General features: G+C 44.3%; 1 protein-coding gene across 1 annotated transcript; it reads right to left on the bottom strand.

Moving 5' to 3' along the window:
- Positions 1-51,770: 51,770 nt before the first annotated feature.
- LOC120046986 (protocadherin-10-like) lies at positions 51,771-62,994 on the bottom strand. Its single transcript, XM_038992534.1, has 4 exons — positions 60,493-62,994; positions 59,526-59,584; positions 59,070-59,176; positions 51,771-52,159 (listed from the first exon to the last, which is right to left on the bottom strand). Exons 1-4 carry the CDS (start codon positions 62,992-62,994, stop codon positions 51,771-51,773), a joined length of 3,057 nt encoding a protein of 1,018 aa, XP_038848462.1.
- Positions 62,995-72,089: the final 9,095 nt, after the last annotated feature.

Raw genomic sequence — 72,089 nt, 5'->3', positions numbered from 1 at the left:
GCATACAGTGCCATTTACCGAATTGAAGAAGATCAATTACCATATGCATTTCCATTGCCCTCACCTCGATTTGTATTATGTATATCTGTGGATCATCCTCTATTGTCCCTAACATCTTTTACTTCTTCCTTCGCAACAGTTGTGGGATACACACATACACCCACACACACTCAGCCCTTACCCCCACACAACCATAAGCTCACTTTCTCAACAATTGCACCATCCCAGAGCCCAACTCAAGATGGGTCATGATTTACAAATGCACTTGCAGTTGCAGCTGCATGAGAAGGCCTGCAAGACCGCACAAAAAATTAGCAAAAATTGAGAGATTTATTTACCATTGTCATATCCTAGATAATGGAGGTCAAATGTACACCTTATTCCTGAAACACCCACAATACGGCCACCCGTCATGACCATGTCCCCACGCATCTCCATGCAGTCCGACTTTGATTTTGTGCCGCCAGGGCCACAATAATATACCCCCTCTCTGAATGTCCGAGTGTGACCCCCTCCCCATGGGTTACTGCAGCTAGTGTTGCCAGCACTGCCACTGCCTGGGTGGGGGCACCCCACCGGAATCCCCACCGGCTAGGTACAAGGTCGTCAAGGTTCTCATTAGCAGCTTTGAGAATTTCCTTGTATATTATGCTCTCCCTTATTGGGGCTTTGGCTTTGCAGGACCAACCCTGCCAAGCAGGCTCAGAATCTTGAGGGGGCAGTGCTGCTCTTGGTCTCTGACCTCATTTTAGCTGCATACAGACCGCTTACAGCGGGCACATAAAACAGTTAGGGACTTCTCCTTAGTATCTGGGTCATTCAGGTGGGTGTCTAGGGTATAGTGCCATGGACCGTACCATTAAAATAGGATAATAAATAATTAGATATAATTTATAAAAAAAAAAAAAGAAAAAATGTAGTTCTCCATGATAGGACAATAAATAAATAAGACGTATAATTCATTATAAAAGTATATCCATCATCTGAACAACATTGAAAGCCCTCTCATACCCGGCTCACAGCAATACATTGGCTCTGGGATATGCAACCATTTCATTACTCACTCACTCAACTTTCCAAACATAACAAATAAAATAAAAAATAAACACAAACCATACCATCCACACATACTGTGCCTTCTGTTTACTTAGTTTTTATCTTCACTATGTTGAATTAGTGCTTGTGTGTTCAATTAGTTATATGTGAAGATTTATAGAAAAGCTATATTTTTTATTGTATTGTTACAATCAGTAACCGGGCTTGAATTGTGTTTATTTCCCTCGTCTATGAGAACTTTGTAATTTTTAAAATAACCATGGAGTAGTCTTTGTGTCTCTGAACAACTGGTTATCAATATATAGTTTATCAACGACGAGAGCTACTCGTTTCGCTTTTAATCTATTTTCTTTGAAAATTGGATACAGAACTTTGCGCCGTTCTGCAATTTCCTTCGGAAACTGATCATTCATGCCAATTTTGGTCCCAGCAAGTCTTTTACCCAGGCTTTTAACCATTATTTTATCTTTAAATGAAGCAAATTTGGCAACGATTGGCCGTTCGTACCTCTGCCCTCTCTGTCCGAAGCGGTGAACACGTTCAAGTTGGATTTTGTCGATAACTTCGCGTGGAATCTGAAGCGCTGTAAGGAGGAACTCTCTAACTATAGATTCAGGAACTTCTCCTTCTTTTTCTTGGATACCTGTAAGTACCAAATTCTCTCTCATGGATCTAGTTTGTATGTCTAGTAAGGTTTCCTTCAGAACGGTGTTCTCCTTTTTAATTCCATTCATTTCGGTTTCAATCTTATTGACTGTCCCTTTTAGCGCGTGTGTTTGCTTCTCCAATGTCGCAGCTTTTTCATCACTCATCTCTAGGCTTGCCTTCAACTCTTTTATATCCTTACTAACTAATTCAAGTATACCCAGTTTGTCATTTATTGATTTTAACAGATCGGTTTCGACCTTTACCATTCCGGGTGGTGAGAATATTAAATCATCAGTGTCTGTAGAAGAGTCACGTTTTCGTTTTGTAATCGGTTCCCCTGTCTTACTCTCCGTCATGTTTGGTTGTTGCCTGTTTTCGTAATATTTGTCGATAAATGTCTCTAGTTTTAGGATTTGTTTTGTGTTATTGTCCAGATTGAAGGTTATCACTCACCAGATTAAGTAGTGCTAATATTTTAGTCTAATTTAGCAGATATTTCGAATATTATGTTTTATCTTGAGGTGCTCTACATAAATCCCTTCAGTCCGCCATTACCCTTACGTTACCTTTACGTCATACGTCACTCTCTCTCGTCCTCTCCTTCTCCTCTCCTTATATCCATTACATTTGGCTTTGCCTCCAAAACATCCCGTGAATTTGCACAGAGCCACATCAATTTACAGAAATACTCATAATAAACATTGATGAAAGATACAAGTGTTATTCACAGATTTAAAGATATACTTCTCCTTAATGCAACCGCTGTGTCAGATTTCAAAAAAACTTTACGGAAATAGCACACCATGCAATAATCTGAGTACGGCGCTCAGAGACCAACACAACCCCAAAAGATATCCGCCATGTTGGAGTCAACATAAGTCAGAAATAGCATTAGAAATATTCACTTACCTTTGATGATCTTCATCAGAATGCACTCCCTGGAATCCCAGTTCCACAATAAATGTTTGATTTGTTCCATAAAGTCCATAATTTATGTCCAAATTACTCCTTTTGGTTCGCGCGTTCAGTACACAATCTAAACTCACGACGAGCGGGCAGGTCCAGGCAAAAGTTCAGACGAAAAGCCATATTACAGTTCGTAGAAACATGTCAAACGATGTATAGAATCAATCTTTAGGATGTTTTTCACATAAATCTTCAATAATGTTCCAACTGGAGAATTCCTTTGTCTTCAGAAAAGCAATGGAACAGAGCTCGCTCTCACGTGAACCTCTGACCTCTGACTCATTCCCCTCTCATTCGGCCCCACTTCACAGTAGAAGCATCAAACAAGGTTCTAAAGACTGTTGACATCTAGTGGAAGCCTTGGGAGGTGCAAAATGACCCCATAGACACTGTGTATTTGATAGGCCAAGAGTTGAAAACCTACAAACCTCAGATTTCCCACTTCCTGGTTGGATTTTTCTTAGGTTTTCGCCTGCCATATGAGTTCTGTTATACTCACAGACATCATTCAAATAATTTTAGAAACTTCAGAGTGGTTTCTATCCAAATATACAAAAAATATGCATATATTAGCAACTGGGACTGAGGAGCAGGCAGTTTACTCTGGGCACCTCTGGACACCTTATTCATCCAAGCTACTCAATACTGCCCCCAGCCATAAGACGTTTTAAGTGGGCTGTTGAGGGGTGGAGACACGGGTTGACATGTTGACGTGTATGATGAAAGTATGATGTTGACATCAGTCCAATCAAAGCTACTGTAGATATAACGTGATTTGACGTAATTGTATCTGTGGCCAATGACCTTGAGCCTACTTGGATGGGCACTTCTAATGTAACTCTATGGCTGCACCCAAGGGGCCTGAATTTTCAAGCTCTACCCTTAGATTTGGCGGTGATGTAGTGTCTCCGTGAGTGACAGAACACTGAGCCAATCACGGCGCAACTAGAGAACATTACCAACCCCTACACTCCGTATTTTCAGCTGGCTGCCCCACCCAGCACTGAGCTAGGCTGAAACACCTTCATTTTGGAGCTGCCTTACTTAAAAAAAATCTAAAATATGTAACGTCTGCTTCCAACTCACACTCTCAAACACGTAGATCCCCTGAACGCAGCTCACTTTACAGCCCACTTTACAGCTCACATTCTCAAACACATAGATCCCCTGAACGCAGCTCACTCTCCAGATCCCAATCACCTGAATTCTGATCACCTGTTCACACACCTGTATGTCATTATCACACACTATTTTGTTCAGTTCTTTGCACCTCATCATTGTGAGGTATTGTTTGTTTTGTGACTGTCACGCCCTGGCCTTAGTATTCTTTGTTTTCTTTATGTTTTTTAGTTAGGTCAGGGTGTGACATGGGGAAGGTATGTGTTTTGTAATGTCTAGGGGTGTTGTATGTGTATGAGGCAGAGTAGAGTAGTGTTGTCTAGTTATGTCTATGGCTGCCTGGATTGGTTCTCAATCAGAGACAGCTGTCATTCATTGTCTCTGATTGGGAGCCATATTTAAGGCAGCCATAGGCAGTAGGCTTTTGTGGGGTGTTGTCTATGTTGTACGTTTGTAGCTTGTTATTGCACTTACGTCTTTAGCTTCACGATCGTTTGATGTTTTGTTTCGTTTTGTAATTGTGTTCGTTACGTGTTTTTTTCCTTCTCTAAAATAAAAGAGATGTATTTTGCACACGCTGCGCCTTGGTCCACTTGGATCAAGCAGCGTGAGAGGAACCAGGACTCGTGGACTTGGGAGGAAATATTGGACGGAAAGGGACCCTGGGCTCAACCAGGAGAATATCGCCGCCCCAAAGCTGAGCTGGAGGCAGCGAAAGCAGAGAGGCGGCGATATGAGGAGGCAGCACGGAAACAAGGCTGGAAGCCCGTAAGTCAAACCCAAAAATTTCTTGGGGGGGGAGCTCTCGGGTAGTTTAGTTGGGTCAGTCGGGAGACGTGAGCCAACTCCTCCTGCTTACCGTAGGGAGCCGGTGAGGGCGGATTTGGAGGTGAGCGACGCAGAGACAGTAAAGGAGTTAACTTTTACTGCCTCAGAAACCCGGATCCGGGATCACCCCCCACCCCCCCCACACTGATTAGCATCGCTAGCATAGCTTCACAAGTAAATAGTAGCATCTAAATATCATTAAATCACAAGTCCAAGACACCAGATGAAAGATACAGATCTTGTGAATAAACCCATCATTTCTGTTTTTTAAAATGTTTTACAGGGAAGACACAATATGTAAATCTATTAGCTAACCACGTTAGCAAAATACACCATCTTTCTTTGTCCACCATTTTCTCTCTCCACCACTAGCTATCACCAATTCGGCTAAACTAAGATATTGATAGCAACAAACCAAGAAAAAAACTCATCAGATGACAGTCTGATAACATATTTATGGTATAGGATAGGTGTTGTTAGAAAAAAGTGCATATTTCAGGTAGAAATCACAGTTTACAATTGCACCGACCATCACAAATCGACTAGAATTACTAGATAGAGCAACGTGTATGACCAATTTACTCATCATAAAACATTTCATAAAAATAGACAAAGCATAGCAATGGAAAGACACAGTTCTTGTGATTTCAGACCATATTTCAGATTTTCTAAGCGTTTTTCAGCGAAAACACAATAAATCGATAAGTTAGCATACCACATGTACAAACGTTAGTAGAGCATGAATTCAAGGCAAAGGGAGCTATAACGTTATCATCGCCAAAATATATTAATTTTTTCACTAACCTTCTCAGAATTCTTCCGATGACACTCCTGTAACATCATTTTACAACATACATATACAGTTTGTTCGAAAAGGTGCATATTTAGCCATACAAAACCGTGGTTACACAATAAAAATACTAGGAAATCAAGCCTCAATATGTCTGACGTCATCTATCAGAGTGATCTAGTTTAATTGAAAGCTAATCATATACTTGACTAAAAAATACAGGGTTGACAGGAATCGAAAGACAAATTAGTTCTTAATGCAACCGCTGACTTACATTTTTAAAATTATCCTTACTTTTCAATACAGGGTTCGCCAAGTGAAGCTATACCAAACAAAATGGCGAAATATGCGTTTAAAATATTTCGACAGAACAACGATTTATCATATTAAATATTGCTTACTTTGAGCTGTTCTTCCATCAGATTCTTGGGCAATGTATTCTTTCTTGGGTTTAATCTTCTTTTGGTCGAAAGATGTCCTTTGTCCGTCTAAATGCCCGCTAACGTTCGACCGGGACCCCGAAATGTGCCCGGTGCTTCACATAGAAATGCATCAAAATCGCACTAAACGGATATAAATTGCTATAAAACGGTTTAAATTAACTACCTTATGATGTTTCTAAGTCCTATATCGAATTAAATTACAGACGGATACATTTTACGTTGATAACCGAGCCTTTGAAAATGGCATCCGGAGGTGTCTTCCTGCGTAAAGGCGAGCGTCGAAAGGGGGGCTACCCTCACTCCTTGGTCCTTTATAACCTCTGAGAGCTACGCAGAAGGCCCATTCCACTTCTCATTGGTTACTGACATCCAGGGGAAGGCGGGTGCAGTTCGTGTCGTTCCATAGGATAGACACAGACTTTTAAAACTGATCTGAAATCAGAGCTTCGCTCTCAGACCTTTCACTGTCTGTCATGGATTTCGCTGTAGAAAGAGTTCTGGGTCACCCACAGACATCATTCCAACTTTGTATGAAACTAGAAAGTGTTTTCTATCCAATAGAATTAATAATATGCATATTGTACGAGCAAGAATTGAGTACTAGGCAGTTTAATTTGGAGACGACAAAATGCTAATTCGGAACAGCACCCCCTGTAGTCGCAAGAAGTTAATGGAGAAATTGGAGGAGAGAGTTATGAGGGATGTACTGGTTTGGTGCATGAGGCATGGCATCCGTCCGAATGAACGTGTTGGTGAGTTAATGTCACCGGGAACAGCTCTCCATACTCGTCCTGAGGTGCGTGCTAGCTGTCTGGTTAAGACAGTGCCTACAGCACGCACAAAGCCTCCTGTGCGTCTCCAGAGCCCTGTTCCTCCTCCACGCACTCTCCCTGTGGTGCGTGTATCCAGTCCAGTGCCTCCAGTTCCGGCACCACGCACCAAGCCTCATGTGCGTCTCCAGAGCCCTGTACGCACTGATCTTTCTCCCCGCACTCGTCCTGAGGTGCGTGCCCTCAGCCCGGTACCACCAGTCCCGGTACCACGCACTAGTCCTATAGTGCGCCTTGAGAACTCAGTGTGCCCTGTTCCTGCTCCCCGCACTAGCCTAGAGGTGCGTGTCTCCAGTCCGGTACCACCAGTTCCGGCACCACGCACCAAGCCTCATGTGCGTCTCCAGAGCCCTGTACGCACTGTTCCTTCTCCCCGTACTCGCCCTGATGTGCGTGCCCTCAGCCCAGTACCACCAGTGCCGGTACCACGCACCAGGCCTATAGTACGCCTTGAGAGTCCAGTGTGCCCTGTTGCTACTCCCCGCACTAGCCTGAAGGTGCGTGTCTTTAGCCCGGTACCTCCAGTTCCGGTACCACGCACCAGGCCTACAGTGCGTCTCAGCCGGCCAGAGTCTGCCGTCTGCCCAACGGCGCCTGAACTGCCCGTCTGCCCAACGCCGTCTGAACTGCCCGTCTGCCCAACAGCGCCTGAACTGCCCGTCTGCCCAACGGCGCCTGAACTGCCCGTCTGCCCAACGCCGTCTGAACTGTCCGTCTGCCAAGCGCCGCATGAACTGCCCGTCTGTACTGAGCCTTCAAAGCCACCCGTCTGCCATGAGCCTGCAAAGCCGCCCGTCTGCCATGAGCCTTCAGAGCCGTCCGCCAGACAGGAGCCTCTAGAGCCGTCCGCCAGACAGGAGCCGCTAGAGCCGTCCGCCAGACAGGAGCCGCTAGAGCCTTCCGCCAGACAGGAGCCGCTAGAGCCTTCCGCCAGACAGGAGCAGCCAGAGCCTTCCGCCAGACAGGATCAGCCAGAGCCTTCCGCCAGACAGGATCAGCCAGAGCCTTCCGCCAGACAGGATCAGCCAGAGCCTTCCGCCAGACAGGATCAGCCAGAGCCTTCAGCCAGACAGGATCAGCCAGAGCCTTCCGCCAGCCATGACCAGCCAGAGCCGTCAGCGAGCCATGACCAGCCAGAGCCGTCAGCGAGCCATGACCAGCCAGAGCCGTCATCCAGCCATGACCAGCCAGAGCCGTCATCCAGCCATGACCAGCCAGAGCCGTCATCCAGCCATGACCAGCCAGAGCCGTCATCCAGCCATGACCAGCCAGAGCCGTCATCCAGCCATGACCAGCCAGAGCCGTCATCCAGCCATGACCAGCCAGAGCCGTCATCCAGCCATGACCAGCCAGAGCCGTCATCCAGCCAGGATCCGCCAGAGCCAGCCAGCCAGGATCCGCCAGAGCCGCCAGCCAGCCAGGATCCGCCAGAGCCGCCAGCCAGCCAGGATCCGCCAGAGCCAGCCAGCCAGGATCCGCCATCCAGTCCGGTGCTGCCCCTCAGTCCGGTGCTGCCCCTCAGTCCGGTGCTGCCCCTCAGTCCGGAGCTGCACTTCACTTCGGAGTTGCCCCTCATTCTGGTGTTGCCCCTCATTCTGGTGCTGTCCCTCATTCTGGTGTTGCCCCTCATTCCGGTATTGCCCCTCAGTCCGGTGCTGCCCCTTAGTCCGGTGCTGCCCCTTAGTCCGGTGGGGTTAATTTGGAGGGTGGCCATTTGGAGGAGGCTACCAAGGCGGGTATTGACAATGGTGGAGTGGGGGCCACGTCCCGCACCCGAGCCGCCGCCATGATGGGGCCCACCCCGTACCCTCCCCTTTCTATTTCAGGTTGTGCGGTCGGAGTCCGCACCTTTGGGGGGGGGGGGTACTGTCACGCCCTGGCCTTAGTATTCTTTGTTTTCTTTATGTTTTTTAGTTAGGTCAGGGTGTGACATGGGGAAGGTATGTGTTTTGTAATGTCTAGGGGTGTTGTATGTGTATGGGGCAGAGTAGAGTAGTGTTGTCTAGTTATGTCTATGGCTGCCTGGATTGGTTCTCAATCAGAGACAGCTGTCATTCATTGTCTCTGATTGGGAGCCATATTTAAGGCAGCCATAGGCAGTAGGCTTTTGTGGGGTGTTGTCTATGTTGTACGTTTGTAGCTTGTTATTGCACTTACGTCTTTAGCTTACATTTACATTTACATTTAAGTCATTTAGCAGACGCTCTTATCCAGAGCGACTTACAAATTGGTGCATTCACCTTATGACATCCAGTGGAACAGCCACTTTACAATAGTGCATCTAAATCTTTTAAGGGGGGGGGGGGGGGGGGGTCAGAAGGATTGCTTTATCCTATCCTAGGTATTCCTTAAAGAGGTGGGGTTTCAGGTGTCTCCGGAAGGTGGTGATTGACTCCGCTGTCCTGGCGTCGTGAGGGAGTTTGTTCCACCATTGGGGTGCCAGAGCAGCGAACAGTTTTGACTGGGCTGAGCGGGAACTGTACTTCCTCAGTGGTAGGGAGGTGAGCAGGCCAGAGGTGGATGAACGCAGTGCCCTTGTTTGGGTGTAGGGCCTGATCAGAGCCTGAAGGTACTGAGGTGCCGTTCCCCTCACAGCTCCGTAGGCAAGCACCATGGTCTTGTAGCGGATGCGAGCTTCAACTGGAAGCCAGTGGAGAGAGCGGAGGAGCGGGGTGACGTGAGAGAACTTGGGAAGGTTGAACACCAGACGGGCTGCGGCGTTCTGGATGAGTTGTAGGGGTTTAATGGCACAGGCAGGGAGCCCAGCCAACAGCGAGTTGCAGTAATCCAGACGGGAGATGACAAGTGCCTGGATTAGGACCTGCGCCGCTTCCTGTGTGAGGCAGGGTCGTACTCTGCGGATGTTGTAGAGCATGAACCTACAGGAACGGGCCACGATCGTTTGATGTTTTGTTTCGTTTTGTAATTGTGTTCGTTACGTGTTTTTTTCCTTCTCTAAAATAAAAGAGATGTATTTTGCACACGCTGCGCCTTGGTCCACTCTCTCTCAAGAAGACGATCGTGACAGTGACATACTTCTAGTCGGAGTGCTGGGTTTCCTGTAATTTAATCCTCCTGTGTATGATGGTTTTGGCCTGCCTCACTAATGACACCTTTCGCCTATTCCCTGCCTGTACTTTAGCCTATCAGATTTCCTGTTTTCAACCTATTGCCTGATCTCCCGGACGACGTTACAAGCCTTTTCCCTGTCTGTACTGTTGCCTTTTTGGACCCCCCGTGTATGACCTTCTGCCTGCCCCTGGACCCAGCTACCTGCCTCCTCATGTGGTCATTTACCAATAAACACCTGCTGTGCCTTGCGCTTGAAACCAGCTCTCTGTCTCCCATCGTATTCATTACAATAGAGACCAAGTTTGTATGCGGCTTTATTAACTCAATTATTATTTTAAATGTTGTACATTGTTTGCAAACTGATATGTGAAATCTATTCATGTCAAAATAACATACAAAACAGGCAACCCCCATCCCAAAAAAAACACTTAATTTTTTGCTTAAAAGGTCGAGCTCAAAACAGGCCCTCAATGATGGGTCGCTACTGCCTGTTGATCCAAACTGAAAAGAGGAGCTTCACATATCATTTACCAGACTCATGAGAAACTGTACAGTACTCTAAATATGATTTATATATTTTCCTCCTAGAAAGATGCCTAGAGCAGTATTGTGACGAGGACGGTCTGAAATCACTACCCTAGACAAACACTTCCCTATTGGCCTAACTACCCTGAAATAGTATCATGAAAGACATTTTGCAACAGAGATATGGCAGGTTCATGGGACTGAGGCTTGACTAAGCGACCTACTCAAAGTGAAAGATGTTGATTTGCATATTGTTCAATATTATAGTCCAGTGTTTCATTAAGACTTGAGGAGTCTCTGCTTCTGCCTTCTTCCCTCTGTCTGTATTATAAAGATTATAATGAGCTTTTCTGACGCTGCCAAAGTTTAATTATTTTGGGTAGTTATGTATTTTTGACACTTACAATAGACGTGTTTTCTACATATTTCAAATACTACACGGCGTTGTTGCCACACATTAATAATGTTAATTAACCACTTTGACAGTTAATTTAAGATAATGAATACAAATACTAATATTAGATAGCACACAATCAGTGCTAGACAGAGCGAAACCAAATACCCTGCTAGAGGAGAAGAAACAAGAATGTTCAGACCCCCAAAAACCTGCAGAGCCTATAATTCAAAACTTCTCTTGTCAGACTTTTAAATCATTTTGAAAGTCAAACTGATTTTTCTTTGAAGGGAGGCCAAAGATGTAGATTTTGTTTTTGTTTCGTTCCCTTTCTTCTCAAAGCTAAAACTTCCCTCTAGGTGCTAATCAAAGCAATATATTTCCTCATCGCATGCAGGTTGTAATATAAATATCCATTAATGTAATCTAATGTAATTTCCCCCATTTAGATATGTAAGGCACTGTTTATAGCACTGTAGTTTTTCATCTTTGAAAAGCCGTAATGAGCAAAATGCTTTTTTCGTGGAAGTTCTCAATATAGAAATACAGCACTGGCGTAAAAAATGGTCAGTCGTATTCCTCGAGCTATAACAGGCCAACAGATGGTCCATTTGCAGAGCACTTCCCAGTCCCCGCTCCCTCTATCTCTCTCTCTCAGCTCTCAGCACTGCACCACTCCTTCCCAGCTATAGACCTGAATGTATAACAGAGGGGAATAAGTCACTGTCTCAGTCTTAACTACCACACACATTACCTCTGAAGTATATGCCATTTGGGAGAGTGGGTTCATTTTTAACATCTCAGAGCCCGCTCGGTTTGATTTCTACTGTAGTAAGTCCAGGATTTACATACTGCGCTCAGTGAGCAGTCAGTTTCTCTTCAGTCAATATGGCTTAGCTTATCTCCTGAGTGTTTCAACATTAGCCTCCCAAAGCTATTGGCGTTAACCAGGTTGGGGCCCAGGGTGAGGGTGTCAGAAAGGGAGAATGGTTTGTAGCCTGGCTGGGACTACAGGAGAGGCTAAGTAAGACAATACTATTAAGTACCCGAGCCCTCACGCAGTATTTACATCTAGGACAAAGTCTTCTCTTGTATTTCAGGTGGGAACAAAATGTAACACAAAATGTAACACAAGCGCTTGTAAACCCCCCCCCCCCCCCCCCCCCCCCCCCCCCCCCCCCCCCCCCCCCCCCCCCCCTCCCCCCCACACACACACACACACACCTACACGGATCCCCCTGATGGCGTATTGAACCAAGTATTCAAAACAGGCTTATTTATCTCTTTCCTCCTCACCTGGAGACTTTGGCCTTAACCTTGGCACCATCTCTTAATTTAATGGAGAGAGGCTAGTAGGTAGCGCGAGGCTGGTGTTAGGTAGAGTGTATTATTCTCCTCTCTGGCCCTGTCTTTCCCACCGTGGTTAGTGTTCCCTTAATGAGGAGAGAACTCCGGTGTGGACCAGAGCTCGTTAGCAGGGCCTGAGGGTTAATGAGTGATAGTGTCTGTGCCACCTTCTTGTAAACACCAGCGGCCTTTAGCCAACGGGGTCAACCGAGAAGACGTATTTTGTTTTTTATTCAAGCGCTCCGGATACATGGTATATATTCTTAATGCACTAGCTGAAGCCATGCAGCAATGTAAAAGATATTGGGGTTTTAAAGGTGGAATATCGTGCTCGGTTGAAGGTTATATGTGCCCACTCAAGGCACTAGATAGCTATTTCAATTCATAGCATTCTATTAATACTAAGTCATTTAACTTCCCATTTTAATCTATTCTGTCTTTCTGACTCAAAGTAATTTTCTGTGATAACATGGCCTTGTGGAGAAAGACGATGTCCTTTGTGCATGACTTAAGGTTGCCTGGTTGTTTAATTTTAGCCTTGCCATCTCTTAGTCCTTCATCCACGAAGTTGACTTTAAGACACTCTTTTCTGTGACTTTGGCTGTCAAGTCCTCTGCTTCGACTTTGCTTCTTACTTTAATTCAGGGGGTGTACAGTGCTGTAATGTAGCCGGGTGGTGCAGTGTGCACTCTTGCGTCAAACTAACTGTTATATTTTCCTCCCCTTCTTCCTCTCCTTCCTCTTGGTGCCCCTCTGGAGTGTATGGAGGCAGTCTTAGAGGGTCCGTGGTGTCAGCGTCCTTGACTGAAGGCTGAGAGGGTGTTCTAGCCGGGCCTCACGGGGTCCCACTCCAGCCCACATGCCCACAAAACTGGCCTTGGGCTGGGCCTCAGGTCCTTGGACAAGGCCCCTGGCCCTGGTTCTCCTTTGCTCCCTGCTCCATGCCTTCACCCATGGTCACTACTGCTGCTACTGTTCAATATGTTAATTATATTATTATAGGCCTTCTCCCTTAGTATCATAAATATCAATTTCATGTGATTCATCATCACAATGTAGTCAGTTGTCAGCTAATTTGGAATGATTTGCAAGCAATATTGTAATGCAGGTTTTTAGTAACATTGGTAATTATCAGTTTAGCCATTAGCTAGCGTATTACACCGGTTGCTGAATTGTTTTCAATTAATATTGTGAAACATTAATCAGTAAAGGATATAACTCTCTCATGTCTGAAATAGATGCCAGGAAAGGCTTTTTGAAAGACCTATGAGTACGTTTATGACGGACTTAAAGGAGAGTTAACACGCTCATAGCTGTCACCACAGATTGTGCGTAGTGTGTTATCCATCGCACTGACATTATCACACTGACACACACTGACACACTCACACACAAACACACACACACATTCAGACATCTGTGTTCCCTGGTCCGTACAGTAGAGGCAGTGGCTGGCTGTTGAACTTTACTGAGCACATCTCTCTCTTTCACACACACACACACACACACACACACACACACACACACACACACACACACACACACACACACACACACACACACAGTGGTGATGTAATATGGTGCAACAGATGCAAAACAAACTGGTAGGTGTGCTGTGTGTTCTTCTGAGCTGTGTGATCCAGAAAAACATGGTTTAAAACGCTATCCCTTTCATTCCCTGGTTTTATAACCAGCAGTATTAACAGACATAGACTGTGTGTATGGGTGTGCATGTCTCCTATCAGTGTTGCTCAATTTCCAGTCTAACACACCTACCTTCTGGTCCCTGGGATGATGCTCACTGGTCCCTGGGATGATGCCTACTGGTCCCTGGGATGATGCTTTCTGGTGCCTGGGATGATTCTTACTGGTCCCTGGGATGATGCCTTCTGGTCCCTGGGATGATGCTCACTGGTCCCTGGGATGATGCCTACTGGTCCCTGGGATGATGCTTACCGCTCCCTGGGATGATGTAATGTAAGCAGTCCACAACTTAGGAAGCGCCCTGGCTTGCTGGTGCCTGGCACAAAGAAGGTTGCGAAATGCTGTTTTATATAACCTTTCACTGCAAACTTACACAAACTGTGTGTAGGTATGTGTGTGTGTGTGTTTGTGTGACCTCTATTGAAACTGGATACATTTGTTTAATCAATCAGTTGCCCTCATAGCCACGGGTCGTAGGGGTGGTGAGGGTGCTGCAGCACCCCCTGAAAAACCTGAATTGAAATAAAATATTAATAATAAAGTAAAATAAAAAATGATGTTTTTTTTCTCTCACAAATGTAGTGCAATGGGCCTTTAACAGTCCTTGGTGAGCAGTCAGTTTCTCTTCAGTCAATATGGCTTATCTTATCTCCTGAGCGTTTCAGCATTAGCCTCCCAAAGCTATTGCTGCTAACATAACTCTTTAACCAGCTAGAGTGGTGTATTGTTCTGTGACGGTTAGGGCCCAGAGTAAGGATGTCAGAAAGGGAGAATGGTGTGTAGCCCGTCTGGGATATTAATAATAAAATAAAACATAAAAAACTTCTTCGAAAAGTAGTGCACTGGACCTATTTTTGTATTAGCGGCCTGATACATTGCATTCAGAGTGTTCAGAAACCTTCCCCTTTTCTACATTTTTTTTATGTTACAGCCTTATTCTAAAATTGATCAAATAAAATGTTTTCCTCATCAATCTATACACAATATCCCATAATAACAAAGCAAAAACAGGTTTTTTGAATTTTTTGAAAATGTGTTAAAAGGAAAAAACTGATATACATTATTTACATTAGTATTCAAGCCCTTTGCTATGAAATTCGAAATTGAACTGTTTTCATTGATCATCCTTGATGTTTCTACAACATGATTGGAGTCCACCTGTGGTAAATTCAATTGATTGGACATAATTTTGAAAGGCACATACTGGTCTATGTAAGGTCCCACAGTTGACAGTGCATGTCAGAGCAAAAACCAAATCATGAGCTCGAAGGAATTGTTCGTAGAGCGCCGAGACAGGATTGTGTCGAGGCACAGATCTGGGGAAGGGTGCCAAAACAGTTCTGCGGTTTAAAGAATGAAGGTCTCCATCATTCTTAAATGGAAGAAGATTGGATCCACCAAGTCTCTTCCTAGAGCTGGCCGCCCGGCCAAAGTGAGCAATTGGGGGAGAAGGGCCTTTGTCAGGGAGGTGACCAAGAACCTGATGGTCACTCTGATAGAGCTCTAGTTCCTCTGTTGAGATGGGAGAACCATCCAGAAGGACAACCATCTCTGCAGCACTCCACCAATCAGGAATTTATGGTGGAGTGACCAGATAGAAGCGCCTCCTCAGTAAAAAGCACAAGACAGCCCGCTTTGAGTTTGCCAAAAGGCAGCTAAAGGACTCTCAAACCATGAGAAACAAGATTCTCTGGTCTGAATAAATCTTGATTGAACTGTTTGGCCTGAATACCAAGCGTCACGTCTGGAGGGAACATGGCATCATCTCTACGGTGAATCATGGTGGTGGCAGCATCATGCTGTGTGGAATATTTTTTAGCGGCAGGAACTGGGAGACTAGTACAGTGTTCCTTGATGAAAACCTGTTCCAGAGTGCTCTGGACCTCAGACTGGAGGTGAAGGTTCAACTTCTAACAGGACAACGACCTTAAGCACACAGCCAAGACAATGCAGGAGTGGCTTCAGGACAAGTCTCTGAATGTCCTAGAGTGGTCCAGACAGAGCCTGGACATGAACCCAATAGAACATCTCTGGAGATACCTGAAAATCGCTGGAGCGACGCTACCCATTCATCTTGACAGAGCTTGAGAGGATCTGCAGAGAAGAATGGGATAAAGTCCCGAAATACAGGTGTGCCAAGCTTGTAGCGTCATACCCAAGAAGACTCAAGGCTGTAATCGCTGCCAAAAGTGCTTCAACAAAGTACTGAGTAAAGGGTCTGAATACTTTTGTAAATGTGATGTATAAGTTTAATTTTAATACATTTGCTAAAATTTCTAAAAACCTGTTTTTGATTTGTCATTATGAGGTATTGTGTGTCGATTGATGAGGGGAAAAAAACAATTTATTCAATTTTAGAATAAGGCTGTAACGTAACAATATGTGGAAAAAAGTCAAGGGCTCTGAACACTTTCCGAATGCACTGTACGTCCCAGCCAGTACATATGTGACCTGTTTCAAGAAACTAGGCGTATGTCATGGGTCAGTACTTCACAGGAGAGTCGTTTGAACGTCAACTTTTTTAAATCAAAATGCCATCTGTAAATTCAAATAATATGGTTAAATTACGAGTCTAGTTGGTTGAGCCACAGAAAAAGTCAGCAACCTTCCTGCTAGCCATGATTGGCTGAGATAATGAGTGGGCTGGACACACCGAGAGATGAATTTGGATTTGTCTGCCATATAGCACGCTAATGTCTATTTGAGCTAGTCAGTGTGTCTAGGTAATCCTGTCTAACGCAGATTTTTTATGTATCATATTGTAAACTGCATAAGTGTTGCTCTCCACTTTCTGGAGGACCGAGTTTTGAAATCAGTGGAATTCGAGTATGATAGCTAAGGAGATGGAGAAAACACCTGTCTCGTGATTACATCTTCAAACAAAGGGCAACCATGGCATCCGACAGGAAATGCGTCCATCCATGAATGATGTAAGATAGTCTAGCTAGCTACATTTTCAGAAATTACACATTTCTAATCTTGACAGAAAGTGGTTTCATTTTAAGTTAAAATGTACTGTTAGCTACCTAGTTAACGTTTGCTGGCTGGCTCACTAGCTAAAGTAATGTGTATGATCTACTTATTATTCGTATCTCAGAGCCATTTGCTTGGCTAGTTATAGCCTAATGTTAGCTTGCTAACGTTGAACCTGGTTGATTAGCTGCCTGCAAATTCATGCAGGGCAGTAACATCATCAGTTGGGATTAAATCAAATCAAATTGTATTTGTCACTTGCGCCAAATACAGCAGTGAAATGCTTACTTAGAAAGCCCTTAACCAACAATGCAGTTTTAAGAAAAATTCCCCAAAAATAAGAAATAAAAGTAACAAATAATTAAAGAGCAGCAGCAAAATAATAATAGCAAGTCTATATACAGGGGGACAGAGTCAATGTGCGGGGGCACCGGTTAGTCGAGGTAATTGAGGTAATATGTACATGTAGTTAGAGTTCTTAAAGTGACTATGCATAGATGATAAACAGAGAGTAGCAGCAGCTTAAAAGAGGGAGGGGGGCAATGCAAATAGTCTGGGTAGCCATTTGATTAGGTGTTCAGGAGTCTTATGGCTTGGGGGTAGAAGCTGTTTAGAAGCCTCTTGGACTTAGACTTGGCACTCTGGTATCGCTTGCCGTGCGACAGCAGAGAGAACACTCTATGAATAGGGTGGCTGGAGTCTTTGACAATTTTTAGGGCCTTCCTCTGACAACGCCTGGTATAGAGGTCCTCGATGGCAGGAAGCTTGGCCCCAGTGATGTACTGGGCCGTCGGAGGTCGAGCAGTTGCCATACCAGGCAGTGATGCAACCAGTCAGGATGCTCTCGATGGTGCAGCTGTATAACTTTTTGAGGATCTGAGGACACATGCCAAATCTTTTCAGTCTCCCGAGGGAGAATAGGTTTTGTTGTGCCCTCTTCATGACTGTCTTGGTGTGCTTGGACCATGTTAGTTTATTGGTGATGTGGACACCAAGGAACTTGAAGCTCAACCTGCTCCACTACAGCCCCATCGATGAGAATGGGGGCATGCTTGGTCCTCCTTTTCCTGTAGTCCACAATCATCTTCTTTGTCTTGATCATGTTGAGGGAGAGGTTGCTGTCCTGGCACCACAAGGCCAGGTCTCTGACCTTCTCCCTATAGGCTGTCTCGTCGTTGTCGGTGATCAGGCCTACCACTGTTGTGTCATCACAAATTTAATGACGGTGTTGGAGTTGTGCCTGGCCATGCAGATTATGGTTCATTGTTGACCTAGATAGCTAGCAAACGTTACGTGTATGATCTTATTATTCGTATCTCGCAGCCATTTGCTTGGCTAGCTTTAGCCTAATGTTAGCTAGCTAACATTCTACCTGGTTGGTTAGCTACCTGCAGATTCATGCAGGGTAGTAACTTCCTGAGTTTGGATTATGGTTCATTGTTTACCTAGCTAGCTAGCTACATCTCTTAACAAAAGACTCCACAATGCAAGTAACTATTTCGGGTCCCTTCTTAAATTCAGTCTGGCCATCTACTCCAATTTCAGAACACTCTTGTTTGAGTGTGCCAGAGCGCGGAATAACTGATGAGTTTATGAACGCTATGCACCCGTTGAATATGTCAGTAAACATTGGCAAAAAAAATCGTAATTAAATTGTTGCCAGCAGCACAGTTAGATTCACCTACACTCTGCATAACATGAAAACAGCCTCACCAACTCTGCTTGGGTGAGTAAAATGGTCAGAATGGGGTGTCCTCTCATTATGTGTCTGGAAGTAGCTAGCAAGCTAACCAATGTTAGCCAGTTAGCTTGGGTGCTTGACTGCCGTTGTGAGGTCAGAACGTTTGGATCAACCCTACTCAGTGGCCAGAGCGTCCAATTTACGAATGGACAATCTGACAGCACAGTTAAAGTCACCAACGCTCTGGATAACATAACAGCCTAACCAGCTCTGCTAGGGCGAGTGTTGTTCTTGAGCTGTTCTCTCTCACTTAGATGTCTGGAAGTAGCTAGCAAGTTAGCTTGGGTGCTTGACTACTGTTGTTAGTACAGAACGTTCAGATAAGCCCTTAAAGAGATGGGTGGGGCTAAAGCTTAATAGGGTGTGAACGATACTGAATGGGTGTTGACAAAGAAGGACTCTCCAGTAGTAGTTCCAAAAGGTTCAAAGGCCATTTTCTCAAAAGTGAGTTTACAAGTTGATCAACTTTCAAAGCAGAATTACTTTCCCATACATTTCCTCAACTGTAGTGTGAGATATATCCTTTGTAGCTCTGAGTCTCTACTTTTATCCAATGTAAAAAAACACTTTCAGATTTTGCTACTTAAGACTGATTTGAGCCGGTCGGTCACATTTGGTTCCTTGGAAGTTTTGGGAATGTATGTTTTTTAAACGTTCTGAGAATGAAAGTGAACATTTTTCCTGACCTGGGAATGTTCATTGTTAAAACTTCTTGTCAATAGGGGGGCGCTGTTTTCACTTTGGAAAAAATCGTGCCCAAATTAAACGGCCTCGTACTCTGTTCTAGATCATACAATATGCATATTATTATTACTATTGGATAGAAAACACTCTGAAGTTTCTAAAACTGTTTGAATTATATCTGTGAGTAAAACAGAACTCATTTGGCAGCAAACTTCCATACAGGAAGTGAAAAATCTGAAAACGAGGCTCTGTTTCAGGGCCTGCCTATTCAACTGGCTTTTATTTATCGATATGTATGCACTTCATACGCCTTCCACTATATGTCAACAGGCAGTGGAAGGTTGAATGGGGTGTCTAGCTTGATCTGAGGCCGAATAAGAGCTTTTGGAGTGACAGGTCAGCCCTTTTGTCAGTTTTCCACGGCGCACGAAGGAGCTCCACATTGTCTTCTGAAAAGCGTTCGGTATACACGGCGAATATCTCCGGCTCTGATTTTATTTGATACATATGAGAAAAAGATCATAAAGTAGGATTTTTCAACCGAGTTTGATCAGTTTATTCAACGTTTATTGGGACTTTTGGAATTTTCCGTTCTTTGCGCCAAGAGATGATGGGAATGTTCGCGCCACAATGCTAGCCAAGGTTGCTAATTCGACAGAAGAAATGGACATTCTAAAACCAAACAACGATTTATTCTGGAAATAGGACTCCTTGCACAACATTCTGATGGAAGCTCAGCAAAAGTAAGACAACATTTATGATGTTATTTCGTATTTCTGTGTAATATGTTGACTCCTATTCTCCGCCGTGTTGGTGAGCGCTGTCTCACAATAACGCATGCTGTATGTTGTGGTAAAGTTATTTTTTAAAATCTAACACAGCGGTTGCATTAAGAACCAGTGTATCTTTCATTTGCCATACAACAAGTATTTTTATGTAAAGTTTATGATGAGTTCTTTGGTCAGATTAGGTGAGTGTCCAAATATCTCCGGACATTCTGGTGAATCGTTGCTACGTATTCACAATGTATAACCACGATTTGCAGCTCTAAATATGCACATTTTCGAACAAAACAAAAATGTATTGTATAACATGATGTTATAAGACTGTCATCTGATGAAGTTGTTCAAGGTTAGTGATTAATTTTATCTCTATTTTGTGCAAGCTATTTTGGCGGGGAGTAAATTGCGTTGTGTGTTTGGCTACTGTAGTGAGCTAATAGAAATATATATTGTGTTTTCACTGTAAAACACTTAAAAAATCGGAAATATTGGCTGGATTCACAAGATGTTTATCTTTCATTTGCTGTACACCATGTATTTTTCATAAATGTTTTATGATGAGTATGTATGTATTTCACGTTGCTCTCTGTAATTATTCTGGCTGCTTTGGTGCTATTTGTGATGGGGGCTGCAATGTAAAACCAGGATTTGTAGCTCTAAATATGCACATTTTCGAACAAAACATAAATGTATTGTATAACATGATGTTATAAGACTGTCATCTGATGAAGTTGTTCAAGGTTAGTGATTAATTTTATCTCTATTTGTGGGTTTTGTGAAGGCTACCTATGCGGTGGAAACATGGTGAAAATATGCCGTTGTGTGTTTGGCTATTGTGGTTAGCTAATATAAATACATATTGTGTTTTCGCTGTAAAACATTTTAAAAATCGGAAATGATGGATGGATTCACAAGATGTTTATCTTTCATTTGCTGTATTGGACTTGTGATTTCATGAAATTATATTATATGATATCCCTGTCCCGTTAGGCTAGGCTATGCTAGTCAGCTTTTTTGATGAGGATGCTCCCGGATCCGGGATGGGTATGAAGTAAAGGTTAAAGCTGCATGGAGGTTCCGAGAACGTTTTACTCTGGTTCCTTGTATGTTTTCCTGGGAGGTTTTATTAACGCTCATAGAACAGATATTATAGGTTATTTTGAGGTTGTTAAAACTTGCACCGAATGTTTCAATAAGACTTTTATTAACGCTGCTAGCTTGTTGTAGAATCTCTAAGCACATGAACTCTAAGCATAGATAGCACACATGGAAATTATTTTCCTGAGGCATTAATCATGCGAGCACATTTGTTGTTTAATTTGGCATGGCATCAGTGAGATTTTAACCTATAATCTTTTGTTCACTATCCATTTAATTAGTACACTGCGCCAACAGGATGGAGCTAGCATGTGTTGTGCGCATACAGAACTCCTTTGGCTTCCATGTAGAACCCTCTGGGGAAAGGGTTGTACATGGAACCCAATTGGGTTCTACCTGGAACCAAAAGGGTTCTACCTGGAAACAAAAATTGTTCTTCAAAGGGTATTCCTACGGGAACAGCTGAAGAACCCTTTTAGGGTGAGGATAACACCTTTTTTCTAACAGTGTAGATAGAGGATATAGAGATGCTGAGAGAGGAATGTATATGTTTTTAACTATATGAGAACGGAGTGTATGTTTTTAAATAAAACATTTAGAATGTTCTGTAAACGTTAATAAAGTTTTCCTTGTGTTTTTTACGGAAAGTTTTCCTACCGTTTTCGGAACAATTTGAGAACATGGGGAAACTTTTAGGAAATGTTATGCTGAAGTACCTGTAATGATGCCTGTGTGTAGCTGGTGTAGAGGAGTCAGGCGCAGGACAGCAGATATGAGTAATAAACATATTTACTCCAGATTCCTCAAATACAACACAAAATATTCGAGCCCACAATAACAGACCATATTACAAAACAAACAATCACTCACAAACAAACATGGGGGAACAGAGGGTTAAATAATGAACAAGTAATTGGGTAATTGAAACCAGGTGTGTAAGACAAAGACAAAACAAATGGAAAAAGAAAAGTGGATCGGCGAGGGCTAGAAGGCCGGTGACGTTGACCGACTTCGGCGGAAGTCGTTGACGCTCGGCTCCAGCAGCGCGCTGACACCGACCTCGGGGACGACCCGGAAGACGAGGCACAGGGCGATCCGGATGGAGACGGTGGAACTCCCGCAGCAACGAAGGGTCCAAGACGTCCTACACCGGCACCCAGCATCTCTCCTCCGGACCGTACCCCTCCCACTCCATGAGGTACTGAAGGCCCCTCGCCCGATGCCTCGAATCCAGGATGGCTCGAACAGCATACACCGGGGCCCCCTCGATGTCCAGAAGGGGCGGAGGAACCTCCCGCACCTCAGACTCCTGGAGTGGACCAGCCACCACCGGCCAGAGGAGAGACACATGGAACGAGGGATTAATACGGTAATCTGTGGGAAGATGTAACCTTTAGCATACCCCGTTCAGTCTCCTCAAGACTTTGAATGGCCCCACAAACTGTGGGCCCAGCTTCCGGCAGGGCAGATGGAGGGGCAGGTTTTGGGTTGAGAGCCACCGGGGCCTCACTGCGGTGGCGGTCGGCACTCGCCTTCTGCCGCCTCACGGCCCGTTGCAGGTGCACATGGGCGGCGTCCGAGGTCTCCTCTGAGTGCTTAAACCATTCATCCACCGCAGTGGCGGAGTGAGTTTTGGGCCATCTCTGCCCAGGGGATGAACGCCGCCCACTCCCCCGGCCGGTCCTAACAATATGGCCGTAGAAACCTACCCATATCCTGGTTTACTCTCTCCACCTGCCCATTACTCTCGGGGTGAAAACCTGAGGTGAGGCTGACCGAGACCCCCAGACGTTCCATGAACGCCTTCCAGACCCTGGACATGAACTGGGGACCCCGATCAGAGACTATGTCCTCAGGCACCCCATAGTGCTGGAAGACGTGAGTGAACAGGGCCTCCGCAGTCTGTAGGGCCGTAGGGAGACCGGGCAAAAGGAGGAGACGGCAGGACTTAGAAAACCGATCCACAACGACCAGGATCGTGGTGTTGCCCTGTGATGGAGGAAGTCCACCGACAGGTGCGACCACGGCCGTTGTGGAACGGGTAGGGGTTGTAACTTCCCTCTGGGCAGGTGCCTGGGAGCCTTACACTGGGTGCACACCGAGCAGGAGGAAACATAAACCCTCACATCCTTGGCCAAGGTGGACCACCAGTACTTCCCACTAAGACAACGCACCGTCCGACCGATGCCAGGATGACCAGAGGAGGGTGACGTGTGGGCCCAATACATCAAATGGTCGCGGACAGCAGACGGAACGTACAGACGCCCAGCTGGACACTGGGGGGGAGTGGGCTCTGTGCGTAACGCCAGGTCGATGTCCGCGTCCAGCTCCCACACCACCGGTGCCACCAGGCAAGAGGCCGGAAGTATGGGAGTGTGATGCATGGGCCGCTCCTCTGCGTCATACATCCGGGACAGTGCATCTGCCTTAGCGTTATGGGAACCTGGTCTGTAAAACAGAGTGAAAACAAAACAGGTAAAGAACATGGCCCACCTTGCCTGGCGAGGGTTCAGTCTCCTCGCCGCCCGGTTGTACTCCAGATTGCGGTGGTCAGTCCAGATGAGAAAAGGGTGTTTAGCCCCCTCAAGCCAATGTCTCCACACCTTCAGAGCCTTGACAACAACCAACAGCTCCCGGTCCCCCACATCATAGTTTCGCTCCGCCGGGCTGAGCTTCTTCGAAAAGAAAGCACAGGGCGGAGCTTTGGTGGCGTGCCCAAACGCTGAGAGAGCACGGCTCCTATCCCAGCCTCGGACGCGTCCACCTCCACTATAAACGCCAAAGAGGGATCTGGATGAGCCAGCACGGGAGCCGAGGTAAACAGAGCCTTCAGGTGACCAAAAGCCCTGTCCGCCTCAGCCGACCACTGCAGTCACACCGGTCCCCCCTTCAGCAGTGAGGTAATGGGAGCCACTACCTTACCAAAACCCCGGATAAACCTCCGGTAGTAGTTGGCAAACCCTAGAAACCGCTGCACTTCCTTTACCGTGGTGGGAGTTGTCCAATTACGCACGGCTGAAATGCAGTCACTCTCCATCTCCACCCCTGAAGCGGAAATGCGGTATCCTAGGAAGGAGACGGACTGTTGGAAGAACATTCATTTCTCAGCCTTGACGTACAGGTCATGCTCCAACAGTCGACCAAGCACCCTGCGCACCAGGGATACATGCTTGGCGTGTGTAGCGGAGTATATCAGAATGTCGGCAATATACACCACTACACCCTGCCCGTGCAGGTCCCGGAAAATCTTGTCAACAAAGGCCTGGAAGACTGATGGAGCATTCATCAACCCGTACGGCATGACGAGGTACTCATAGTGACCTAAGGTGGTACTAAATGCCGTCTTCCACTCGTCCCCCTCCCGGATGTACACCAGGTTGTAAGCCCTCCTGAGATCCAATTTTGTGAAGAAGCGCGCCCCGTGCATTGACTCGATCGCACTGACGATGAGAGGCGGCGGGTAGCTGTACCTCACAGTGATCTGATTGATACCCCGATAGTCAGTACACGGGCGCAGACCTCCATCCTTCTTCTTCACAAAAAAAGAAACTTGAGGAGGCAGGTGAAGTGGAGGGCCGAATGTATCCCTGCCCCAGGGATTCAGAGACATATGATTCCATAGCCGCCGTCTCCTCCTGTGACAGAGGATACACGTGACTCCTGGGAAGTGCTGCGTCTACCAGGAGATTTATTGCACAATCCCCCCGTCAATGGGGTGGTAATTGAGTCGCCTTCTTCTTACAGAAGGCGAGAGCCAAATCAACATAGGGGATGTGCACGGTGGAGACCTGGTCTGGACTTTCCACCATAGTCGCACTGATGGAAACCCCCACACACCTCCCTGAGCACTTTCGTGACCACCCCTTGAGAGCCCTCTGTTGCCACGAAATAGTGGGGTCATGACAGGCCAACCAGGGTAGCGGGAAACGCAGGAGAATCAATAAGGAATAGACTGATTCTCTCCTTGTGACCCTCCTGCGTAACCATGCCTAGTGGAGCAGGGGCCTCCCTAATCAGCCCTGACCCTAATGGTTGACTATCTAGGGCGTGCACAGGGAAGGGCAGATCCACAGGAACAAGGGGGATCCCTAAACTATGGGCAAATGAACGGTCAATAAAATTCCCAGCTGCGCCTGAATCTACGAGCGCCTTATGCTGGGAATGCGGGGAAAACTCAGGAAATTTAATAAACACATACATGTGAGCAACAGAGGGCTCTGGGTGAGCCTGGTGCCTACTCACCTGGGGTGACACGATAGTGATCGATCAGGGCCCTGTCGTTCCATCCCGCACTGGCGGCCAGGGTCCGGAAGTCCAAAGCGAAATCCTGCACGCTCCTCGTCCCCTGCCTCAGGTGGAACAGACGTTCACCGCCGAAAACTGCCCGAAAGCGGCGGGTAAACTCTGCATAATGGTCCAACGCCCCGTCTCCCTCAATCCATACGGCGTTGGCCCACTCCAGGGCTTTGCCTGAGAGGCAGGAGACGAGGGTGGACACGCTCTCACGTCCCGAAGGAGCCGGGTGGACGGTAGCCAGGTAGAATTCCAGCTGGAGTAGAAACAGGTACTGTAGCCAATGAAAGCCAATGGGACTCTGGGATAGCGGGCAACACCCCTCTCTGTCCCAATCACCCTCACCAGCTTATCCCTGCTCCCCTGCTCTAACACTGATGCAACACATTGCAAACGTTAGCACCGGTTGACGCTCAGACCTCTAAAATACCCTCTGTGTGCTTTTTGGGGTTCTGTATAGGGAATAGTGGAAGGTAAGAGAGTAGGAGAGTAAGAGACTGAGTAAATGAGAGAGTTAACTGAGTGAACCTGGGGGATGAAGAGTGATTAGCTTGTGTTATCAGACCTCAGGCTGGCTACATGGGACTAGGCGCTAGCTAGCTGCCTTGCCTGGGTTTACATCATGGTGTACATGATGAGCAGGTCTGTGTTAAAGCCTTGTGCCTCATAGGTTACTATCCACTGATGGGAAACAGTTGTGTCATTAAGGCTCTCAGAGATCAGAGCAGATCAGAGAGTAAGACTCTTGATACGGCAGATAGATATTATCAACAATACTTCACCAGGGAAACAATAGCTCATCTGTGTGTCAGTCTAGTGTTCTTGAAATTGGAGCGTTTGTGCATATGTCATTATTGTAGCTTTGTCAGATGCGCACACAGGCATGGAATCATGAATCTGAAATGTGCAGCTGTGGGCTGTGGACTGTCTTATGTTGCTCAGAGAGAATCTGCTGTTTTAATTACCTACTCTGCAACACTAAGAACACAATTGGTTGTGCTTTTGTTTTCTTGGAGTTGCTGGCATTTCAGTGAGGAATGTGCTGTTTCTGCTGGTGATGAATAATCCAAGGAGAAGGTGGAAGGTGACTGCTGTCACTTCTTACTTCTGCTTGTAGAAGGGAGGGAGGGAGGGAGGGAGGGAGGGAGGGAGGGAGGGAGGGAGGGAGGGAGGGAGGGAGGGGATTATTTGGGAATTCTGTAGGGAAGTTTGAAGACATGATGGAATTGGGATTCCATTTTCCGTGTGTGTTTTTTGTTTTGTTTAGTGTATTAATTTGACCATTTAAAAAAACAAGCACACATAAAACTTGAAAAAGCCATACATGCACATGAATAAAATCATCGAGGATAACACACAAATAAGTCTGGTCCTCTTGAGACAAGATGGCTAGACAAGATCGAACACAGTATGGCAGTGAAATAAAAATAAAAAAACAGAGAAGAACAACATCTATCTCATCATTAGTTACATCATAGGGGTTATTCATATTGGCAAAGAAGACATCAAACATAGTTTTACTTTATTTTTAAAGCTGCCCAGAGAGGATGTTGTTTTTATGGGCAGAGACAACTCATTCCATTCTGAGGCTTCAGTATACAAGAAAGTACCTTTCCCAGCATTACTCCTGAACCTGTATAAGCACACATCAGCAACACCTGATCTGGTGCTGTGATTGTGTGCATCCCTAACACGAGGAAAGTAATCACTTAGATATATGGGCGTAGGACCATAAATACTCCTGTAAACCAAACCTAGTCTAATCTGGGACACCCTAGCCTCAACAGGCAGCCAGTTTAGTTCCTGAAAGCAGCTCCTGCCTATGTGAGTACGTGGACTCACCTTCAATACTACCCTGATCAGCTTATTCTGGGCTATCTGGAGCTTCCACTTCATAAGTTTAGATAAGCCCCCTAACCAGGAAGTACTAGCATAGTCAAAATGGCATTGGAATGAGGGCAGTAGCTAGCACTTTCATGGAGTCCTTATGTGTATTGTTATGGGGTATGTGTGTATAATATTGCAGACATGGGCATGTCAAATACAATCTAACCTCTGAGTGGGTTATTCGTCACAGCAGCCAATGACCCTGAACATTACATGCATAATCCCAAGGATTTAATTAAGTGTATGGATGGTGTCAGTGATTTGGATGGTTTAAAGCTCTTTTTACATGAAACCTGGATGCAGATTTTGTCATCACATGTGCTCATCCTTAAGCATGATTCACTGAATCCTCTTCTTCCTGCCAGGTGTTTATTTCATTGGAGTTCAGAGCACATCCATGTCTCATCCAGGTCATTTATAACTGTTGAGCTCACGGGGCAGGTGTAACACAAAAGCCTTTTAGCCTTCGCTATCAGCGGCTTCATCGGTGAACGCCTGACCCCCGAGAGACTCTGTGGCAGCTAAGGAACAGGTTGAGGAAGGACAGAGGGAGTCTAATTCATCAGAGGGAACAGAATGGCAGGCAGCCGTGGTTGGACGGTGGGACAGCGTTATTCAGTGGGGTAATGACGCGTGGTATTTTCTGTTTTCACTCTCTCTCTCTTCCTCTGTCTCTCTCTGCTTCCTGTGACAAGAGAGGATTCCTCAGACCACACCTCACTGCTGAGAGAGAGAGAGAGAGAGAGAGAGAGAGAGAGAGAGAGAGAGAGAGAGAGAGAGAGAGAGAGAGAGAGAGAGAGAGAGAGAGAGAGAGAGAGAGAGAGAGAGAGAGAGAGAGAGAGAGAGAGAGAGAGAGAGAGAGAGAGAGAGAGAGAGAGAGAGAGAGAGAGAGAGAGAGAGAGAGAGAGAGAGAGAGAGAGAGAGAGAGAGAGAGAGAGAGAGAGAGAGAGAGAGAGAGAGAGAGAGAGAGAGAGAGAGAGAGAGAGAGAGAGAGAGAGAGAGAGAGAGAGAATGGAGCTGGGCTGAGGGAGAATAAGCTGCTAGATGAAAGAGTGATGTTTGCAAGGAGGTGATTGGTTCTCCCTGTGGAACAATGATGGCTCCCACTGAGCCTGTTTTTGTGATATGAGACTAAAAGGAAGGTAGGATACGTGAAGGTTTGGCCCTGCTCGATGGAGTTCAGACTGAGTGTCTTTCATTGCACCTCCAGCCGGTCAGGCCCTCCCCAGGAGAGAGGCCTCTATGTGGGCCGCTGAGCTGACAGACCTCCTGCCTGGCCACTTTATCATCCAGCCCAGACAAGGCTCGGGGGCTCCAGGAATGCTCTTTACAGGGAGGTGCTGAGGCACTGAAGCTCAGGCGCTAGCTCTTCTCACAGGGGGAGGGCTGACACTGACTCTCTCACCTGCAGCGGCTTGTTATAAAATGTCTCGGTGGAAAGCCAAGCGTTAAGATAAGGTGTATGATTGCATTGTCAAGGAGTCTCTGGTGTTTTTCTGGGCTCCCCTTCCTCTCCCTCCCCCTGTGAGGAGGGAGAGGACTATCTGGCAGTGTGCCATTATACCTTCACATCTCACTGCCACAGAGCATGGCTGTCTCACCATTGCTCCTAAAAAAACACTTTAACCCTGCTCATGACAGTCTAATATATTGGCATGTAAATGTGTTTTTCCCTTCTGGTATATCGTACACAGGTAACTTCCAAAATAAAGGAAACACCAACATAAAGTGTCTTAATAGGGAGGTGGGCCACCACGAGACAGAACTTCTTCACCTCCGGGATAGTCCGAGACCAGCCACCTGGACAGCTGATGAAACGGTGGGTTTGCACAACTGAAAGAATTCTGCACAAACTGCCAGAAACTGTCTCAGGGTGGTTTGCTGATGTCAACGTTGTGAACAGTGGGCCCCATGGTGGCAGTGGGGTTATGGCATGGGCAGGCATAAGCTACAGATAAGGAACACAATTGTACTTTATCAATGGCAATTTGACTGCATAAATATACCGTGACAAGATCCTGAGGCCCATTGTCATGCCATTCATCCGCCGCGGTCAGCTCTTGTTTCAGTATGATAATGCATGGCCCCATGTCACAAAGATCTGTACACAATTCCTGGAAGCTGAAAATGTCCCAGTTCTTCCATGTCCTGCATACTCACCAGACATTTCACCCATTGAGCATGTTTGAGATGCTCTGGATTGAGGTGTATGACAGTGTGTTCCAGTTCCCGCCAATATCCAGGAACTTCGCTAACCCATTGAAGAGGAGTGGGTCAACATTCCACAGGCCACAATCAACTCTATGCGAAGAAGATGTGTTGCGCTGCATGACGCAAAGGGTGGTCCCACCAGATACTGACTGGTTTTCTGATCCACGCCCCTACCGTTTTTTTGACGGTATCTGTGACGAAAAGATGCATATCTGTATTCCCAGTCATGTGAAATCCATAGATTGGGACATAGTGAATTTATTTCATAATTTTTTTTTTTTGATGCATGTTGTGTGTATATTTTCGCTCAGTGTATGTATGGGTAATTGGGTTGACGTGTTATGCTCTACATACACAGTTTTCCACCACAAAACAAAAATAGTAGAACCAGCTCACTTGCTTTTACACTATGATTTGGCTATTACATGTTCAACGTTTATTTCACTTTTTTTTTTAAGGAAAAGTTTCACCATGTTAATGTGAGAGTTCAGTTCACATAACAGGGTTGTAAATGAATCACTAATCACATCAAATAAATAATAATCTTCAGAAATGACTTTATCAAAACAACAAAATAACTAGGGCTTTACGACGATGGTTAAAACTTTGAGAAATTTTGCGGTTACGTGGGTTAAAAACTTCCTGGAAGTCACAGAGCGTGCACGGATGGTCAAAATACTGAATTTTAGCTCTATGGCAAGTCTTTATTCATTATACAATTCTGAATTATTGAATTGTTCATGTGGTCTATATTAAAGGACACTTAATTGAAAATAACAAGCTTTTAAAATGCAATATTGGTGTACAATTAAATAATGCAATAATGCATATGTGGTTTGGTATTTTGTTGTTGTTGATAAAGAGTACATTTCAATTTCAGCTCTTGAGGTGATGAGAATGAATGCAGTGAGTATGTGCCACTGGTCATACAGAGATGAAAGGGGTGAATACTGCAAACACCCACACACAGGCACACACGGGCACACACACACACACACACACACACACACACACACACACACACACACACACACACACACACACACACACACACACACACACACACACACACACACACACACACACACACTCTTTCACCCCAATCTATGTCTATTTCATCAAATCCACCAGAGAGAGAAACTTCAAGAGCCTCTCAAAACAAGACTGCTCTAGCCTGGAGGTTGAATTAATGATCAGCCTATGAATGTTTTATAGGGAGTAATAGTTACCTTGGTAGGATATTTGGAACAACTTGGAACATGATGTGTTCTGACCACAGCAGGGAGTGGAGATGCATGGCTCGACTTCTATTACTAGGGGAATGGATAGGTGTATTTCACCCTTGAAACAAACTTTGTCAGACGTGTCCTCAAGTAGCTATATTTATTCCTCCTAAGCCAGCTCTATATGTCTTCTTCTCCATCCTGGACTCTATTTCGTTTAATGTATTTAGCGTTGCTAATTTGCTATGTTGCTGAACTTTTTGGGGGGACAAATTTGGCACTTTCAAATGTGCTTGCTGTTGCCTCCAGGCCTGACTGTATAGACGAATGTTTAGCAACAAAACTGAGGCGTGCGTAACTATATTTAATCTCCAATGTTCATTGAAAATGTAAATACATTTGCACAATGAGCACATGTAGTCTCTCAAACACATCGTAAGAGTTTTTGGTTAGCTAGCTAGCAATTTTTTTGCCATATTAGCAATGCCATGTAATCAGTTACAGCAACTCAAAACAAGACATGGTATCAAAAACAATATTAAACTAGCTGAAATGAGCCACTTACGATTCCCCACATGGAAGTTTCTTGACATTCCTGCTAACAATCTGGCCATTCAGAATCACAACACCATGCTGAATTCTGCCCCATGGAAGCATGAATGTCGCTTTTGTGACGTTGTCAGCTAACCCGTCTATTCACGTGAGATCTCAGGAATTGAGTCAAAACGAGAAGCAAATTTGAATGTGGCGGGAACAGTCAAAACAGGGAGAAAATGCTAAATAGTTGGATGGATGCACAAATTGCAGGATGGAGAACAAGACTAGCTTCACTTTGTTACCTATAATTAAGTAACAAGGTCTTGTCTCGTCAAGTCGTTCTAGCGTGTTTTCCGTGTGTTACCAGTTCTCAAGTTCTTGTTTTCTAGTCTTCCCGGTTTCGACCTTTCTGCCTGCCCTGACCCTGAGTCTGCCTGCCGTTCTGTCCCTTTTTGACTCTGCCTTGGATTACGAACCTCTGCCTGCCCTTGACCTGCCTTTTTGCCTGTCCCTTTGTTATATTAAATATTCTGAGAACCGAACCATCCACCTCCTGTGTCTGCATCTGGGTCATATCCTGAGTCGTGATACTGGGAATCAAGACTGCATATATTTTTATGGATATGGGATAAATGCCGTGGGAAATGGACACAGCTCAACTTTAGGACACTACCAACGTATGAAACGTTTGACAGTTGAGGAACCATGGGAAAGTAGTTCTGCTTTGAAAGTTGATCAACTTGTAACCTCACTTTTGAGAAAATGGCCGTTGATTGTTTGGTACCTATTGGAGAGCTCTTCTTTGTCTTCACCCATTCAGCATCATTCACTATAGCCCCACCCATCTCTTACAGAATTCACATGTGAGGCTATGTACTAAACAACCAAAGCCTTTAACCTGTCTAGCCCCTGGGTTTCGCTAGCGGAAACTCCCCCACATTCCACTGAAAAGGCAGCGCGCGAAATTCAAAAAATATTTTTGGGAAATATTTAACTTTCACACATTAACAAGTCCAATACAGCAAATGAAAGATAAACATCTTGTGAATCCAGCCAACATGTCCGATTTTTTTAATGTTTTACAGCGAAAACACCATGTATATTTATGTTAGCTCACCACCAAATACAAAAAAGCACAGACATTTCTTTCACAGCACAGGTAGCTTGCACAAAACCCCCAAATAGAGATAGAATTAGTCACTAACCAAGAAACAACTTCATCAGATGACAGTCTTATAACATGTTATACAATAAATCTATGTTTTGTTCGAAAAATTTGCATATTTCAAGTATAAATCATAGTTTTACATTGCAGCTACAATCACAAATATCACCGAAGCAGCTAGAACAATTACAGAGACCAACGTGAAATACCTAAATACTCACCATAAAACATTTATGAGAAATACAAGGTGTACAGCAAATGAAAGATAAACATCTTGTGAATCCAGCCAATATTTCAGATTTTTTAAGTGTTTTACTGCGAAAACACAATATAGCATTATATTAGCTTACCACAATAGCCAAAAACACAACCCATTTATCAGCAGCAAAAGTTAGCGATCGCAAAAAAACAGCAAAAGATATATAATTTTTCACTAACCTTGACCAACTTCATCAGATGACAGTCCTATAACATCAGGTTATACAATACACTTATGCTTTGTTCAAAAATGTGCATATTTAGAGCTGAAATCCGTGGTTATACATTGTGAAAACGTAGCAACTTTTTCCCAGAATCTCCGGATATATTTCTGACACTCACCTAATCTGACCAAATAACTCATCATAAACTTTACTAAAAAATACATGTTGGATAGCAAATGAAAGATACACTAGTTCTTAATGCAATCGCCGTGTTAGAATTATAAAAATAACTTTAGTACGACATACAGCTTACGTTATAGCAAGACAGAGCCTGCAATGAGGGCGTAAAATAGTACTAAACATTTTCCACAGAAATACAAAATAACATCATAAATGGTTCCTACTTTTACTGAGCTTCCATCAGAATCTTGGACAAGGGGTCCTTTGTCCAGAACAATCGTTGTTTGGTTTTAGAATGTCCTTTTCTCCTGTCGAATTAGCAACCAAAGCTAGCCAAGTGGCGCGAAGCTGTCCATCATCACCAAACGCAGAGAACGGAAAAAGCCAAAACTCCCGATAAACTTTCAATAATCTGATAAAACTATATTGAAAAAACATACTTTACGATGATATTATCACATTTATCAAATAAAATCAAAGCCGGAGATATTAGCCGTCTATAATGAAAGCTTTTCAGAACGCAATCCAGGGTTCCTTCCCGCGCCTTGCTGAACAAAGGAAATTTGGGGTCATGTCATTCCAAGAGCTCTCGTTTGACCTCAGATCAAGCTATACACCCCATTTCACCTCTCACTGCCTGTTGACATCTAGTGGAAGGCGTATGAAGTGCATGTATATCCATAGATTTCAAGTAAATGAATAGGAAGGCCCTGGAACAGAGCCTCGATTTCAGATTTTTCACTTCCTGTATGGAAGTTTGCTGCAAAATGAGTTCTGTTTTACTCACAGATATAATTCAAACGGTTTTAGACACTTGAGAGTGTTTTCTATCCAATAGTAATAATAATATGCATATTGTACGATCTAGAATAGAGTGCGAGGCCTTTTAAATTGGGCACGATTTTATCCCAAAGTGAAAATAGCGCCCCCTATCCCAAAGAAGTTTTTAAGACGAAAGGCTGGTTTACACTACGGGTGTGTTCGTAAATTTTATCTGAATTGCCAGAGTGTGCTCTGGGTGTTCGTAAACTCTGAGGTTGTCAGATTGTCCGTTCGTAAATTCAGAGCGTTTCGCTCTTGGAGCGTTCAGAGCACACACTGGATGCCCTGGCCGAGGAGTAGGGTTGATCTGAGTGTTCTGACCTAACAACAGCAGTCGAGCACCCAAGCTAACTGGCTAACATTGGCTAGGTTGCTAGCTTCTTCCAGACACAAATGAGAGAACAGCTCACTGACCATTTTCCCCGACCTAGCAGAGCTGGTTAGGCGGATTTTAAGTTATCCAGAGCGTTGGTGACTGCAAGTGTGCTGTTTGCAACAATTTAATTACGCTTTTTTGACAACGTTTACTAACACCGGCCGTATTCAACGGGTGTTGAGTTATTTACCAGCTTCGTCTATCAAACAGTTGTCGCAGTGACATCATAAACATTCTACTGAAATAGTTACTTGCATAGTGGAGTCTTTTTTTAGACATGTAGCTAGCTAGCTAAACAATGAACCATAATCCCAACACATAACATTACTACACTGTATGAATCTGCAGGTAGCTAACAACCAGGTTCAATGTTAGCTAGCTAACATTAGGCTATAACTAGCAATGCAAATGGCTCTGAGAAACAAATAATATTACTACACAGATCAAACACATAACGTTAGCTAGCTAGCCAGCCAGTTACCATTAGCTAGCTAGCTAACAGTACACTTTAACTTGAAATGAAAATTACTTTCTGACAAAATTTGAAACGTGTAATATCTGAAAATGTACCCAGCTAGACTATCTTATCCATATACATGGATGGACGCTTCTCCCTCTCTGTCACAGATGCCATGGTTGCCCTTAGTTTGAAGATGTAATCCAGAGACAGGTGTTTTATACAGCAGCCTTCTGAGTGTTCTCTTTTCGACTCGTGCATTTTAGCCAATCATGGCTAGCGGGAAGGTTGCTGACTTTTTCCGTGTCGAAACCAACTAGGCTTGTAATTCAGCAATTTTATTTGTATTTACAGGTGGCATACAATTGTGTTATTAAGGCACATGAAAGTTCACATGTTCAAGAAGGCATTTCTGCCAAAAAACGCATTTTGATTTTTTTTAAAGTCTGCATTCACATGGCGCTCCTGTGAAGCAGGTCATGTGTTTCAAGCCATTTATCCCTATAAGAGATGAACAGCTGTATGATTCAGGGGTTTTTCACAATATGTTGGGGGACACTGCAGGGTATGTATTGACACTAGTTACGGTAGGTAGAGGTAAATATAAACAACTGAAAATCCTTTAATATTTCACTTAGAGTCTTCTGTTTTTCTGAGAGAGAGGGAAAGCGGGAGAGAGAAAGAGGAGAGAGCGTAACGGCTCTCGTTGGTGGTAGAAATAGTAGACCAAAGCGCATCGTGGAAAGTGTTCGTGATTCCTTTTATTCAAAAAACACTCAAACAAAATAACAAAAGCGAAAACGAAAGTGCACAGTTCTGTAAGGCTAAGAAACTATACAGAAAACAAGATCCCACAAAACCCAAAAGGAAAATGACAACTTATATATGATCCCCAATCAGAGACAACGATAGACAGCTGCCTCTGATTGGGAACCACACTCGGCCAAAAACAAAGAAATAGAAAACATAGATTTTCCCACCCGAGTCACACTCTGACCTAACCAAATATAGAGAATAATAAGGATCGCTAAGGTCAGGGCGTGACAGAGCGATCAAGAGAGCGAGAGAGAGAGTATAACAAGGGAAGCATCAATAATATTTCTTGCACCCTGTCCACTACCTGAGAGGAAGTGAATTTGAATATAACACTGTGAATTTAGACCAGACAAGGTAATGTAAGGTCTTCAGGAATGAGGATGCAATGTATTATAAATCAGAGGGTTTAGGGTTAGCCTGAAAAGCCACAGACTGCACTCACCAGCTGCAAGTGGGCACAGATCATCATCAATTCATGATAACTGCTTTGGGCATTCTGCTTCTCGGAAAAGGGAATAACCTCAGATATCCCAACAGTTTCAGCTACCTACATCCTGTGTTCTCTCTAACCACGACTCCTACAGTTTTCAGGAACAGCCAATCACGGTTTTTCCCTTTTATTTGAGAGCAGCCCGTTTGCCTGTGCCAAGTGTGTATGTGCCAGTTGCCAGTTTGGCACGGTATGCGGTGTGAATAGGTTGTTTATGCTTCTTTAGCGAGGGGAGTAAGCTGTAATGGCTGTCTATCTGTGCATGTTCATCCGCATTACAAAGAGCCCAGGTTTCTCTGAAGTGTAGGAGCAGCACAGTGCCATGTGTTTCTTATAAACTTACTGTTCAACTTCATGGCCTCATGGGAAACCAATGAGAACTTGGACAAAGGTTTGAGCATCGTTGTGGCTGTGACTGCGTGCATGTTTGTGTGGTGGGCTAGTTGGTTGTGTGTGTTTGTGCATGTGCGTACTACCCTATCTGTCTGCCTGATGGTGTGTGTGTGTGTGTGTGTGTGTGTGTGTGTGTGTGTGTGTGTGTGTGTGTGTGTGTGTGTGTGTGTGTGTGTGTGTGTGTGTGTGTGTGTGTGTGTGTGTGTGTGTGTGTGTGTGTGTGTGTGTGTGTGTGTGTGTGTGTGTGTGTGTGTGTTGTATAATGTAAAAAGGAAGTAATACTGGTTTTCTATTCTGGTGTGGAATTAGGGTCTACTATATAGTTGAGTCGTAATAAGGCTATCAGACAGTGACGGATGGTGTACTCCAGGGGGATAGACACTCCAATTGTTCTTTCCATAATGGTTTCCTCTCGAGTGAATTAATCTAAAAAATTTCAGGGTGTATGTGAAGAGGTTTGTGAGGTGTGTGTGTGTGTGTGTGTGTGTGTGTGTGTGTGTGTGTGTGTGTGTGTGTGTGTGTGTGTGTGTGTGTGTGTGTGTGTGTGTGTGTGTGTGTTGTTTTTGTTGCTGTTGGTGGTTTTGGTAGTATTGGACTTTTACAGTATGGCTGCAGATGAAAATAAATGTAAGAGTTGAAAGCATTCTTGCTCTACTTTTATGGGACTTGTCCTCTTCTGATCAAAGGAGTACATACATAATCTATTATGTAGTTATCTAGATGTCATCTGTCTGATATAAGTGGATTCATCATTGTATTAAAAAATAATTAGACTTTAGAGGAATGACAAAACATCTTTGAGAAAAACAAGATAAACAAATGAATGAATTCTGTTATGGTGAGAAAGCAACTATTTTGGCAAATTATTATCTTTTAGTGGAGTCTGACAGCAGCCATATTTTGTAGATTAATATCAATGGAGAGATCTGAATCAATAATAACGGAGAGGGCTTTGATTTCCTCAAGTGGAGTTGTTTAGTAACCATCAACCAAATTAAGATCAAAGTTGTAGCAATTTGTCTCGGAGGGTCTCTCTTCTCGGGCTCCCTACCAGGATCTCTATTTCATCTGTGTTCAGACGCTACCAGAATACCTGTCATCGACTTAGCCTTGTTTGGTTTAAATGAAGCTCTTTCATGTTGCTGAGTCGTGGTGTCTGTCTTGAGCTCACCATAACCTGCTTCACCTGGGCTCAGGTATGGGCACACCTGTGTGTTCTCTGCTTTGCTAGCGAACACATAACTTCATGTCAATAGATGTTGTTCCCAGTCGTGCATGGGAATCATAACTTTGATATGACAAGTTTTGAAGGTCTTAGTCCCATGTGGCTCAGTTGATAGAGCACGGTGCTTGCCAAAGCCAGGGTTGTGGGTTTGATTCCCACGGAGGACCAGAACCCCAAAAAAGTAGGAAAATGTATGCACTCACTACTGTAAATTGCTCTGGTTAAGAATGTCTGAATAAATGACTAAAATTGTCCTATTACTGAATAGGCCTAGAGACATCGCCAGCTGTGTGTTATCAGTCCAAACGCACCTTAGAAATCTACGAGATTCTGAAGAAATATAGTGTATAATATGATTAGCCTATCAAACCCATTTCCTCTACTCAATCTGTATCTCCAATCTATATGTCACCAGTACCTGATTGGAAGGGCTGTATAAAGGAGAAGGCCTGTCTGTCCACTCAGAGTGTCCACTGCTGGGTCCAAAGGGACAGGCCAGAGTCAGTCCCATCTCGCCTTATCTCGGATGTATTTTCATCAGGATTCGACTCTGCTAGCGTAGCTGTTGCTGCTGTGTCCTGATCTGTTATCGCTGGCTGGAATTATCACATACTTTCTGTATTAGACCCTAGTGCATTGTGTCTTCCCGACAAAAGAGTTAGGCCTAAGTCCACATGAGTTGGCTGAAGTTTGGGTTCATGTTAAATTATATTGTTATTGAACAGGTTTATGGAAAATTATTTGTTCACAACAATTGATCACGTAAGAAAAGTTGTGAAAAATGAAAAAGACTTCACATCACCGACTCCCTATTAATATCAATATTCAGAAGCAGACAAGCCTGGCAGTGGTTTAGTAAATATGGTAACATTATAGGATATATTAAATATCACCCAGTACAGAGAGGGGATGGAGGCTGGTGATGAATGTTATTATCTATTGAGAGTTCACCGTGTGGCGGACAGAGGAAGATGTCGATATGAATTCCCCCGAAGCAACTGAAAGTGTTCTACAAATCTCTTTGGCTAATGATCAGGGTGCACATGGCGAGGAGCAGGAGACGGGGCGGACGATAAAATTGATCGTTCTTGAGGGCCTTAGAGAACCATGCTTTCCACAGAGATGGCCAGAACAGTGGGTGCAACACGTACACTATGTTAAGTGTCACCACACAGCTGTTGATGGACCGATTATCTCTAGGTGAATCTATCTCAATCAATGTTGTATGTTATTGTGACTTTGACCTTACATTGACCTCATTGTCATCTGGGAATTAAAAATGCTGTATCAGATCTATTAAATAACTAACAGAGGTCGTATCATCAAATGTTAATATCTCTTAATGAACGTTGTTTTTGTTGCATAATCGTGTGTGTGTGTTCACACAAGAAATTACATATTGATTGCAGCCTGTTCAGCAATTTGCAGCAAATGGTGGTTTGCCCTCCATCCCCCCCTCCCCAGCACCCCTGTCTGAACCCAGCCCCACTCACAGTGCCCTTAACAGGCCCTCTAACAGGCTCCCTGACTAAACCCTGCCCCCCTCACGGCCCCTTAACAGGCCCTCTAACAGGCTCCCTGACTGAACCCAGCCCCCCTCACGGCCCCTTAACAGGCCCTCTAACAGGCTCCCTGACTGAACCCAGCCCCCCTCACGGCCCCTTAACAGGCCCTCTAACAGGCTCCCTGACTGAACCAAGCCCCCCTCACAGCCCCTTAACAGGCCCTCTAACAGGCTCCCTGACTGAACCAAGCCCCCCTCACAGCCCCTTAACAGGCCCTCTAACAGGCTCCCTGACTGAACCCAGCCCCCCTCATGGCCCCTTAACAGGCCCTCTAATAGGCTCCCTGACTGAACCCAGCCCCCCTCATGGCCCCTTAACAGGCCCTCTAACAGGCTCCCTGACTGAACCAAGCCCCCCTCACAGCCCCTTAACAGGCCCTCTAACAGGCTCCCTGACTGAACCCAGCCCCCCTCACGGCCCCTTAACAGGCCCTCTAATAGGCTCCCTGACTGAACCCAGCCCCCCTCACGGCCCCTTAACAGGCCCCCTGGTGTGTTGGTTGTTTGTTGAGCTCCACCGTCTTTAGATCCTGTTTAGGAACAGATGGCTCTGATAGCGTATGTTTGTTTGTTAGTGTGTGTGCGTGTGTGTGCGTGCGTGCGCGCATGTGTGCGTGTGTGTGTGTGTGGGTAGTGTGTCGGACGACCCTCCAAATGGTCCTGCCTGGTTATCCGTTCAAGTCAAGACATGTTTTTTTTACCATTCGAATACCAAATCTCCAGGACCAAATCTTCAGGACCAGATCTCCTGGAACAAATCTCCAGGACCAAATCTCCAGGACCAGATCTCCAGGACCAAATCTCCACGACCAGATCTCCTGGACCAAATCTCCTGGACCAAATCTCTAGGACCAAATCTCCTGGACCAAATCTCCTAGACCAAATCTCCAGGACCAGATCTCCTGGACCAAATCTCCTGGACCAAATCTCTAGGACCAGATCTCCTGGACCAAATCTCCAGGACCAGATCGCCTGGACCAAATCTCCTGGACCAAATCTCCAGGACCAGATCTCCTGGACCAAATCTCCAGGACCAAATCTCCAGGACCAAGTCTCCTGGACCAAATCTCCAGGACCAAATCTCCAGGACCAAATCTCTTGGACCAAATCTCTTGGACCAAATCTCCAGGACCAAATCTCCAGGACCAAATCTCCAGGACCAAATCTCCAGAACCAAATCTCCTGGACCAAATCTCCTGGACCAAATCTCCAGAACCAAATCTCTTGTACCAAATCTCCCGAACTAAATCTCCTGGACCAAATCTCCAGAACCAAATCTCCAGAACCAAATCTCTTGGACCAAATCTCCAGAACCAAATCTCCAGGACCAAATCACCAGGACCAAATCTCCTGCTGAACCATTGAGATCTTGTCAAAGACCAGCTTCGTCCCGTGGCAAAGGATTGTTGATGAACGATTCGTTTTTCTAACCTAGTTGTGTTGAGAACATCTATATAAATCTGTTGTCTAGGTGTCGATTCCCTGTCTGCTAGGCGTGAACTAGACCACGCTAATCGTCGTCCCCAGACCTCTGCATTCTTTGTGTTCTTCGTTCTCACCTGTCATTGTCCATGTGTTGATGGGATGGATCATGTTACACGGGGAAAAATAGTGGTAGCAAGTTTAAATGGGTAGCTGTTATAAATTGGGCCGTACGTCCCAATTCCCAATGGGGACAAAGATGATGAAGTAAATACTGTCAGTAAGCTGTTATGAATTTCATTTGAGAGATTATAATACAAATAACATTGAGAGTCGACATGTTAATATACAATCTAGAGTTAGCAGAGTGAGTGGCATCACTGTGCTGGTGAAGGCTGGTTTTCTTCCTGGTTTATTTGCGGTCTGAACTTCATAATTTCCCGTCCTTCCTCCTTAAAATCTGTTCCTGGCAACTGCCAACTGTTGGAACATATGGCGGTCAGTCCTGAGGAGTGAAGTGTGTGTATCTGTGTGTCTAATTACCCACTCATTAGCAGTGAGATGCAATTTCTGCACACACACACACACACACACACACACACACACACACACACACACACACACACACACACACACACACACACACACACACACACACACACACACACACACACACACACACACACACACACACAATAGGGGAGGAAGGTATGTAAATGACTGGTTTGGAGTTTTAAGGTGTTGAAATATTATACTCTATTCAGACCTTTGATAAAGACCAACAGTCTGTCTACTTCAAGTCTACTTCAGCTAGTTAAAGTGGGCTCGCCAGGGGATCCAGAGCTTGTCTGAACATCCTACAGCACGAATTGGACTGGTTCCACATATCTGGAAATCAGGCTACGGATCTACAGTAAGTGCACTATTCAGTTTTGTCAGAGAAGAGAGATGAGAGAGAAGAAAAGAGCGAAACACTTTCAGACTGAGTTGAGAGAAACAGAGAGCATTAGGAAGGTCATGTCGACCCCATTGAAGAGAGGGAAATAGAGAGGTGTGGAACCTTGTGGAGAGGTGAAGCATGCTAGGAGCGCTCTGTCACGTATGGAAAGTATCAAGTGAACTTATCATACTTTACAAAGAAATACCATACTCTACACAGAGATACTTTATAACATACACTTTATACTTCAGCTTTGTTAACAGTATTGCAGTTGAACCCTGTAGGATATGTGTCATACTGTTTATGACTATACAGTATGGCTAATACTCTAGCTGGAGATTGACTTAGATCATTTCACTTAGAATCTAAGGCTGGAGTTACACGGAGCCACTTTCATACAATTTTAGTTGCAGTTGAAGGTTGCAAGTGACGTCATCTCAAGCAACTTTGCTGTTATTTGAAGCAATTCAAACACAATTAAAATTGCATGCAACAGCCAATCAAATTGAAGCTGCTTCTGTCATATTGTTTGAGAATTCTAAACTCACCCCAAGTCATCTGCTGCATTCCATCGTTATTTCACAAATTATTTGTTTATCCAACCGTATTGCTATTGTATGAGGATTGATTTAGACAAAATGCTGGCTGTACAATTTAGCTAGCTAGACTACATGAAATTGCCAGCACTGTTTGATCAGGTTAGCTAGATAGCTAGCAACGAGCTAACCAAGCTAGCAACAAGCTTGCTAGAGAGTGCAGCTCATGTTGAACAATTTTAGTTGAAACTGGTCAGAGGGAGGTCTAGGTTTACTTAAAAATGGTCTTCATTGACTTCCAAACCATGTACACAAACCTTTACTAGCCCTGATGCCAGTATTGGTCATGTTTCTTCTGTCCACCTTCATCATGGTTCTGCAGCACTGACAGCTGTGTCTTTGACATGACAACTGGGCTGGAGTTCTGAACCTTCCAATGGATCATGACACAAAAGCATTTTGTTTTGATTGGCTGCTGCTTGCAACTAGTTGCACAAAGTTGAAAAGTTTCAACTGGATGCAACCAAGTTGCAGATTACTTTCTTGTTAGTTGGGGGGTGTTTCACGGAGCAATCAAGAAGCAATTCAGTTGCAGGCAACAACATTTGCTTGTAAGATGTGTTGTTTAACTTCATTTATTTATGTAATTTTTATTTAACCTTTATTTAACTAGGCAAGTCAGTTAAGAACAAATTCTTATTTACAATGACGGCCTACCCCGACCAAACTCTAATGACGATGGGCCAATTGTGCCCCGCCCTATGGGACTTTCAATCACGGAAGGTTGTGATACAGCCTGGAATCAAACCAGGGTCTGTAGTGACACCTCTAGCACTGAGATGCAGTGCCTCAGACCGCTGCGTCACTCGGGATCCCTAACATACCAGTTAAAGTACATTCAGAGAACAACATCGTAAAATAACTACCCCGAGAGTGAAAGTAAGTACTACAGTCCATAACTTTTATCAATTTACTTAAACCATATCCAACTTATATAATTGCATTATCCTTTATTTCCTTCCTTTTGCACTTCAAATTGGAATCATTGTCCAGAGGACATAAAATAAGTAGGAGTGGAAACTGAAAATCAGACTTGCAAAACCACAATAGTTCCCTCAGGCTAGTATTCAATATTTCACCAAGGAATCAGCCTGTTTGTTTTCTTTTCCTTTTTTCGCTCTCCCTCCTCGTCTCATCCACTCTCCCCCTGTCATGTTGATGAACCATGTCCTTAACAGTCTATTTCTCTCTGTCTCTCTCTCTCTCTCTCTCTCTCTCTCTCTCTCTCTCTCTCTCTCTCTCTCTGTCTCAGACTTGGTGATGATGTACAGACAGATGGATAGGAGGGGCGGGGTAGGAGACAATGAGACGATGACACACATTTCAACATTGATCTGTGTTTTTGGTTTGTCTCTTCAGTAAGGGGATTGACTTTAACCAGTCCCTATCCCTGGTGTCTCTCCCCAGCACCAGGACACCCCAGATGGAGCCAGGGCAGGGGTAGCTGAGGCAGAGAGGGGTCAAGGGGGATAAGGGAGGCCTGGAAAGGGGTTAGTGATGGGGGTAATGGTCTGTTGATCCACACAGCAGGAAGCTGTTCCCTGGTCAGGATAGAACCTAGGCTGATAGCTATCCGTGTGTGTGTGTGTGTGTGTGTGTGTGTGTGTGTGTGTGTGTGTGTGTGTGTGTGTGTGTGTGTGTGTGTGTGTGTGTGTGTGTGTGTGTGTGTGTGTGTGTGTGTGTGTGTGTGTGTGTCAACTGTATGGATGTACCTGTGGGCCGAGCATTTCATTGTCCTGCTGTTTGTTGTGAGTGAGAAAGCAGAATGTAGTAGGCTGTGTAAGTTTAGTTTATATCAGGGGGTATATGAAAAAATAGAAAGAAAATAGGGTTAATTTCAAATGAATTCAATTGTAGAATGTGAACAAATATGAACGGTAGGCCTCTCTGTTCAACAGTGTGTTATTTCATACTTTTATCCCCTGCAGGATTTTCACCACACCACCACACCTGGGAATTATGGCCTCCACACTACTCCCTGCCGTTGCATTCCAATCCTTCTCCTTTTATTCCTGTCTCAGCACCTCATCAGTCCCCCATGACCCTGCCCAATGCCCCGACAGGTCCCTAAAGTCCCCCAACCCCCACACACCCACTCCACCTCCTCACACTCTGCATCCCCCCTCTCACCCCGGCTCTCCTGACAGAAGACAGGGTGCTATCTCGCCGTTGCTTCAGAAGAGCCGGGGCCTTCAACAACATCTCCCAGTGGAGGGAAGCACATTGAGTTTGTGAGCAGACGTACAACACCTTTCCAGAGAACGAGAGAGAGAAAGACCAACACCCTCCCCTTCTGTTCCTCCTCCTTTCTTCTTGTCCGTCGTCTCCTGCTATGCTCAACCTCTGTCTCTGGATTCCAGAGGGGCAGGAGAGGGGAGAAAAATGCCTGCCGCAAAAGACGCCACTTCTAAGAAGAGACAAATGGAGTGATATTAGACTAGGAGGTGTTAGAGGAGGAAGAGGAAGGAGGGGAGAGGTTGACAGAAGGGGGAGAAAGAAGAAAGACACTGAACATGTGTTCTGTTCTGTGGGGCTATCTGTTGGGATCAAGCTGTTACTACCTTCAATAGCTTGTGATCATAGAGAAAAAAAACTCCCTTTCACAGTTGAAGGTAAATGTATATTAGCATAACTGTTCTTGCAAAGTAAAAGTATTGCATCTCAATAAAAGTTGTTCCGTAACTACACTCTAGGAAAAAAAGGTGCTCTCTAGACCCTAAAAAGGGTTATACGGCTGTCCCAATAGAAGAACCCTTTGAATATCCCTTTTTGGTTCCAGGTAGAACTCTGTTGGGTTCCATGTAGAACCCTTTCCACAGAGGGTTCTACCTGGAACCCACAAGAATTACACCTGGAACCAAAATAGGTTATCCTATGGGGACAACGGAAGAACCCTTTAGAAACAATGTTTTCTGTACTCAAATCAAATCAAATCAAACTTTATTTGTCACACGCGCCGAATACAACAAGTGTAGACCTTACCGTGAAATGCTTACTTACACGCCCTTAACCAACAGTGCAGTTCACGAAGAGTTTAGAAAATATTTACCAAATAAACTAAAGTAAAAAATTATAAAAAGTAACACAATAAAATAACAATAATGAGGCTATATACAGGGGGTACCGGTGGAGTCTTTGACAATTTTATGGACTTTCCTCTGACACCACCTATTATATAGGTCCTGGATGGCAGGAAGCTTGGCCACAGTGATGTACTGGGCCATATGCACTATCCTCTGTAGCGCTTTACGGTCAGATGCAGAGCAGTTGAAATACCAGGCGGTGATGCAACCAGTCAGGATGCTCTTGATGGTGCAGCTGTAGAACATTTTGAGGATCTGGGGACCCATGCCAAATCTTTTCAGTCTCCTGAGGAGGAAAAGTTTTGTCTTGGTGTGTTTCTACTAATGTCCTCAATCAATATGACGGAAGAAACTTCAATTCAAGTCCCTTTAATACAACTCAACCACAGTTGGTGGTATTTGCTCTTGGTAGACTACACTACATCATGGTAACTCTGACGAAAAAAGAAACACTTGAAACCCCCCAGAACATCCCTAATCAACCTTCAGTTAGCATGTTAAGCATCTGTTCAAAGTCACATCATTTGCTAATACGTTTATTTTATTTCTCCAGCATTGATGAATGGGGGGTTTGAGAGCTAGCCATTGTGTTAAGTCCTTTGGTGTCCGTGTGTGAAAAGTGGAGCACTCCAACATAGAAGTTAGCACTCCCTAATCCTCTCTGCCTTTGTGCAATGAGTGACTTTGAAACTCACTTTCGGTTAATAACGAATGCACCCAAGAATATATAAAGCATGTCAGTCTCCTTCTCTCTCTCTGTCTCTCAGCCTCTCTCTCTCACTTTGCCCTCTCTCTCTCTTGTTCTCTCTCTCTCTGTCTCTCAGCCTCTCTCTCTCACTTTGCCCTCTCTCTCTCTTGTTCTCTCTCTCTCTGTCTCTCAGCCTCTCTCTCTCACTTTGCCCTCTCTCTCTCGTTCTCTCTCTCTCTCTGTTTCTACCTCTCTCTGTCTCTGTTTCTCTCTCCCTCTCTCCCTTTCTAAGTCTTCTGTCTTGTTTTGGGAATTGTAAGTCATTTATTTTTGTTCTTAAATTATATTTCATTATACTCTAATGCTTTTTTCATTTGGAACCTTGTGTTCATAAATACATGCGGAAATTAAAACTTTTGGAATATGAAAGAGATTAACCTGAGTGACTGAGGTCAAATATAATGGGTTCCATTTAGGAAGAAAGGAGACATGATTATACCGCATATGTTCATCAAAGTCTCCTTCTAAATCTAAGCAGAACAGAGCTGATAGTTCGGCCCTCATTATGCTGGAATAAAGGATAGTCAAGAGGCAGATTTCAACTCATTTTATTTATATTTATTCTACATGTAGATTTCCAATTGTTACCTAAAAATGTAATAAATATGAACTCAGTAAAGATGTTGTACATGTTATGTTTTTGATGTAGACTGTGAGCCAAAGATTAATATAGGTTTTAATACCTCCTGTTTATCAGATTTGAACACATCTCTGGTGGAAAAACATCAATGAATATTCAAACATGTGAGATTATAAAGGATTACATGTAATTATGTCTCTCATTTAGACTCTGCTATTGGTTAGTCACCATCTGTAGCTAATATCTTATCCCACCTTGTTTATGTGCCGTTACTGCCACTTCAGGAAGATTACACATGTACTGTATAATTGAAGACAGAAGTTTAATCATAAACACTTGTTCTGTGTGGAAAAAAATAGATTAAAAAAAACATGTCATTTTTTGAGTTTAGGTTTAAGCGAGGAAACGCACCAGACTGACAAACGACTGAAAGAAGCATGTGGCCACAGTGTGTTAACTAACATATGCCATCATTGTATGGCCTATATAGGCATTTCTCACCACTCACATATAAACATAGATTTTCTATGATTTCTCTTTAGCGGTTGTCAAAATGGGGAACTCCATAGAAAGCCGATGAAGGTGGGTGTCCAATTGAGACCTGTAATCTTCCAGAACCGCAGCATGTATTCTATAACCCAACTGTGCCTGGAGTCGTTCTGTGTATCCTTCCTCCATTCAGACGCTGTCAAAAAGCCTCCCTCGATAAAGAACATGTCCTTACCGTGTATCTGTCACTAGGTGGAAAGAATCACAAGGGGTGTATGTAAAATCAAGAGTAATAGAGAATGTGAAAACAACCTCACCATGTCCTATAAAACCGGTGACACTTTACAGAGTAAAATATGAATTGAAATGATCTAACGACTCTGACATACTATAAATATACATTGGGACTTGAGGTCAGGATATCAGACCTTCCCTTCGCTGTGATTGGATGTGAACCTGCCCAAGTTATAGAAAATCAAACAACATGAGACAAACCGTACATTTCTCATTTTTTGATTTATTGTTGGCATAATGGTGTGTGTGAGAGTCTGTGCATGTGAGCGTGTGTATGTGTGTGCATGTGTATGTGAGTGTGTGTATGTGCGCATATTTGATTTTGCACTGCAAGTGCACAACACCTTTCATTATATGGCCACTTTTTGTTTTGTTCTTTTTAATTGACCCTTATTTTTGGTTACAATAACACAGAATTACCATGGAATTCAATCTAAATTATTACCACCTTTTTATTTATAGACATGAGTTTCAACTTTCAATATCCAAAAAAAAAAAAAAGAACCGGATGAAAACGATCACGCGGCAGACAAGGCTGTTGTGTTTTCATGGTAAAGAACACCCCCAACCTGTACGATCGTCCCAAGCCTTCTACAGCACTTTAAGCAGCTTATGAACCTCTGTCTACACAGAATAGGAAACCCACCAAATGGATAGCACACCTTCAGAAAAAGTATATATTGATAGATTTATATATAGATTTATATGCATTTTGAAGCTTTTCAAAAGAGTACATTAAACACTTCTCACATGATATAAACTACTAAACAGCTCAGAATTCAAAGGTGAAGCCCATCACTGTTCAGATCCACTATGTGATGGGAAAAAAAGATAGAAAACAAACGGAACTTGAAAATTCATAATCCAGCCCACAATCTTTCCTTATAAAGTTGAAGTACTTTAGATCCGAGGAGAAGACACCTGACCACACAAACTGAATAGAAAAACAGTCAAGTCTAAAACAGTGGTATTGCATTTAAAATGCACAAAGATCTCCTGTACAACTGGCTTCTGCTGTGAGTATAAACATCTAAAGGGCTCAGTGACGTCGATGTTCCTTTTCCAATTGGTTTTTCATTTTTGTAATTTTTTTTGTTGTTCTTTTTTTATTTTGTTTTATTTTATTTGTTAAAGATGTACATTAGTGCTGTAAACAGGCACACATAGATTGGAGAGGAGGGATCCTCATCCTTCTCCTCTTCCTCCTCCTCCCTCGTTCTCCCCCTCTATTAGTTGTGTTTTCAACTCTGTCTCAGTCCTGCTGAGAGCGGTGGGGTCCTCGTGCAGAGCCGTCTGTCTGTCCGTCTCCTAACCCTGTCTCTCTGTCTGTCCCCACCACTTCCAACCCCTCCAGAGTCCAAAAGGTAGTAGTTTCCAAGGCCGGCAGTGTTCCAAGAGAATTCCGGAGGGAATGTTGTCCACAGAGTTCCATGTTACGTAGGGGGAATGTCAGTCAGACGTGGAACAGTTAAGGAGATGGAGTCTGGAACTTGATGCTCTTTTTAGTTTTTGTTGTTTTGACTGATTGTGCAAAGTCATACGGTCTCTGGTATGTCCACGCGAAAGGAGCTAGCAAACCCCTTTCCTCGCTGCAAGAAGAGAACACATGCTGGTTAGGGGTCAAGTTTGTCTGAGAGAGAAAAGAAAAACAGACAATGCATCTAGAGGAACCTTCATTTATTTACTCGGTGTTGTAAGACAGTCAAGAAAACAAGGGTAGGAAGGTTAGGAAGCCCTTCATCCATTCTCTTCTAGAACAATTTATATCCACACTGTGAAATCTCTCATTGATAATGCGTGTGAATATGGGTCTGTGTCTCTGAGAATATTTCTTGCTCAATTTATTTAGGACAGCAACAATGGGTCTTAACTCAAATGGGCCACGGCCAACATGGAAACAAATGGAGCTACCCCTCCCCCCACACCCCTTACCCCCAACACCCCCCTCTCCCCCTTTCCCATGACAGCTCAACAATCCCCCAGCTAGCAGCAGCTCTATGTCATCTCTGTTTGATTAGGGTAATGACTGACCGCTGTCTCTGGCTACAAGGGGCTCTGTGTCTCCAGATGACTTTATCAGATTAGGGGAAAGGCACAGTCTCTTAGTATCATGAGGATTACACCCCACCCCCTCCTCCACCCAGACTCCAATCCAAAATAAGACACAGCCTCTTAGTATCATGGGGACACCCCACCCTTCCAGACTCCCCTCCGAAATAAGACACAGACTCTTAGTATCATGAGGATACCCCCCTATCCTCCCTCTTCTTCCCCCTTCCAGACCCCCTGCCAGACATCCCCTAAATAAGGAATGTATTGTGGTGATTAGCTCTACGCCCATGTGTAGTCGCTGAGACAGAGAGGAGAAGAATAGGGGTTGAGACTGAGGGTCTATTGTAATTGACGAGAATTAAGGAGAATTTCAAGAGATTATCGAGAGGTATCGATTTTTGAGAGCCATTAATGTAATGTAAAAGAGCGTATTTCTCACGTCTCGAAAGCTACCTCCGGAGGTCACGCACAACACTCGCCCAGCAGTTGCCCCCCTCTATGCAGGGCAATGTAAACATAATTGTTTCATTGAGCCCAACATTCATATGGTAAAAATGTTAATAGCAGAGCAAGGTTTTTGAAACAGTTGAAATGTCTAAACATTGTCCTTATATTTGAGACTTGTTTTATAGATATTTTTTCCTGAAATTGCAGTAGCCTATTACATTCTAAGGAAATGGAGTCTGGAACTTGAGGCTCCCAAGTGGCGCAGCGGTCTAAGGCACTGCATCTCAGTGCTCGAGGCGTCACTACAGACCCTGGTTCGATTTGAGGCTGTATCACAACTGGCCGTGATTGGGAGTCCCATAGGGCGGTGCACAATTGGCCCAGCGTCATCTGGGTTAGGGTTTGGCTGGGGTAGGCCGTCATTGTAAATAATAATTTGTTCTTAACTGACTTGCCTAGTTAAATAAAGTGTAAATAAAATTAAAATAAATAGATTCTGAAAATGTCGCTGTATCTTTAAGAAAGGAAGTTTTCCCCTTGGTTACTCTGAGCCACCATCCAGGCAAGAAGCATGCAGCAAGAAACTGATCAACTCACCAGAGGAATTATCAAAATTTTCAGTTGCAATTTTGTGTTTACCTAATATAATGACTTCCACGATATTGATCAAATGAAGCATGGTTTGTTCTAATGTAACTTTTAATATGCTGAAACTGTACTTGTGTGTATATATATATTTATATATATGAGAGAGGTAATCATTAATGTTTGATATGTTAGCTAATGTTACTAGCGTACATAGCTAGCTAGCTGTGTTATTGTCTTGCAAGCTACATCTAGCTCATGCGTGTACCAATGAGCAAATGGTTGCATTATTCAATTAAGGGATATGGTTTGATTGCATTATACAAGAGTGTAGATAATATGTTATAGAGGAAAAGATGCTCGCATTGTCAAATAGTTTGCAAGCTTACTGGCTAGTCAGTGGCTACTGTGATACTGATAATTACGGTAGATTTGGAGCTGCAGACCAAGAATGTCACATTGCCAGCCAGAACAAAAGGTAAGGCAAGGATGTAATGTAAATTGAAACGTTTATGTACATATTATGTAACTTGAAATCTCATCACGCTGCCTCTCCTTAAATGTTTGTCAATGAGAATAGCCTCTGAGAGAAGAAGGTGACATCTTTATCTTTATAGAGTCTCTACCTCATCTGTATTCATCAGAGGTAGTGCCCCATGCTACGGCTGTGAATTACAGTGGTAGGGGAGACTCCAGCAGTTTGAGAATTCTTCTAGCAAGTTCTGATGAGCGGTGAAAGAACGTGCAACTCTTAAGGCAGTGCTGACAAAATTATAATTAAGCATTATCACCAAATTGCAGTGATGAGGATGTCTCTCTTTGTGCCCTTTGAAAAGGGAGTTTGGAAACAGAAATTCCCCATGGAAATATGCCTCCTCCTTCCTCTGCTTTCCCTGATTATCTTAAACGGTTTTGATCCTAGGAGCTAGAGTAATACCGTCAGAAGAATAGGAGCAAGAGGGTAATCTCTTAGCCTCTATTCTTTTCAGCAGATTAAAAACACTCCTTTTTTTCATTCCCTTTCAGAGCGAAGGAAGCATTGTGTATATTAACACACCCATCTCCCTATAATGGGACAAATCATCCATCATTTCAACGTCTCAGCGATGTCAAAACTCTCCTATAGATTCCAACCTCTACTCTAATTGATCACGGCACATTAAATTCAAAAGGCACATAGATGGGGCTGCTGCTGGTGGTGGAAGGAGAGAGTGAATTGATATGGAAGACTGTGACGGAGGATAAGATCATTACAGATAGAGAGAGCGATAATGAAGATGTGAGAAAGGAAGAGAGAGAGTTAGTTAACAACTGTCAAGAGGGTAAATTAGATGGGTCAGCGCACGTGAAAGAATTTCATGGCACTTCCAGCCAATGGGGGGAGAAATATAATTCGATTTTTTTTGTATTGTTCAAGTCAATCATCAGATCAGTGTTGGTTGGTTGGTTGGTTGAGAGAATAGAGTGGGTTAGCTACAGAGCTGCCGTGCAAAGCGGATACTCACTCAAATAGGCAGGTTTGTAAGGCGCTCGCGTGCTAGACAGAAGTGCCTCAAACGCTTTCCTCTCTAACTTGGCTTGGTTGGCGTGGGTGGCATGGTGGTGGCTGAGGTGGAGGTGGTTTTGGTGGTGGTGGCTGAGGGGGGTCTCTTTGCCAAAGGTGGAGAATGACTTATTGCCCGTTTGCTCTTGGCTTTCAAATACCTCAGTGTCGGGCACGGAGTCCATGCCTGGCACGTGCAGGTTGCTGCGGTAGTCTGCTGCCTGGCGCCCGTCGGAGGGCACAAAGGAGGGCATCCAACAGCGGTCGGAGTGTCCCAGTGCCTTGCACTCCTCCGTGCAGTTAGAGAAGAGATCAGTGCCTGGGGAGGGGAACGAGGGAGGAGAGATGGAGAGAGAGAAAAGACAGTTAGAGAAGATATCAGTGCCTGGGGAGGAGAACGAGGGAGGAGAGATGGAGAGAAAGAAAAGACAGTTAGAGAAGAGATCAGTGCCTGGGGAGGGGAACGAGGGAGGAGAGATGGAGAGAGAGAAAAGACAGTTAGAGAAGATATCAGTGCCTGGGGAGGGGAACGAGGGAGGAGAGATGGAGAGAGAGGAAAGACAGTTAGTGGTCATAAAGGTAATAATCAATTAATATTGAAACAAGACAAAGAGGGAAGCAGGGGAAACGTGCGCACACACACACACACACACACACGAACACAAATACACACAAAGCTGCTGCTGTGTGTGTACGTGCGCGCGTGCACATGTAGACTCAGATCTCTAATTCCTCATTGCAGGGTTCTCTTTTTCACCATACAAGATCAAAGGAAACAGCAGCATACGTGGAGAGATCAACTCTCAGCCTCGCAGAACAGCAAACACTCTACTAGAAATCCCAGCATGCACAGGGAAAGGTCACAAGGTTATCGTCTTCTTCGTTCTACCTCATCTTTCTACCGATACACTAAGGAGAGATTCAAATAAAAACAGCCCTTTGTGAAAACCAACCAAAATTGCTAAAATGCATTTGCACGACACCAAGTCAATAATCAAGTTTGCTCACAACACCACAGTTGTAGGCCTGATAAGCAACAACGGTGAGTCAGCCTATAGGGAAGAGGTAAGTGAAAGTCAGTAAAATAAAAGAGTTGATTGTTACAGAGGAGGGAACACGCCTGGGCTCCACATCAATGGTAGTAGAGAGAGTCCGTAGTTTTCATTTCCTCACTGTGGACTTGGACCAACAACATCAACACTCTTGTCAAGAGGTGCCAACAGCATCTCTACTTCCTAAGGCGGCAGAATACATGTGGGATGCCAACCCGTGTCCTCTCCAAATACTTCCACTGCACCGTCGAGAGCGTCCTGACCGGTTGCATCACGGCCTGGTACGGGAATTAGTCTGTCCACGACCGCAATGCCCTCCAGCGGGTGATGAAGACAGCCCAGTGCCATGCTCCCACCCATCCAGGATTTACTCAAAATGGTGTCTGAGGAAGGCCCACCGCATCATCAAGGACCCCCACACACCCTGTCGGGCAGATGAAATTGGAGCACGAGGTCTGATACCAACAGGCTAAGAGACAGTTTCTATCTACAAGCGATCAGACCGCGGAACACTTGAACTGGACTGACCACCTGCTCTGATTCTCCACACCTTAATACACATGCCCTCACTTACTTACGCACACAGACATACACACTTACACACACACTTACACACACACACACTTACACACACACACACACACACTTACACACTTACACACTTACACACACACACACACACACACACACACACACACACACACACACACACACACACACACACACACACACACACACACACACACACACACACACATATATATACACTCATGCTACACACACATCACAACTGCTGCTATCAGGCTCTTGTTTTTATTGCTAAATACTGCACAATTTAAACACTTGCCCCCTAATCCCCCCTTCCCCAAAACATGTGTAAATATTGGACTATAAATTATGCCTGGTGTATACATGTATTATGTAATGTGTGTGTAGTTTTTATAATTTTTGTTGCTATTGGGAAATAGAGAAACAGGCTAGAATCATTGAATCATTGCTGTGACCCTCTGTGGTAGTTTCTCTCTGTGATATCTCAGCAGGTACGACTGGTCATGCAGAGTCAGAAACGTGTTTAAAACCATTAACACCACACTACTACACTCTCAGAGCTTCCTGTGACCAAGGTATTAGATCATTTAAACCACAGGCTCAAAAGTATTGGATTACTTTGGCTGCTCATGTCCTTTCAATCTGTCCATGCAATAGCACCAAAAACAAAATCAACCCGAGTCCTTCAATGTTCTGTCAAAGAGGAAGTTCATTCTGAGTTCATTCTTCATGATAGTGCAAGTGAATCCATGAATAGCCCATCGTGGAACAAAAAAACGAATAAAATCAGTGTCTGATTCAATTCAGATAGATACTAATATTTTTGCACTAAGTAAAACCAGGGTATTGCCTAACTCAATCTTTAAAAGTCAATTTGGCGTAGTCCATGTTTTAAGTCATTTGATGTGTGTGTCTGAGTAAAACCTAAACTGCCCCCAAGAGTATCCTCAGATAATCCTGTGGTACACAGACTGATTAGGCTTCAGACTGCGGTGTGTGTGTGTGTGTGTGTGTGTGTGTGTGTGTGTGTGTGTGTGTGTGTGTGTGTGTGTGTGTGTGTGTGTGTGTGTGTGTGTGTGTGTGTGTGTGTGTGTGTGTGTGTGTGTGTGTGTTTCCACAGGTCAGCATAGGGGGAATTTGCTTTGTTACAAAGAGGATTAATTTGGCTCGCTAACAGCATGGAAAAATGCTGAGCTTCCTAACGAGTGAGTTCCTTATTAAATATTAACGAACATCCACAAATACACCATTACATTGAGTGTCAGCACATACACAACAATGAAAGAAAGTTTGTATTATTTAATTATGTATCTACTAACACAGACTCAATAGATCATACATTTACTCCTCATTTCAACAAGTGGTACCTGCACTTCTTTAGATATTCACCAAAGCAATGGGACGGTAACCTCTGACCGTGGATAATGAACATATTTCCATATCCAATAATCATAGGAGGAGGCTTGTGAATATCAATCTGTTTCAGATGTGGCATTTAGAATCTGGAGAAGTGATAAGACAGACTCACTCCGAGAAAAACATCTCTGCTAAAAAGTCAGATCAAGACATCTTGATATTTCTTGACATTTTAGGAAATGAGATATTCCCTGAGGCATATTAGGTGTCTCAACAAAAAAAAAAGAAGAGGAAAGTAAAAAATTGAATAAAATAAAAGATTTGATCTGCCCTCGGTAAATAATTGACCTGCCCTCAGTAAATAATTGACCTGACCTCAGTAAAGAATTGACCTGTCCTCAGTAAAGAATTGACCTGCCCTCAGTAAAGAATTGACCTGTCCTCAGTAAAGAATAGACCTGCCCTCAGTAAAGAATTGACCTGCCCTCAGTAAAGAATTGACCTGCCCTCAGTAAAGAATTGACCTGCCCTCAGTAAAGAATTGACCTGTCCTCAGTAAAGAATTGACCTGTCCTCAGTAAAGAATTGACCTGCCCTCAGTAAAGAATTGACCTGCCCTCAGTAAAGAATTGACCTGTCCTCAGTAAAGAATTGACCTGCCCTCAGTAAAGAATTGACCTGCCCTCACTAAAGAATTGACCTGTCCTCAGTAAAGAATTGACCTGTCCTCACTAAAGAATTGACCTGTCCTCAGTAAAGAATTGACCTGTCCTCAGTAAAGAATTGACCTGCCCTCAGTAAATAATTGACCTGTCCTCAGTAAAGAATTGACCTGCCCTCACTAAAGAATTGACCTGTCCTCAGTAAAGAATTGACCTGTCCTCAGTAAAGAATTGACCTGTCCTCAGTAAAGAATGGACCTGCCCTCAGTAAAGAATTGACCTGTCCTCAGTAAAGAATTGACCTGTCCTCAGGAAAGAATGGACCTGCCCTCAGTAAAGAATTGACCTGTCCTCAGTAAAGAATTGACCTGTCCTCAGGAAAGAATTGACCTGCCCTCAGTAAAGAATTGACCTGCCCTCACTAAAGAATTGACCTGACCTCAGTAAAGAATTGACCTGCCCTCAGTAAAGAATTGACCTGCCCTCAGTAAAGAATTGACCTGACCTCAGTAAAGAATTGACCTGTCCTCAGTAAAGAATTGACCTGCCCTCAGTAAAGAATTGACCTGCCCTCAGTAAAACTGAAAGTTTAATAAAAGGTGTGAACTGAAACCAACAATATTTATTGGCCTTAGTACTTTAATGATTTTAAGGAACAAACATGAGTCTACAGTATATCAGTCTGACTTCAGTATGTACTGAAAGCACTGTCAAGAAGTATCCCCCATATCCAAACAAAGATAAAGAGAGAGAGAGAGGGAGAGAGAGAGGGAGGGAGAGAGAGAGGGAGAGAGATATTTCCCTCAGATTACACAGATCCACAAATAATTCGAAAAAATAACCCAATTTTGATAAACACCCATATCTACTGTGTGAAATACCACAGTGTGCCATCACAGCAGCAATATTTCTGACCTGTTGCCGCAAGAAAAGGGCAACCAGTGAAGAACAAACACCATCGTAAATACAACCCATATTTATGTTTATTTATTTTCCCTTTTGTACTATTTGCACATCGTTACAACACTGTATATATACATAATATGACATTTGAAATGTATTTATTATTTTGTAACTTTTGTGAGTGTAATGTTTATGTCTATTTCACTTGCTTTGGCAATGTAAACATATGTTTTCCATGCCAATAAAGCCCTTTGAATTGGGGGGGGGGGAGGGGGGAGAGACAGAGAGAGAGAGAGAGCAATTAAAATTGTTCAATCGAGAGAGACTGTGTAAATGCACTGACCCCCTACTTTATTGCATCCTTAATTTGGTCATTGTTATGCAGAGTTCTGAAAATGAGTGAATGTTCAGCAAGAATATACAAATAGCATATATTACCACGGCGATAAAGTGAACCATGGGCCTAAGGAGGGATCTGGAAGGGGAATGGGAGGATGGGGGGGAAATAGGGAGGTGGGAAGGAGTGCTAACTCCAATGCTCCCAAACAGTAGAGTGGCAGTTTATCCATAGTAACCATGATAACAGTCTATATAAGACAGGCTATATCATCTCTGATACCATCACAGTAACTCCACTGCTTAAATCCATCTAATATCAAAAAACATTTATTCACCTAAATGATCATCATTGTTTAGTCTCTTGTCATAATCATAGTGCTATAATTAAGCAATAAAGTACAAGGGGGTGAGGTATTTGGCCAATATACCATGGCTAAGGACTGTTCTCTGGATTGGCCATATACCACAAACCCCCTTATTGCTATTATAAACTGGTTACCAACATAATTGGAACAGTAAAAAGTAATTTTGTGTCATGCCCATGGTATGCGGTCTGATATACCACGTCAATAAGCCAATCAGCATTCAGGGCTTGAACCACCCGGTTTATAGTTAAGTTCACCCTCACCTCATTAAATTAAGGAATTGTTCATGAAAATGTTGAATAAAAGATAAACTGACACAAATTAAAGATCCAATTGAGAAAAATCCTGAGGTTGTAGCATCTCTGCTTGTCACAAACTCAATTATCACTTAGCAAATAGCACAGCAGCCAGTTATGTCTAAGTATCGTGCAAGCAGAGAACACTAAGCTCCAGTATAAACGATCCTAACCAAACAAAGACTTAATGCACAGCAATTAATCTGTTTAAAGACAGTAAGTTGTCCGATCATTTCATAACAAAGCAACAGTAGCCTATTGCCATACAACGGTACTCAAAGTCAAAAGCAAAGACAACAAGTTCACTAAACACCATGCCACAGAGTCATCACTTAGCATTAGGAGTCTGGTCAAGCCCTGCATGAAGGAAAGAAGGGTTCAATTAAAAAGGAAGTATAGCTCCTGTAGTGTCTATATAGAAGTACCTTGTACTACCTATCATATAGTTCCTATGGCTCAAATTGAATATGTAGCGTGATATAAACTACCTTGCTAAATGACTTGCCTTTTGGTTGAGCATTAAAGGGGTTCCATCTGAGAAGTGACTTGTATAAATGAGTCCAAGTTAACTAGATACATCATACATTTAAAGTGGGCTAAATAAAATAGGATGCTTCCCTTTAAACGTCAGTGTATATCCACAGGCTTAAAATAGTGCCATTATTATTTCTAGACGTGGCTTATTTCGCATGCTGTGGGTTCATCCCCAAGGGCAGACCTTGTTGCTTTCCAAAAAACATGGGCATAGACACACACAGACGGGGCTGGACCAAAGCAATCGCAAGGATGAATGCAGAGATAACTACATTCAAAGCTCAGAAGCCCAATTTAAAAAAAAACGTATGTGAACCTTTAGCTGGAACAGATAAAACGACGATGTGGACGGAGGAATGCGATCGGGGCGGTGGGGGCTCGGGGCGGGAAGGCAGAGCCCAGTCAATGAATGAATCGTTTGTTTGTTTGCGCCCGCAACCAGTTTGGTCCCGTTCCCACACCGCACCGACCAATGACAAGCCAACCGGTCCTCGTTATAAATTCCGTCACGTACCCATCAAGTGGTCTCTAGCATGGATTTAGCAGCGGGCCCTCCCTCATTAACGACCCTGCATATTTACTAACAACAGGATTAAGTTCAGCAGCGCGCCATTGTCCCTCAGAACATTTCCCATGTTCAAAACAATAAAGAGATTGAGCTACAGCCAGCAGAGAGCGAGTTCACAAACACACGACGACTAGAATATAGGCCCTACCAAAAACAGTCCATTCTTACAGTAGCCTAAGCTAGAGAAGTTTGTATATCACATGCTGGTAGAAAAACACTCAAGGCTATATTTCATCAATCCTAAGCACATTTCCAATATTTGAGATGGTGAGAATGAGTAGACTATGACACGACTGGCCAGTCGCGAACTCTGAAAGTAGTCGAGATTTGGCAGAGCGCAGTGCAGTGAGTCGCTTTCCGTTCAGCACCACAATCGGAAGATACCAGCGCAGTGATACTATAGACACGCTGCAGCCACGGGCGCGGATAACATTCGTAAGGCTATAAGTGACTATAGGCCTCGAAAACCACCATGATCGATCGATCAGCACCGTGTACAGATACCACGCCATACAACACTGTCATTGCCCTATGTGGGGCTTTAAATTAGAAAATAAGAGATCCAAAGCCGCGCAACCAGCCAAGAACTAACAAACTCGACTTACCGGTAGAGTGACCTCGATTGGTGGCGTCATGGTCACTGTCGCCTTGCTCGCTGTCACCATGACCACTGTCTTTAGAGCTTACGAGATCCGCTTCTTGGAAAGCCGAACTGACAGATAAGAGTAGAAGAATAGAGAACATTCTTTAATGTATCAAACGTACATTAAAATAAAAATTATGTTAGAATAAAACATGAATCACTTTTATTTTTATCGTCTTCATCGTCATCATCATTCATTCATTATCCTGCACTTCATTATCATCAACATAGACTGAGAGTGCATACACAGCTGGGCAGCAGCAGAGACAGTGAATTAACCAGTATTAGGTATTGAGCCATTTTGGCATGGTTGTGGTTTGTAGTCTCTCCCCTCTGGCATTGAATGACCACTTTAAACAACACTCTCAATCACGTCACTCAGTCTGCTGGCAGGGCACCAGGTGCGCATGCTCGTTACCTGTTCACACGCCGAGGTCTGTCCACCAGGTAACTGAGCTCGGCTCGCTGGTGTTTGGTCTGAAAGAGAAGCAGGAGACATTTTGAGTTTGGGGCGCGGTGGCATTTTATTATCAAACAATTTTCCTGAGATTTAAAATACAAAATAATAACAAGAAATCTGGTACATGACATTAATAGTTTTCAGAGGAGTCGTTTTAAGCCTCCTAGCCGACAGCATATATATACTACCAAAGAGAAAATGAAGTGGTGCACCTATTCAGGCTGGCTGAACTATAGACGGATCTTTGTTCTTGTGCGACTCAGCACGATCGTGACTGGTGTGCGAAATGTGTGTATTCTCACAAGGGACACGGTCATTGCGCATGACAACACACACACACACGCGCACACATGCACACACATGAAGACGCACGCACACGCACACATGAAGACACACACACGCACACACAACTCCAGCCTTCAAGGCACCCATGCATTATCCTGATGTATTATTATTTTACTCCAAATCCATCTTATTTTAAAAGCACGACAAAACCACTTCTGAGCAGAGCATAAACATGCAATCATTACTATTCCAATGATAATCTCCCTCGGGACTGCCAACGGCAACATGTCAGCAACTAGTATTCATAATTTTGGGTTGAAATGTCGTTACGGAAATAAATAGCAAAATATGCAGACTTATGTGTTAGGCGAAATAACAAACGTATTTGTAAGGGACTCTACTAAAACAAAGTGTGATGCAACATATAGAAAGTTAGCATCAATGTTAGGGACACTTAAACTAAATGTCCTAATAATGCGGAATGCAGATTATATTTCATATTTTATCCACATACTAATAGCAGCAGTGCGACTTTTTTTTAGACAAGCACATGTTGCAGTTATCACACTCTATATCTAATATACGGGTAGCAAGTACATGCTGGGGGTATTGGAGTTTAAAGGTGTGAGGGGACTCTTACCTCGCTTGATAAAATGCTGCCGTTTGATATGATGTCAGGCTGCTGGTCAGTGTACCCTGTCACTATGGCCCCGCACGGGTTGTGTTCCGTGTCTGTGCTCCTAGATGGGCTACACGGCTTTAGGAACATGAGGTCGGTTTTGGCCGACTCCGGAGTCAGACATACCTGGTAGCAATAGTTCTGATTTTGGTGGTGAGAGCCGAAGCTCCCGGACTCTTCCACTGGCACCTGGGCTGTACCGGCCCCGGTGACGTTGGCGCTCTGCACCAGCATTATATCGGACTTGCTGAGCTTTTTCTTGCGGGCTCGCGCATGCCTGCTGCAGCATGTGGCGCACCCGAGGCAGCAATCACTGGTGAGGCACGTGTAGATGTTTAGCTTTTTGTCCTTCTGGCAGCGCACGGCCAGCACGATCATAGCCAGGAGGAAAATGAAGGAGACGGAGCCCAGGGCGATGATGAGGATGAGGGTGAGGTCCAGCGATGTCTCCTTGGACTTGGCGGTGCCCCTCTCCCGATGGTCCTCCACCACACTGTCCACCAGCACCACGAACACACTGGCGGTGGAGGAGAGGGGTGGCTGGCCGTGGTCCCTCACCTCTATCAACAGGTCATACATCTGGTTTGGGTCCCGCTTGGTGGAGACGCGCCGGGCAGTGCGCAATTCTCCGGTCCTCCAGTCCATGCGGAACATGCCGTTCTCGTTCCCCCGCTGGATGCTGTAGGAGAGCCGTGCGTTCTCTCCGTCGTCTGCATCCATGGCGATGATACGGGTTACCAGGTAGCCAGGCTCGGCGGAGCGGGGCAGAGGCTCTCTAGCAGTGCCATTTTTACCCAGAGGAGCAATAACGGAGGGAGGGTTGTCATTCTGGTCCACGATGATTACTTTGACCGTGGCGTTCGAGAAGAGCTCAGGGCTACCTGCATCTTTCGCCTGAACCATGAAAGTGAAGTCTTTTAACTGCTCGTAATCGAATGATCTGAGTGCGTAAAGGTAGCCCGTCTCTTCGTTGATTGACACATATGTTTTCACAGACATACCCTGAATATCGCACTCCATTATGGAGTAACTAATGAGAGCGTTCTGTCCAACGTCTGGGTCCAGAGCGGTCACAGCGTGGATATAAGCACCTGGCACATTGTTTTCAGTCACATACACATCATATATGAGCTGCGTAAACGTTGGCGCATTGTCATTTTCATCCGACACTTGCACTTTGATTGATTTACTGGTGGCAAGGGAAGGGGTCCCTGTATCCCTGGCAACTACAGTCACTGAATAAGAGTCAGCATTCTCTCTATTTAGGGGTCCATCTGTTACAATGGTGAAATAGTTCCTAAAAGAGGGTTTGAGTTTGAACGGGACGTCACCGAGGATTTCAACGTGAATCTTTCCGTTTTCCTCAGCATCTTTGTCAGTCACGCTCAGCAGGGCTATAACGGTGCCCGGGGCTGCCCTTTCACTCACCGACTCGGTCACTGTGCTGAAGGTGATATCAGGAGCATTATCATTTACGTCCATTATTTTCACCAGAACTTTACAGTGCGCGGCCACGGAATTGGGTCCGAGATCTTTCGCCTGAACGAATATTTGATATAAACTGCTCTCCTCAAAATCCACCTCACTGCGCACCTCGATGCGTCCAGTGCGCGCGTCTATGGCGAACAGGTCCTTGACGCGGCTGGAGATGTGGTTACTGAATGAATACACTATCTCCCCATTCTGCCCCTCGTCTAAGTCCGTGGCATTCAGCTGGATAACGAGGGTCCCCACCGGTGTGTTCTCCTGAAGACTCACTGAGTACACTGGCTGGTCAAACACGGGCACGTTGTCGTTAGAATCCAGCACTTTGACCACCAGCAGAGCAGTGCCTGTCCGTGGCGGCTGGCCCCCGTCCACTGCAGTCAGCACATACCTGTGGGACGCCTGCTGCTCCCTGTCCAGCGACTTCTCTAGCACCAGTTCTGCGAATTTGTTACCGTCGGTCTGCGTCTGCACATCCAAGTAGAAGTAGTTATTGGTGGTGATGTCGTATGTGCGCAGCGCATTGGAACCCACGTCCGGATCGAATGCGCTCTCTAGGGGAAACCGGGTACCGGGGACTGCACTCTCCGAGATCTCTACGGTAATGTCGGTTTCGGGGAAGCTGGGCGGATTGTCATTGATATCCACGACCTCTATCTCCACGCGGAACAGCTCGAGTGGGTTCTCCAAAAACACTTCAAGGTGTAAAAGACAGCTGGCACTCTGCTTGCAGATCTGCTCCCGGTCAATTTTCTCGTTGATGAACAGAATCCCGTTCTCCATGTTCACTTCCAGGTACGGCGTCCGCGAGCTGGGCACAACCTGGAAGCGGCGTGAGGCGATTTTGGTCATGTCCAGTCCCAGGTCCTCGGCGATATTCCCCACGAACGTGCCGTGTCCAGCCTCCTCCGGCACAGAGTAGCGTATCTGCGAGACCACTCCATCCGTGATACACAGCAAAAGGAATAGCACAATCATCGCCAAAGAACAAGTGCACTTGGAGAAAATAAATTTTATCCTTTTTTATTTATAGCGTCAATTCCCATTACCCTTAGTCCAAGGAAAGTCCCCAAAATGTAGAAGGCTTTTGGATATTTTTTTTCCTTTTAGTAGTCCCGTCAAACATGGACCTTCTTGTTTGTGATATTCAATGCAGGTTTGATTACCCCCAAATCCTGTCTTCACTGCCGAGATCAACAAGCTCTCGGCTGCTTCAGATGCGCCTCGTTATGGCAGCAGTGCACATTCCAATTATGCGGAGTGTTCCTTAATAATAATAGTGAGGAGATGACTCTAAAAGCATAGGCCCAAAATCAATAAAAAAAATATACAAAATCCGTACCATGCACGTAATCGATCATTTTTTTACAAGCTTTTTCCAACTATACCAATTCTCAAACAGTCACTGTTATCTGATTTTTTTCTCTCTCTTCTCTCCAGTGATATCTGCTCCGTTTAGCGCACACACTGCAGCGGTCTCCTCTCCCACTATTGAATGCTCTTCACTCAACTATTCGCTTTTTCCGCAGCGCACCTCCCCTACCAGCCAACGGGATCCTCGGACACCCGCTGAGCTCACTCCTGATTGGACGGTTGGGACGTCTGTCTATGCTGGATATCGCTCACTGTGATGTGACGCTTCGAGCCCAGTTGCTGGTTCGAGCTGAATAGCTGCCTGACAAGGAAGAGACATTTGGAAGAGGGGAGGAAGTTGGGGCTTTATAGTTGTTTACGCGCAGCACATTGAAAGGGTCCTAAATTGTTTTCAACAAAAGCACAATACACAATAGCATTGGCTATTAGGAAAACAATAAAGAGTGGCACACTATGTATAAATTCCCAGAAATGTATTAGGCAAACTTCCCAACACATTTCTTATACTTTCCATAGTGTAGCGACTCTATTTGAATAGCTTTCAGTTTACTCTCCGTTAGTCAGCACCTCTAGGCCTAACTTCTTCTTGGGTGTGGGAAATGCTCATGCCTTTTACTAGCCTACTAAGAAAACAGAACGCAATAATGAATTAAATTATTATCATTGATTGATAGTTTATAGCTGTGTATGCTTCCTGCTGGGTGACGTGTGTAGACTGTTTGTGTGAGGATAATGTATTGACATGTAATATATAGAATCATGCCGGATATGCGTCAATCATTTATATGCTCATACAGTTTTAAACCACCACAATGTGAGTATTCCTCATGCAGCCAAGAACCTCTGCAACGTCTCTCTGTAACTGCTCTCACACTAAATCTGGAGATTTGTGTGGAATCTTTCTGAGCCTCTGTCAAAGCCAGGCGTAAACCACAGACCTTACGCGCCCCCTAGCGGCCAAGAGAGAAACATAAAACCAAATCCACCGGTTCGCCCAGGCCGAAACAAACCGGACCTATAAATAGTGTCCTACTCTAATTCACGCTCCCCATTGACACTCTCTCCATAAGAAGTCATAGGTTATACAACTCGTGTGCTGTTGTTTTTGGTGTTGATGATGTGAATATAACTCGGCTAGATTTTGTTTTTTAATGAAACGAAGATCCCACATCACCGGGAGCTGTCCATGACGTCAGACAGTATCATAATGCACATTCACAGGAAAGAGACAGAATCTGCTCTGCACAGAATGTGATTCACACAAAGGTACAATTGATTGTAATTTCATTGGATTCTGACCTTCAACCTTGAATAGCGTTTGGAAAGGTTGACTAGTTAAATAAAGGTTAAATAAACATTAAAAAAATAAAAAATTAAAAGGTGTGCATTCTCAGATGATTACTGTAGGAATTATTCAATCGAATGAAAATATGAATAAGGCCATATAGATGCTATAGAGTGCAGTATGTACCCTAGTCTGGACGAAGTGAATCCCCTCCTCTTGTTGTTGTAATTGTACTCATCAGAATGTACAAATGCTATGTCTGACATCCAGCTTTAGACTGCCCATTGTGGTAAGTAGTACACTGGTGACACATCACGTATTGTGAAGCATAGATAGGCCACTATTCTGGATGTACTTTTACTTCTAATGGAACAAAATGGATTCATCCCTATACTCTTACACAACAGCCTTTTCCTAGCACTGATCAGAAGGGACGTGATAGATTGCTTGCAGAGTTTGTTCCTCATATAAATGCCTCACAAATGTGTCATATAAAAACGATTCCTAACCTGGACCTCAGAGGTCTGTGTTTAAATAGGAAAGGAAACAAGAGAAGGGTGGTTTTATACATTTTTTACTGGGAAACAGCCAATGAGTTGGTCAGTGTCTCCCTCCAATGGTTTAAGGTTAGGAATGAGACAGGGTAAGCTGATCCTAGATCTGTGCATGTGGGCTGATTCCACCCAGAGCCAAGTGTTCAGTGGGCATGGACTGATGAACACAGGTGATGAGGGGAACCTGTTCAGGCTGCCAGAGAACAACAGCTCCCCCTAGTGATCAACAACGGCACTATACCCTTTCTTCCCATTTAGCACTTCTTCCTTTATCGTCTTTGATCGAAAGAGGAGACGTTTAAGATGTCCTGCGTAGGCTCCAGTAAAGAAACGTACCACACATTGGGAGAATGAGATTGGCTTCAGCAGCCAACTGCCAAAGCAAATCATAATATGCCACAGGAGGGTAAGCATCAGATGCCTCCAAGAGGAGATTTCCTCCTAAAATCAAGTCAGATAAAATCAGAAGAGTCGATCTATTGCGCTGCTTTACTGTTCACTCTGATAGCCAAGGGTGAGCGCTACACGGGGAATATTATTATTTTAGGATTATGGGCAATTACTGATTTGAATATTATAATTCTGATTATCTATCAGGAAACAAGGTAAGACCCAAGTACAGACTGTGTGAAGTAACAATGTTTATTTTAACCACAGGTGCAGGCAAACGACACGTCAAGGCAGGCAGGTGTCGATAATCCAGAGTAGGAGCAAAGGTACAGGACGGCAGGCAGACTCAGGGTCAGGGACGGGCAGAGTGGTACAGGTGGGCAGGTACAGGGTCAGGACATGCAATGGTTAAAAAAAACAGGACGACGAGAAAATAGAGGCTGGGAAAAGACAGGTGCTGACAGGACGAACGCTGGTAAGCCTGACAAACAAGACGTACTGGCAACAGACTAACAGAAAATGCAGCTATAAGTACACAGGGGATAATGGGGAAAAAAATAGGTGACACCTGGAGGGGGGTGGAGACAAGCAACAAGACAGGTGAAACAGATCAGGGCGTGACGTTATCTCTCCCTCTCTTTCTGTTCATAGGAATGAAAGGCAAAGCACCTCTCCTCAAACAGTGTCTTATATGTCCCAAAATAAACGCAGCTGTATTGTCAATGGCTTGTGCTCAACCCTGAGGATACACTACTGTAACGGCATGTGGTTTTTGACCCTTGAAGAAGAAGCTTGCGGAGAGTGAGGTGATTGTTGGCTTAATGGATATCCACTCCACTGTTATTTGCTGACCTGTTTTGCGTCACCCACTGCGTAAGACACAGTACAGAAACATTGCTTTTTCACTGGGAGCTAGTTTCTATGGAGTCAGTACATGTGCAGTACTGTAGCTGAGCCGTGTTCAATCCTCCACTCCCTACTGACCACAACATACAACACAATCCTCCACTCCCTACTGACCACAACATACAACACAATCCACCACTCCCTACTGACCACAACATACAACACAATCCACCACTCCCTACTGACCACAACATACAACACAATCCACCACTCCCTACTGACCACAACAGACAACACAATCCACCACTCCCTACTGACCACAACATACAACACAATCCACCACTCCCTACTGACCACAACATACAACACAATCCACCACTCCCTACTGGCCACAACATACAACACAATCCACCACTCCCTACTGACCACAACAGACAACACAATCCACCACTCCCTACTGGCCACAACAGACAACACAATCCACCACTCCCTACTGGCCACAACAGACAACACAATCCACCACTCCTTACTGACCACAACAAACAACACAATCCACCACTCCCTACTGACCACAACATACAACACAATCCACCACTCCCTACTGACCACAACAGACAACACAATCCACCACTCCCTACTGGCCACAACAGACAACACAATCCACCACTCCCTACTGGCCACAACAGACAACACAATCCACCACTCCCTACTGGCCACAACAGACAACACAATCCACCACTCCCTAATGGCCACAACAGACAACACAATCCACCACTCCCTACTGGCCACAACAGACAACACAATCCACCACTCCCTACTGACCACAACATACAACACAATCCACCACTCCCTACTGACCACAACATACAACACAATCCACCACTCCCTACTGGCCACAACATACAACACAATCCACCACTCCCTACTGGCCACAACATACAACACAATCCACCACTCCCTACTGGCCACGACATACAACACAATCCACCACTCCCTACTGGCCACAACATACAACACAATCCACCACTCCCTACTGACCACAACATACAACACAATCCAGCTTCAAGGCATACAGTACAACCAGAGAACCAGGACACAGGAGAGCTGTATGTGGTTTCAATGGTTGATGGCCATATGTGTCAGCGTCACTCACTCCCTGCCTGTCTGCCTTCCTCTCCTGCTCTCCTCTCTTCAAGCTGAAGCCTCTGTCTCTCTCCCCAGAGGCTCCAGGCCCATATTGGTTTCACACTGTCTGTCTGGTGGAGGAGGCTTTTAGTCTTCTTCCTCTGGTGTTTGAATGATGCCACAGTGACAGGCACCAGTCTGGACGTGTGTGTGTGTGTGTGTGTGTGTGTGTGTGTGTGTGTGTGTGTGTGTGTGTGTGTGTGTGTGTGTGTGTGTGTGTGTGTGTGTGTGTGTGTGTGTGTGTGTGTGTGTGTGTGTGTGTGTGTGTGTGTGTGATGAGAGAGGGGAGGCGACACAACGAAAAATAGTGATATTTTTTTGACGGTAGTTATTGTTTTAATTCAAAAGGACCCCTCTTAAAAAATTTCAACCGCTCTTCTGGAACCGGAATGTCATCTCCTGTCTGTGAGATGGGTTTGTGAATGTGGCTGTATGAGCGAAGGTGACAGGCGTCTGAAGGAAACTCAGACAAGGCTTTTAGAGTTCCCAGACAATGCAGTTGGTTCCTAGGCCACTATACTGGAGTGACAGTCGTGTTTAATCTCCATGAGGATAGTGTAACGGGGTGGTCAAGTCCTCTCACTTCATATTGGTAGTGCTAAGAGCCTTTTCCACTGGTCCACTGCATAGACTAGTGTAACATGAAGATGAGACATTCTTAAAAATGGACGTGTGTTGGCTTGGGTCATAAAATAGACACATTCACACTAATGCATGAACCCACTCAACACAGGTTGTACACTCACACACACGGAGACACACACACGGAGACACACACACACACACACACACACACACACTTACTCCCTCACAAACAAATGAATCCAGTCATTATTTAACTCTAATGGTCAAAAGGGAAAGAGCTGCATCAAAGGAATAGATTCAAATGAACATCAGTGCTTGTCTAAGGGAGGAGAGCCCTCTTGTAGGTCAAGTAGTAATTTCTGTTCCTATTCTCTCTGCTATTCATCAAGATTAGACTCAAAGAGAGTGAATACAATATTCTCTCCCCACTCAGGTCTCGTCCTAATCACCAGACTCACAGAGGACAAAAAGAGCTAAGGAACACTGTGGCCAACCTCTACACTCAACTGTGTCCCAAATGACAACCTATTCCCTACATTCCCCTTATGGTCCCTGGTCAAAAGCAGTGCTCTATATAGGGAATTTGATGCAATTTGGGACGCACATTCATTCTGTGGGCTGTTCTTACAACGCAACAGAACAGAACAGAGGGAGACCTAATATGGACATGTAGTCAGGAACAAACAGACAATCAGCTACAGAAACAGAACAAACAACCTTAGAACTGTACGTCACAGAATGACACAGCCCTGTAGAGTACAAGGTCAAATACATGTAAACACTGTTTTAGAGATTCTAGAGTCCATTATAGAGTCCATTATAGAGGCCATTATAGGGGACATTCTAGAGCCCATTATTGAGGTCATCATAGCATCCATCATAGAGGCCATCATAGAGCCAATTAGAGAGGATATCATAGAGGCCACCATAGAGTCCATTATAGAGGCCACCATAGAGCCCATTATAGAGGCCACCATAGAGCCCATTATAGAGGCCACCATAGAGCCCATTATAGAGGCCATCATAGAGCCCATTATAGAGCCCATTAATAGAGGACATCATAGAGGCCATCATAGAGGACATTATAGAGCCCATTAATAGAGGACATCATAGAGGACATTATAGAGCCCATTAATAGAGGACATCATAGAGGCCATCATAGAGGCCATCATAGAGGCCATCATAGAGTCCATCATAGAGGACATTCTAAAGCCCATAATTGAGGTCATCATAGCATCCATCATAGAGATCATCATAGAGCCAATTATAGAAGCCACCATAGAGCCCATTATAGAGGCCATTATAGAGCCCATTATAGAGGACATCATAGTCCATCATATAGTGATGAAAAGAAAGAGAATATCGGTGAATAACTTTAGCTAATGGATAATTGTAGCCAATCTGTAGACAATGAATAACTGTAGACAATGAATAACTGTAACCAATTAATGACAGTAGACAATTAATAACTGTAGCCAATTAATGACTGTAGACAATTAATAACTGTAGCCAATTAATGACTGTAGCCAATGAATAACTGTAGCCAATGAATAACTGTAGCCAATTAATGACTGTAGCCAATTAATGACTATAGCCAATGAATAACTGTAGACAATTAATGACTGTAGCCAAATAATGACTGTAGACAATGAATAACTGTAGCCAATTAATGACTCTAGCCAATTAATGACTGTAGCCAATGAATAACTGTAGACAATGAATAACTATAGACAATGAATAACTGTAGACAATGAATAACTGTAGACAATGAATAACTGTAGACAATGAATAACTGTAGACAATGAATAACTGTAGACAATGAATAACTGTAGACAATGAATAACTGTAGACAATGGAGTTCTTTACATAGTCTTCTGTACTCTAGCTGTGTGACTGACTCACATGTTTAGTGTGCTATAGATTATCTAATATACTGTTTGTAGTTTGTCCTTGTGCATCTATTCAGAGCACAACGTAATCATATGATTAGTTTAAATATCTCTCTTCATATTTGAAATTATGTTTTTCATTTTCTGTATTGAATGGGATTTATTAAATGGGTGTATTTCAATAAGGTTGAATTAAAGTTCTCTTCTCACTGAGTCGTGGCTCTGGACGGCATGGAGGATATTTGATCAGAAGGTAAATAGAATATTTAGAGAGTGTAGATCATGAATAGGGTCTCATTCTCTTGGTGAGGGTTTAAAATGTAGCCCTCATGAACTAGATGACGAAATGAGAAGAGAAAAAGAGAGATAAATGGTGTGAGAGAGAGAGAGAGAGAGAGAGAGAGAGAGCGAGAGAGAGAGAGAGAGAGAGAGAGAGAGAGAGAGAGAGAGAGAGAGAGAGAGCGAAGTGAAAGAGTATCAGTCAAACGCCCACAGGGCTGACAGTTCAGATAAATCAGATAACAAGAAAACATAAAATCACCATTTCCCAAATGTGAGCTAAAAGCTGGTGTCAAACCCTGATGGGAGGTCTCTGTATCTGACACGGGGTCAGCTTGGTCCTCAGTTATAAATTACTGTACCCCAGCCGGACTGGGACTCCTACTTTTACACGTTCTGGCTACAAGAGGTAGAGTACTCCTCATCCTGAAATTTCTCCACTTGAGTCGCTGAATAGCTAGCTTTTCGGTGGCGCAACTGGCTGAGAAAGTTTCAGGAGGGAGGTCACGTGTGTTTGCGAGGCAGAAGTCCCAGGTTCTAGTCTTTGGATCTGGAGTGGGAGGTAATGGTGTAGGAGGAAGCTAAGGAAGCACAGTGACGTTCATCACAATAGCACCCACAAAAGTGGGGACTATTGATAGGTTGCTTAGTAACCAAACAATGTGTTGAGTATTTTTTTTTTATACCATTCTGTGGAAACTAGATACGGAAGATGCACTGAAATCATTATTTACAATTACATTGAACTGTGCAGGGAAAGGAATGGCTGCTGTTGTCCGATATTTACATTTCTGTTTCGACCAGTCTTAATAAGGCCATGTTGAGAACATGTCCTGTTCTGTTCCATATACAAGAGTATGTTTTCTGCTATAATTATTGTGAGGCTTTGTTGTTTTCATTTATTCTTAGGCATCATTTGTCATTTGAGGCTGTTGTCAGGTATTGCGGCTATGCCAGGGGCAGGGGAGGAGTCCAAATTGCCTTCCTTAATTGAGTTACCTCATACATTGCAGACGTGTCCCATCTATCCCACCATTTTACCATTGCCTCCTTTCCTCCCCCTCTCATCCCTCACCTCGCCCGGGCTTGGCAATTTGGTTTGTCAACTGTTGATGTCCTCATTTTCATGTCAAGCCATTCCAGCAGCACAAACACTTCCAATTCCATTCAGAGGAAGAGGCAGAGGCAGAGAGAGAGAAAGAAAGAGAGAGAGAGAAAGAGAGAAAGAGAGAGAGAGAGAAAGAGAGAGACAGAGAGACAGACAGAGAGACAGACAGAGAGAGAGAGACAGAGAGAGAGAGACAGAGAGAGAGAGACAGAGAGAGAGAGACAGACAGAGAGAGAGACAGAGAGAGAAAGAGCGAGAGACAGAGAGAGAGACAGAGCGAGAGAGACAGAGAGAGACAGAGAGAGAGACAGAGAGAGAGACAGAGAGAGAGACAGAGAGAGAGACAGAGCGAGAGAGAGAGACAGAGAGACAGAGAGAGAGACAGAGCGAGAGAGACAGAGAGACAGAGAGAGAGAGAGACAGAGAGACAGAGAGAGAGAGAGACAGAGAGAGAGACACGAGAGACAGAGAGAGAGACAGAGAGAGACAGAGAGAGACAGAGAGAGAGAGAGACAGAGAGAGAGACAGAGAGAGAGACAGAGAGAGAGAGAGAGAGAGACAGAGAGAGAGAGAGAGGT

The sequence above is a fragment of the Salvelinus namaycush genome, chromosome 5 (genome assembly GCF_016432855.1).
Source record: "Salvelinus namaycush isolate Seneca chromosome 5, SaNama_1.0, whole genome shotgun sequence".
NCBI classification, from domain to species: Eukaryota; Metazoa; Chordata; class Actinopteri; order Salmoniformes; family Salmonidae; genus Salvelinus; species Salvelinus namaycush.
This window is presented reverse-complemented; position numbering and strand designations above follow the sequence as displayed.

Excerpts from the sequence above, each read along its gene's own strand:
- LOC120046986 (XM_038992534.1), bottom strand. The coding sequence starts at position 62,994 with ATGATTGTGCTATTCCTTTTGCTGTGTATCACGGATGGAGTGGTCTCG. Across the intron at positions 59,177-59,525 it reads AGACCTCGGCGTGTGAACAG|TTCGGCTTTCCAAGAAGCGG; the intron begins GTAACGAGCATG and ends CTTATCTGTCAG. Across the intron at positions 52,160-59,069 it reads CAATCGAGGTCACTCTACCG|GCACTGATCTCTTCTCTAAC; the intron begins GTAAGTCGAGTT and ends TCCCCTCCCCAG.